The sequence below is a fragment of the Phascolarctos cinereus genome, unplaced genomic scaffold (genome assembly GCF_003287225.1).
Source record: "Phascolarctos cinereus isolate Bilbo 61053 unplaced genomic scaffold, phaCin_HiC Scaffold_5;HRSCAF=322, whole genome shotgun sequence".
Classification (NCBI taxonomy): Eukaryota; Metazoa; Chordata; class Mammalia; order Diprotodontia; family Phascolarctidae; genus Phascolarctos; species Phascolarctos cinereus.
Genome location: NW_027555958.1, coordinates 300,276,481 through 300,342,729, shown reverse-complemented (window position 1 = coordinate 300,342,729; position 66,249 = coordinate 300,276,481). Strand labels below are relative to the sequence as shown.

General features: G+C 47.1%; 3 protein-coding genes across 8 annotated transcripts; 2 read left to right on the top strand and 1 right to left on the bottom strand.

The window, feature by feature from the left end:
* Positions 1-1,561: 1,561 nt before the first annotated feature.
* On the top strand, positions 1,562-13,702 carry STAC2 (SH3 and cysteine rich domain 2). Of its 2 annotated transcripts, none has more exons than XM_020997780.2 (11): positions 1,562-2,102; positions 7,893-8,199; positions 8,608-8,705; positions 8,890-8,974; positions 9,234-9,346; positions 9,700-9,772; positions 9,860-9,924; positions 10,245-10,342; positions 10,587-10,638; positions 11,150-11,287; positions 11,864-13,702. In XM_020997780.2, exons 1-11 carry the CDS (start codon positions 2,013-2,015, stop codon positions 11,966-11,968), a joined length of 1,224 nt encoding a protein of 407 aa, XP_020853439.1. In that variant the 5' UTR covers positions 1,562-2,012; the 3' UTR covers positions 11,969-13,702. The 2 variants fall into 2 exon arrangements, with proteins under 2 accessions (XP_020853439.1, XP_078012144.1); XM_078156018.1 differs by lacking the exon at positions 1,562-2,102 and adding an exon at positions 2,497-2,709.
* Positions 13,703-26,955: 13,253 nt separating this feature from the next.
* RPL19 (ribosomal protein L19) lies at positions 26,956-31,743 on the bottom strand. The gene is made up of 6 exons (XM_020997702.2): positions 31,639-31,743; positions 30,244-30,350; positions 28,659-28,781; positions 28,126-28,246; positions 27,663-27,773; positions 26,956-27,155 (listed from the first exon to the last, which is right to left on the bottom strand). The coding sequence occupies exons 1-6, from the start codon at positions 31,641-31,643 to the stop codon at positions 27,032-27,034; spliced, it is 591 nt and encodes a 196-aa protein (XP_020853361.1). The 5' UTR covers positions 31,644-31,743; the 3' UTR covers positions 26,956-27,031.
* A 7,069-nt stretch (positions 31,744-38,812) lies between these two features.
* CACNB1 (calcium voltage-gated channel auxiliary subunit beta 1) lies at positions 38,813-61,922 on the top strand. Of its 5 annotated transcripts, none has more exons than XM_020997752.2 (15): positions 38,813-38,903; positions 39,029-39,064; positions 42,558-42,644; positions 46,618-46,737; positions 46,934-47,056; positions 47,550-47,686; positions 49,301-49,377; positions 50,980-50,999; positions 51,260-51,340; positions 52,747-52,805; positions 53,019-53,128; positions 53,909-54,060; positions 55,843-55,938; positions 56,887-57,072; positions 59,440-61,921. In XM_020997752.2, the coding sequence occupies exons 2-15, from the start codon at positions 39,038-39,040 to the stop codon at positions 59,911-59,913; spliced, it is 1,749 nt and encodes a 582-aa protein (XP_020853411.1). In that variant the 5' UTR covers positions 38,813-38,903; positions 39,029-39,037; the 3' UTR covers positions 59,914-61,921. The 5 variants fall into 5 exon arrangements, with proteins under 5 accessions (XP_020853411.1, XP_020853410.1, XP_020853412.1 ...); XM_020997751.2 differs by having other exon boundaries at positions 42,555-42,644; XM_020997753.2 differs by lacking the exons at positions 38,813-38,903; positions 50,980-50,999 and adding an exon at positions 49,955-50,109 and having other exon boundaries at positions 38,973-39,064; positions 59,440-61,922.
* Positions 61,923-66,249: the final 4,327 nt, after the last annotated feature.

The window sequence follows — 66,249 nt, the reverse complement described above, 5'->3', positions numbered from 1 at the left end:
CTCTGTTACCCACTGCCTCCCTAATGCTTCTTAGAGGAACAAATGAAGGGTACAGGCTTCTAGATGAAGGGGTGTGTGTGTGTGTGTGTGTGTGTGTGTGTGTGTGTGTGTGTGTGTGTGTGTATGTGTGTGTGGAGTAGGGTGGTCCAGAGCCTCCTAGAATTAATCCTCATGTCTGCCCTTGCTCTACTTTCATAGCTAGCAAATAAATCTCCTGCCCTGGGACTTGATAACCTGAGTGGGCTGGTCGGGGAAGGAAGCAATGAGATCATCATGGGTTGGACAGGAGGGGTAGGGGGATGGCAAAGAAATACTGGTAGTGGGAGGGGAGAATGAGCCTCCAGTAATCTCATTACTGTACTCCCCCTCCCCCCTTTAGCCTCCATGTAATTAAGTGCTCCCCAGCATCACATCACAGACAGTGGGGAAGCCATGGGCGAGAGCAACTGCAGTCCATCCTGACTGGGGTTCCCTGTTCACTCAAAAAAGGAGATCCTCCCCACACCCCACCCAGAGAAATGCCTGGACCAGGGCAAGGAGCTAAGCAATCAAGAAAGGTAGCCATAGAGATTCCCCTTGCTCAAGATGACAGTGAAAGGGAAAATTGTGAGGGGAGGATTTGGGGAAACTGGTCTCTAGATAAGTGTCGGTCTCAGGAATCTGAAGATGTCAGGCGACTCCATAGGAGGGAGACCAGGAGAGAGAGAGATGTTTTCACTGTTCCTGTCATCTTCCCCTCTTCCCTCTCTTCCCCCTCCCCTCCCCAATCCTTAATTCAATGCAACCTACAAAAAAGTCTTTGGTTGGGTGAGGTTCTTTAAATGGATTTGGGGACCCTGCGAACAGGGGTCTGACAAAATTTGACTACTGAGGCCCAAAGAGGCAATGAGAATTTCAAAATTACAAAATGATAATCTGGACAGAAATCCAGGTTTCTTCTCTCTGTTCACCAGACGTTAAACTGGCATGGCCTCTTGCGGGCCAGTTCTGCTTGTCTCTTGTCCTTTCTTAAGGAAAGGACTGGACTTCTATGTAGTACAGGAGTAGGTAGGGGTGGTATGGGGTCTCTCTTGATCTTGAGATGAGATAGCCCCATCCTCAGGCGCTATTCCTTACTTTCCACTAACTCTCTCCCTTCACTATCAGAAAGTCCTTCCTTCAGTCTAACTCTCGTCTCTCCTGCTGTATCTCTAATCCATTTTTGCCTCCTAACTATCTATCCACCCTGTCTCATACCCGAGAAGAGAGTGGAAGATTAGGTTAGAAGCCCCTACTCTCCCTCCCCAACCCCTCCTTTTCTTTCTTTGAGGGTCCGATCCAAATCCCCTCCCACTTTTTCTGATCCCTTCAAGCCCCGCCTACCCTACGCCCCCCCACCCCTGTCAGAACGGCAGCCAATGGCTATTTGCCTAATTTGCATAGTGGAGCGGGGGAGCAGGGAAAAGAAGGGGGTGGGGCCAAGCGACCTCTTAAATCAAAGTTGGGAGGCGAGGACTGGGCAGAGGGGATGCCAAGTGCCCAGGCAGGGGCTGGGGGGAGGGGGGTGGGGGGCGGGCTCAGAGGACAGTGGGGCCTGACCGGACACAACCCTGAGCTCCCTCCCTCCATCCCTCCATTCCTTCATTCCTCCTTCCCTCTTTCTTCTGCACAGCATCCTCTGCAAACCCTCAGTGCCTGGGGGGTCCTCTCTCCCCAATCTGCCTTTAATTACTCATTCATTTAATTGTCTTCCTCCTTGTGGGGAAGCCCCAGAACTTTCTCTACCTGCAGAGCAAATTAGGGTATTTGCTCGGCATTTTTAGGGGGGGAGGGGGAAGGAGGGTTCCTCTTGGATTGATTTGGGGGGGGGTCAGGCTCGACAGCTTGGGAAGAAGGGGCTATAGGACCCCAGTGAGAATCTTCTTTCTCTCTCCGCCTCGCCTCACTCGCATCTAAACCAGCCTCCTGCCCAGCCTTTGCCCCTCGCCCCCGCTACCCCTTTCACGCAGCACTCCAGCTGCGGGACCACGATCATGACCGAAATGAGCGAAAAGGAGAACGAGCCCGAGGACGCTGCCACTCACCCCTCCCCTGGGACTGTTTCCACCCTCCAGGAAACCAAGGTAACTTGGGGAGGGGTCGCGATTTCCTCCCCTCCCTTCCCATTCCTTCTTTCCCGCCCTGCAGCTCAACCCTCCTCGGCCCGCTGTCACCGTCTCTGTCCTACCCTCTCCTTGACCTGGGCTTGTTTTGTCCCCGCACTGCCGCGACATAGCCGATACAAACAGCGGCCCGGGTCAAAAACGAGTCGGGATAGCTCGCCCCTTCTCCCACCACCACCATAGGGCGGGCGCTGTCCAGCATAATCTTAGAACCTCTCAGCCTCTAGAGAGGACCAGGCTGGGAGCAAACTAGAAGGGGAGGGAGTAACTGACCACACGCTCACGCGCGCGCGCGCGTGTACACACACACACACACACACACACACACACACACACACACACACACATACACACACACACACACCCCACCCCACACCACACCACACCACACCACACCACACCACACCACACCACACCACACCATACCACACCACACACACACCACATGTGCGCGCGCTCATGCACAAAGACATGCTTCGGGTCAGCTGTCTCCGGACTCGCCTGGGGGAAGGTTGTAACTCCCCTTTGTTGGAGGGAATCGATGCAGAGCCTGGGGAGGAGCTGTGAGGTGTGTGTGTGTGTGTGTGTGTGTGTGTGTGTGTGTGTGTGTATTTACGCAGGCGTGTGTTTCCCGGGTATATAAGTCTCGGTGTGTAGCCTTGGCTGTCTTTGAATGTGTGGGGCCCTGAGGTCTCCCTGGTTATATCTTCCTTCTCTGCGTCTCTCTTGGTCTCTCTGAATCTCTATGTCTCTGTCCAGCTGCAGTCTCTGGGGAGCCGCGATCCTGGAGGGGAGGGATTCAGGGGGAGGAGGTCCTGGGTTCAGGTCCTTCTGGCTTTTAGGCTCTAGGGGCTGCGGCAGCACTTGAAGGCTTCTTTTCTCTTGGGGGGGTGGGGAGAGAGGTGGGGGGAGTGGAGCAGTGACACTAGCAGCCATTCCCTCGCATTTCCCCTTTCTCCCACCAGGTACAGGAGAGAATAGAGACAGAAAAGCCATCATAATTAATGTCATAATTAACCCTAATTATTCATGATTGTTACTCGTGGGAATAACAAGTCAATTGAACAATGAATGAATTCTCTCCCAGCTGAAGGAGGGCGGGGTCCTCAGGAGCATTAGACTTGGGTACTGGGAGACAGCTTCACGTCGATGAGCTCCAGCTCTGATCCCTCGGAAATTTAGCCGCAGGCATTCCCTGATAGCATTTGGATAGAAATCTCTGACTTGGTAAGCGAAAGTGGGTATGCACGGGTTAAGAGACCACTTCCCTCTGGCCAATAAGCCCCCATTCCTTTAGGCCTAGTGTAAACGTCTGATTTCCCATCTTTAGTTTCTCCAGATTTCTCTTCATGTCTATTAGGAATATTTAGGGAGAGAGAAAAAATAGGGTAAAGGGCCTGGGGTAAGGGTGGGGAGAGAGTGCCTGATTCCTCTGATTCCCACATCGGCCCTGAAGTTCACCCCTAGAGTCTGGGGGCCTAAATCCTTCCCTGGACATCTTATCTCCTACCTCTACCCCCCCCCCACATACACACTCCCCCCCCCCACAGAAGAGGTTAATTCAAGGTCAAAGTCAATCAGTGCTAAATTCACTTAGAGGAGGAAGGCAATGCCAGTTGGCTAAGAATGGAGAGACCATGCCCCAAGACCAGGGCCATCCTAGAAGACTGAGCCAGTGGGACCCAAGTGTCCAGACCTCCCAGCTCTTAGGGCCCCCATATACCTTTGACCCCACCCACCTCCAGGGGTGAGGATTGGTAACCCACCACTCCTAACAAAGGGTTAACTCAGCCTGGGGAGAAATAGGTGTCTGTTAGATCAGGAATGTTGGGGAGGGGGTCCAATTGTACTATTGGAATATCTGTGAGAGTATCTTAGAGCTAGAGAGAATAAAGCCGGGAAGTGGAGAAGGGTGATAGATAAATCCAGTCAGAGGTAGTACACCAGGGTACCAATCCTCTCCCCATTTCTTCCTCCTCCCTAATCACCTGGGGTGATACCTATTCATAGGTCCTCTGTCTCCCCAGATCTCAAAGTACTTATCAGTAGAGCCCACTCAATCCCAGTCATCTTTCTCTATCTAGAACCTGTCTCCTCACTCCCCTCCTTTCTCTCAACAACCCTGGGGCTGGGGTGGGCGGAATACTCCTGCGGTATCACTGCCACCTCAGCAAGTTGGTCAACCTGCAAGCTCAGCTTGGGGGGGGGAGAAGTCAGCCGATTTAGGCTGCTGTCCTTCCCTCACCCCACCCCACCCTATCCTGAGGACCCTTCTGAAAACAGTTCTACCTCCAGGATAGGGAGAAGAGCTGGAGGGTCTGGTCTGGGCAGTGTCCCCTTACCTCATCCTATCTGTGAGGCTACTTCATCCTCTGGGCCCCTACCTCATCTCATTACTCTTGTGAAAGACCCTATAGACCAGGCAACCATGCAATAGCAAAACAGCCACAGGAAGATCATGCTTAGCATCACCATCCTTCCCTTCACTGTGACTGCTCAAGATAAATGATCCTTCCCCCTTAGTGGAGCCCCAACCTAACTTTGACAGTGGGAGTTAACTTGAGAGACAGCCATAGAGGCTCATTTATGTACCTAGGGTGAGAGGGTGTGGTTGCTGCCCACGAAGCTCTTCTTTCATGTCTGGTACTTAGAACTGGGCAGGTACAACAGAGGGGGCTGAGTAATTGGCAGACACTGATGCCAGTATTTAAAATCCCATTTGTCATCAATTCATGACCCACATAGGTACAAAGTACCAACCTCAACATCTTCTCCCTGGGCACCCCCCACACATACAGATGATAGACCTAACCCATGGTGACTTCCCTACTGCCCAATTTGCAGTGCCAATCTGCCCACTTAGGGCCGGTAGTGAATTTCAGACATGTCTCCCTCTTCTTGTCCTCCCAGAGTCAAGCAGCTGAAAAAGGAGCTTGCCTCCAACATGGGACATCCCCACCCCCTCACCCCACCATCTTTTGGCTTCATCCTCCCCAGGGAAAGGGGACCCTTCTATGCCAGCACCGCCATCTGAGTCAGCTGGCACCGGTGCCCACTACCGCCTACCCCACAGCTGCTTCGTGCCCTTTCAGGAACTGGGGAAAAGGGAGGAGTGTCTTAGATGGAGAAAGAAAGAGATGGACAGGGAGATATGAAAAAGGAGAGAGGTTGAAAAGAGCCCTATACTGGGAGTCAGGAGGCCTAGGTTCTAGCTTGAGCCATGCTACCAACTAACTGGGTGATTTGGGGTGGTCATCATCATCATCATCATCATCATCATGTTAATGATAATGATTAGCATCTATATCACACTTGAAGGTTTGCAGAGGGCTTTGTAGTAATTATCTCATTGATCCACTTTCCCAGAATGAGTCTCAGTTTCCTCCTCTGGGAAACAAGAGGGTTGGACAAGATGATCTCTAAGGTCCATAAGAGGCAGTCTGGTATAATGGGAAGAGCCTCTGGCTTTGAAGTCAAGGGACCTGGGTTCAAATTCCACCTCTTACTACTTTGTGTGACATTGGCCAGTTGAATTAACCTCTCTAGGCCTCAGCGGCCTCATCTGTAAAAAAGAAGGAATTGGACTAAATGGCTTCTGAGAGCCCTTCAGTCTGAAGGTCTTCGCTCCTGCCAGCTCTTACATTTTACACTTCCCCATTCTAAGATCTCTTCCAGCCCTTGCAGTCTGTGTTCTACGGTCAGTTCCAACTCTGACATCTATGTTGTTCTTGTCTGGAAGGGTGGAGTGGGTGGGCAGAAGAAGCAGTCCTCTGGTCACTTGGCCAGAAGGAACCAGGGAGATGCCTGGAAGGTTCCAAGATGTCTGATAGGCAGATCTGCCAACTACTTCTAAGTGGCATCTTCCCCATGCCAGGGAGCAGGTCCAAGGGGTGATGAGGGGACACAAGACAGAAGCTTTGACCTTCTGCCTCTTGGCTACCCTTATCCAAAGCTTCCACTCTCCTGCCTCCATGGTAAAAGGAAAAGTGCTTCTATGGCAATAGGGATGAGTCACATCCAGGCATGTCATTCCCACCCAGGCTGGACTGAGAAGATGGGTCTTGATTTAGGACCCGGAAAAATGCCTGCTGTGGGTAGTGGGATCAGACATTTCTGGAGGAGGCAGGCACTAATCCAGCTGGCACGGAGGCTGCCTCCTACTCTCCAACAGCTCCACTCAGCACTGGGTTGCCACCAGCTCCTCTTTCCCTGAGGGTCATAAGGCACACATTGCCTCCCCATCTCAATAGCCCTCCTTCCTGCTCTCCTGGGGGCAGGTGCCAGTGGTCTGGAATTGGGACAGCCCCTTCCATACAAGCTCTGAGGGAACATTTCATTCAGGAAGCTTCCCTCCAGGGACCAGGAAGAAGCAGGTTCTAACAGGGTTGTCCTAGGGGCACAAGTGAGCTGGCATTGGCCATTCCAGGGTGGAGAGTGACAAGCCACTCTCTCCCTCTTTGCCCCAGGGCTTGACCTGACAAGCAAGATAAGTGGCAAAACTCCAGGATAGTTCAGAACAATTCTGGGCTTAAACATTGGGTACACCACTCCCTCCAAAAAATTCCAGGGCATGAGGAAGAGGGACTCTCAAGCATCCCTGGGCACCCCATCAGAGATGGTCCTAGGGCTTAAGATAATATTCTGGTCCCGAATGACATCATTTGAACTCTGCTGAGATGATTCTATGTACTGTCACTACCGTCTCCCAACTCCACAGGGATCTTGGGGCCCCAGACTCTATTATCTGCTCTGCCTGGAATCTGCAGAGGCAGAGAGCAGCAATGCTATCCAGGAAGCCAGGGTTTGGAAGACGTTTCAGTGATCCAGTGATGCCAACCACTGGGGAAGCCAGACATCCTGCAGAGCTCAGGCTTCATGATTGGCAGACCTGGGTCTATCATCTTTACTTTCTGTTGTCCTCCAGAGTCTGGGGTGGTGGGAGAGGCTGTGTCTGTGTTCTCTGAACCAGCAGCTGCATCCACTCCTCCCCTGGCAGGGCTGGGAGGTTGGCAGCTGTGGTACCTTATGCTGTCCAGCTCATCACCTGGTAGCCTTGGCTGAGGGTGACACAGACTCTGTGCCCATATCTTCATAGTCTATCTGGGCAGGTTGAGTCAGGCAGAACATTGCCAGGAATGGGACCATGAGATAGATGTAGGACAGTGAGGTTTCTGGGCTTCTCGCTAGGAGTGGGAGGGGAAATAAAGAATAACTTTCTGGGATTGATACTCGAAGCGAGGAATGTATGGATTTGTGAACACTGAAAATCAACTGGATATAGAACAACAGGTCCTGATCTAGAACCTGTCTGTCTCCTCTCCTTTAGGCTCTAGATTCCCAAGTCCAGTCCTGAACCCCAATACTGATTTGTTCAGTCATTTCAGTCATATCCAATTCTTCATGATCCCATTTGGGGTTTTCTTGGCAAAAAATACCGGAGTGGTTTGCCATTTCCTTCTCCAGCTCATTTTACAGATGAGGAAATTGAGGCAAACAAGGTGAAGTGATTTGTCCAGGGTCACACAGCTAGTAAGTGTCGGAGGCCAGATTTGAACTCACGTTTTCCTGACTCCAAGCCCAGAGTTGTATCCACTGTGCCATCTAGCTGCCCTCTGACATTAATTGGGGTTATCAATTTGGGCTTTGGTGCTTTTGGTTGTATACGTGTGTGGGAGGGTGCTGCTGGATATAATCAAAGCCTACCCTTCTATGAACTCTGGTCCCCTATGACCACGGCCTCCTCTCTTTCAGCTTCAGCGTTTCAAGCGCTCCTTGTCCCTCAAGACCATCCTTCGAAGCAAGAGTGTGGAGAATTTCTTCCTTCGCTCAGGCACTGAACTCAAGTGTCCAACGGAGGTGCTGCTGACCCCCCCAACCCCATTGCCACCCCCCTCACCTCCACCTCTGTCCACTGATCCAGGCCTGTCCACCTCTGCCCGATCCCCTTGTCCAGTCCAACGTCCCTTGGCACCTCTCAAGCCCCTGAGGACCCACAGCTTCCAAGAGCATGTCTTCAAACGTGCCAGCCCCTGTGAACTCTGTCACCAGGTTATTGTGGGTAGGTGCCTGGGCACTGAGATGGGCACAGGTGGGAGTGCCAAGGTGGAGCAATGGAAGGGTGCACAGCATGGATCTGCCTCTTTTGTAGCCCAATTCTCCCTGGCCCTCCAATGCCAACATTGCCTTTATGGGACACGAGGTGGGGAGTTCTCTCTCTACCTCACACAGCTATTCTCTATAATATTACCTTCTACCCTAAGTAACTCATGGATATGTCCTGTCTATCCAGGAGGACAGACATGAACAGAGGCTTCCTTGTGCCTATGCTTCCCATCTTTATTTCCATGTACCCTCTGCCAACTAACACACTTTCTATTCTCCCAACCAATGTGTATGTGTGCATGGAAGGGACAGGGAGGAGGAGAGACCTTCCTCCTTGTCCTCCATACTCCAAACTACCCTCTAGGCAACTCCAAGCAGGGCTTACGATGTAAGACATGCAAGGCCAGTGTCCACCTCTGGTGCTCTGAGGAAATCTCCCACCAGCAGTGCCCAGGCAAAATGGTGAGCAAGGCTCCATCTAGACTTTTTCCAGTTGACTACTATGTGCGCATTGGTACCTTGGAGGGTACTGCATCTTCCTATCCCATTGCTAACAGCTAATTCCTTGCAATGGAAGACACCAAGGAAGATCAAGCTCTCTGTCCCTTATGACGGCACCGATGCCTCTCTGCTTTTTCCTCCCTAGTCCACCTCTTTCCGACGCAACTTCAGCTCCCCTCTCCTGGTACATGAGTCACCCCCAGCCTCTACCCGGGAGTCTCCACCAGCTGGTAAGTACACATCTAATTCCCATTCCTTCCAGATAATAGTGAGCAAAGCTGCCCCAGGCTTCTAGACTAGGGAGTTAATGTCTTCTTGTGGTAAGGGATACTGTCTCAGGAAGAGTGGCCACTGGTACTAATCCCCCAGTGCATTGTACCAGCTTTTAAAATGTCCAGATGCTAGTGTCCATGGATCTAGATTTTAGGGAATAAGAAGAATCCTAAGAAAAAGTATGCTGATAGGTTCCTGAAGGTGCAAACTTTATAGGTGCCAGTGGGAAAGTGGATCCCATTTATGAGACCCTCCGCTATGGTACCTCCCTGGCATTAATGAACCGTTCAAGCTTCAGCAGCACTTCGGAGTCCCCCACCCGAAGCCTGGTACAGATTTTGGCCCAGGCATGGGGGAAAAGCATGTGGGGGAGGAGGGATTACGGCTGAGGTCCACTGGGGGGAGAGGCATTAGGAATGGCACATATTAGGATAGAGAGATGGGGCTGTGAGGTCCCTGAGGGAAAATGGATGGGGGCTAGAGGATATGAGGAAAAGAGGGGTGGAGCTGGGGGACACTGGAGGGAAGACATTGGGGAAGGGATTGGGGCTGGGAGACTAGGGAAAGAAGGATAAGGGCTGGCAAACAATGAGAGAAAGAACTGGGGCACACTGGGAGAGAGGGTTGAGGATTCCACCTCAGCCTTCCTTCCTTTCTTTCCCTTTCCTTGTCTGTTTCCCAGAGTGAGAGAGATGAGTTGGCAGAAGATGGGGAAGGTAGCATCCGGAGCTCAGAGGAAGGTGCCAGTGACAGTGGTGAGTGTGAAGGGGGCATGTCAGTGCCAGGCAATGGGGCCCTCTCCTCTCCCAAATCCTTACACCACCCCCTTCCCACTCTTCTAGTCTTCACATCACCAACTGAGAATGAGGTGACAGGCCCTGAGGAGAAAAGCACTGGACAGCAGCAGGTAAGGCCCTGTGCCATTTGGGTATAGATGGGAAGTAGGGGAGCAGTACCAGGGTAGGCTTATCTGAAAAATGAGGTGGTTGGACTAGGTGGTGTTTAAGATTCCTTTTTAGCTCTAAAATGTTAGACCTCTCGTCACCAACTCACTGTACAACCTTAAGCAAGCACTTTCATTTCTTGGGTCTCAGTTTCTTTTTAGAAAAGGTCGCTAGAGTTCCTTCCAGTTCTGACATTCTACAGTTCTCATTGAATGAGTGCCCCTGTAGGATGCCAGATTCTGGCTTCGAGTTAAGTGTTCATCTCTCTACCATGACACCCCAGGTTTCCAAGGGCACCATTCGGAAGGACGTGGGCCCCATGTATTCCTACGTTGCTCTCTACAAGTTTTTGCCCCAAGAGCATAACGACCTGGCACTACAGTAAGTGTCTCCCCAGAGCCCCAGAACCTTGATCCTTCCCTCTCCCCAGTGTGTCACTTTCCCTGATTGGGCATGGGCCTGCAGGTGTTGGCAGTGCCAGGAGACCGAACATTACCACAAAGATGCTGAACAAGCTCCTTCAGTTGGGGAAGGCAGTTGGGTGCCACAGCTCAAGTCAGGCTGGGGACAGGGAAGGGTCCTTCCCCTGTCCCCAGGGACTACCCCGGGTCTGCTCTTCCCCCAGGCCAGGAGACAGGATCATGCTTGTGGATGATTCCAACGAGGACTGGTGGAAGGTGATTAGGCTGGTTGGAATTGGGGAAGGGGAAGTTGGGGGGGATCATTGTGCCCCTGTCCATGCCCAGCCTGAGCGGGAAAGGACCAAAGCAGAGCATAGAACCCATATACTGGCAGAAGCTGCAGGACCCACGGCAGCAGATACTGCTGCCCACTAAGTCACCCTTTGAGCAGTGCCCCCACGGGAGCCACAGACAACTAGGTTCAAAACCGCAGCCCACCAGCACCACCACCAGCCAGCCTGGGCATCTCCCACCTTCCCAAGAGCCCAGCTTCCTCTTTCCCCTTCTTGGACGCTATCCCTGTGCACCCGTACCCTCAAGCATCAAGGCAGTAAAAGTTTGTTTAGAAAATAAAAGAAAAATTAAGGCTCAGCTGGAGCTGGTGACATGCTGCCTCAGGGCCTGAGGTCTGAGAAACAGAGTGAGAATTGGAGGTGAGCTCATCGGGTTGGAGCTGAGGTCGGGGTGAAGGCCTGCCCCCACCAGCTTCACCGAATTTGTCGGGCAGGGTAAGATCGGAGACCGCGTTGGCTTCTTCCCTGCCAATTTTGTGCAGCGGGTGAGACCAGGAGAAAGTGTGTGGAGGTGCTGCCAGCCCTTCTCTGGGAATAAGGAACAGGGCTACATGAGTCTTAAGGAGAGCCAGGTGAGTGTCCTGGGGTGCTCTGCCCCCCAAAGGGTGAAAGAGGCTGGGGAAAGGAGACAGAGTTAGGGCTGGAGGGCTGGAGCAAGCTCTCAGATGGTGCCAGGAAGAGAATCCCATCAGCCTTATAGTGGGAAGAAATGCAGGTGTGCAGAGAGGGTCTTCTCCCTCCCACCTATCCCTCTCCTCAGGCCTAGAACAGAGCTCTTGCCTCAAAGATTGGGGGAGAGGGGAGGAAGCAGAGGCAGGCAGTGAAAGAAATGACTTCAGGCCAACTTGGATCCTCAAGACAGTGAGAACCCAAAGGTAGATTGTCTAGGTCCCCCTGGCATGTTCTGTGCCCCTTTCAGACTGTTCCATTGCACACTCCCCCCAGCCGCCAATCTAATCTAAGGCTGCCAAACATCTTCCTCCTTCCCCACTCTCCCTGCCAGAATAGGGAGGGAAGTAACTAGAATGGGAAAGGGGGAGTCTATAATTATTTGGGCTCTGTACCCACCAGTATGTCATCAATGCACTGGGCAGCTCCACTCTGCCCGGCTGCTTCCTAGCACTCAGCCCTCCATCTTTCTTACTCAGATCTGTGTAGGCGTGGGCAGAAGCAAGGATGCTGATGGCTTCATCCGAGTTAGCAGTGGCAAGAAGAGAGGCTTGGTACCTGCTGATGCTCTGACTGAGATCTGAAATTGAAGATAGTACCCCACCCCAAGAGATGACCCAGACATCAACTCTGCCCCCTTGTTCCCTGCTTCTGGTTCCAGGGAATGCAGCAGGGTCTCCTTACCCGCCTCCCTGCTCACTTGCTGCCATGCTGCTGGGCACCACTCAAAATAGACAAAGAAACTCTCTAATCATGAAGGTTTTGTTTCTCCTCTAGAGGGCAGGTTGGAGAGCAAGTTAAGGGCAGGGATCAGCTACCACAGGCAGGTCAGCCCCCATGCCAAGGTGCCAATTCTTGTGCCCACCAGTGCCCTGCTGCCACAATGAGTCAAGCCCTGGGCAGATCTGTCCTCCAGGGCTTGCCGTGGCTTCTCCCCAGAATCCTCCCTTTCCAATTGCATGCCTTGTGCCACCTTCCCCCTCAGCCCAGCCTGTGTCTGTGTGTGTCTGTGTGTGTCTTTCTGTCTCTGTTCATTTGGGCATGGGGGAGGTGCTGGGGGAGGGGAAAATATCCCCTTCTCCTGGGCCCCTCTCAATGCCCGCTCCCCCCTCAGGGTTTGAAGGGGGTGGGAGATATGGGAGGGCCTTCTCTGCTTCTGTGGTCCTGACTGCTGCCTCCCCAATATCACCATCTCTCACTCGCTCAATTCTCAGGAAAGTTTCACTGGTCTCTCCCATAACTTGAAACCTGGGCTGGCAGAGGAGGGGAGGGATCAAGGAGAAAGAACCAAGATTGTTCTCTTGTTTTGGGGGAAGAGAAAATCATAGCTGGAACAACCAAGATGGGGCCTTTCTCCATTCCACCCCTAGGGACTCACCCTCACAGCTGGGGAAAGAATAGCCCAGCCATGACTCTATCTGGTCAGAAGATCCAGAAACTGGCCTACCCTATAGACACAGCCTCTCCAATGAAAAGCAATCCAGATGTAACAAGAGTAAACTGTAACATGCGTTTTGTTATTGGGAATGGCTCTGTTGGCTACAAAATACTTATAAATCTACCTGTTGTCTGTGGTCTGACAAGCCCATTTTAGGCAATGGGAGTCAAACCTTTGCCCAGATCAGAAAACTGATGACAGGCAGTTTTATTTTCCTGATCCCCTTTTCTCTCTGGTCTCTCCTCTCTTGTATGATCTGGGCAATCCTGTAAGAGCTGGAATGGGACAGTTGGAAAAATCTTCTCAATAGGGTGAGCCCAAGTCAAACCTGGGGTGGGCACAGGGAATAAGACGGCACTTTAAAAATAGTCCTGTCCAAGGGCTGAATGTCTCAGGAGTTCCACCCCCTACTCGAGATAAGGGGCTGTATTTCTGATTGTGCCCCCTGCACCCTTCGAAGACCCCTGGGGTAGGAATGGAGTGTTGGGAGGAAATTGAGACTCCCAAGGAAGGGAAGAAGTTTCAGCACCCCAGACTGAAGGAGATGTGCTGTGGGGCCTCACCTGTGAATACTGCTCCTCTTTGGCCCCAACTCCCCAGCCCCAAGCTCAGAACCTCCTTCACCATGCCAGCCAATGCCGCCCCCACTCTGGGCACAGATCCTTACCCTAAGACCCTTGCCTCCCCTCCCTTCTGCTGTTCCCAGATTTGGGGTGGGGAGAGGCTGAAGCCACACTGCCCTGTTTGCTGCCACGAGGCTGCCCCAGCAATACCTCCGGGGCAGGCACAATGCCCACTGTACATAGAGGCTGCATGACAGGTCTGACTTGGGTGCTGCCAGGCCCCCAGACCCACTGATTAAATGTACCTGTGATCCACATGTGCCTTCTCTGTTTCTGATTGGCTGGCTTAGGGGTGGAGGTGGGATGGGAGGAAGAAGGCAGGGTTTGAGGGGAGGGAGGCAGATTTGGAGGGGAAATGCAGAGACCAGACAAACATTAGAGGAGAAGGGTAGGAGATGGGGAACAGGCAGGGGCTAGAAATCGACACTGGGGAAAAAGGGTTAGGGAGATACTGGAAGAAGAGCTGGGCAGGAGCCAATATTGGGGGAGAAGGGTGGGGACTGATGAAACATTGAAGAGAAGGGGCGGGGTAACACAGACTAAGTGATGAGGGGTTGTGCCCAGACCTTCCCTTGACTGCCTCCCTAGGCCATGTCTAGAGGGACCCCAACCTCAAAGAGTGTCAATTTCTCCTGGAAAAAGAAGGGCGTGAGAGAGTGTGAGTGAAGGGGGTGATGACATCTGGACCTAGATTTGTTAAAACTTGCCCTGGCCGTAGGGTTGTGGGACCAAGGGGTGGAGAGTGGGGTGAGTTGGGGGATAAGGGTAAATGGGAATCCTCCCTCTTGTTGGCCAGTTTGACTGCTTCACTATTAATTAAACCCAATTATCGAGAGCAGCTGTGAGCTCATCAGGTAGGGCAAAGTACGAAGTGTCCCAGGCAATGTCCAAGCTCAGCTGTGTTAACAGAAGCCCCAAATCTGGCCCGTTGAGAAGGCAGACACATGCCTCCTAATGGCCAGTTTAGAGATGACTCTTGCTCTCTGGGTCTTTTTCATTCTCTCTCTCACCCCCTTACATTCTTTCCTCCCCACCATGACTCTGAGCCAGTACTGTCCCTCAAACTCTACCCCATTAATCGTGAGGAAGAAGAGCCTGGAGGAGCTGACAGTGACGTGGGGCAGCTGGGCCCCAAGAGATGACTCAATCATGCCCATCATCAGCCCATGGCACAGCAGGGGGAAAGGGTGCTCCCCTCCCCCTGCCCTAGCCCGCCCACTGGCTCTGCAAAGTTGATTCCCCTCCGCCTTCCCGAGCCACGTCATTACTAAGGCAAGTGCAGGGAGCTATTAATAGCTGGAGTTGTGAGGAGGGGGAAGGGCAAGCTGCCTGGCTTGGGGAGGGGGGAGGGACAATGCCAATGCCCAAGCTGCCAAGGTTAGAGTTGGCAAGGGGTCCTGCCAAAAAAACACAACTCTGATGCTCCCCCCACCTCAGATATACCTCTTTGCCCCTGGTGCCAGTCTGACCCTGGGTTCTGCAGACCAGGCAGGGCTCCCACCACGTGTTTGGGGACAGGACTGGGTTTATCCCAATCTGCGCACTAGGACTTAGTCCCCAAAGGGCTTTTCATTCCTGACAATAGTACTCTTGCTCCCCAGAGAGGCACGTCTGGCACCAGGGCCCCTCAGAATTCCTTCTCTCACCAATTCCTCCTTCCTTCCTTCTGCCATCTTCACGCCATCACAACAGAATTTTTACAACCAATTGCTCCCGTGTGTGTGTGTGTGTGTGTGTGTGTGTGTGTGTGTGTGTGTGTGTGTGTGTGCGCGCGCGCGCCCGCGCGAGCGCTTACATAGTGGGGTTTGCAGGGAAGGCTTTTGCAGGTGCCTAGAGGTGATAAGTAAGAAGGAAGCCGCCCTCTGGGGCTGCGGGCTTGACCTAAGCCCATACTTTCCTTTTATTATAGGGCTGTACCTGGAGAGTGGAGTCCTTTTACCCAGTCAATGGGGAAAGGACTTTAAACACTCAAGCTGCACAAAGATAGACAGATAGACAGGCAAACATACATGCCAAAATAGACAGATCAACTCATAGGCAAAGGACAGACCCATAGACAAGAAGACTGACAGGCCCACGAAGACAAAGACAGACAGATGGAGATTCAGAGAAACACAGACAGACTCAGATCCAGATCAGCACAAAGAGACACAGAGATAGAGCTGGACAGACAGACAGACTCAAAGACTGGCAAAGACAGGCACAGACATAGACAGACACAGAGAGCTGGACAGACAGTCAGACTCAGGGACAGATCGATGGCAGACAGACAGTCATCAGAGTGGTTTGGGGGCCTCCTGGGACTTCAGTTTCTCTGTTCCTTTCACTATATGGCATTGCTCCAGCTTAACTTTATGTGCACTCACCACCCTTCACCCCCACTGGAAGGCAGGGGAATGGGGAAGGACCAGCTGGACTAGGTACCTCTCTCTGTGTCCATTCTCCACCTCCCTCCCCCAGCTTCCACCCCACTAAACACAGCAGTTTTTCCAAGAGGCTGAGCTGCTGACTTTGCTTTCTCAGCTGGTGGGAGGTGGGGAGGGGAGGATGCCAACGGGGAAGGGGGAAGTCAGTTGCTGGGCCCATGTCTGCCCTCCCATCCTTGTACCCACTCTTGCGCAGGTCCCATTGGCATGGAGAAGGGGATAAGCACCATGCCCAGTGGCGTGGGAGCCAGAGAGGCCAGTCTAGCATGTCATCCCCACTCGGCTTCTCATGGTTCCTCTACCCTGTTTAATCCAACAGGGAAAGGGCTGCAAACAATAGGCACACAAGCAGATTGAAAGATACACAAAGAGGAACAGAAAAACACAATGACAGACACCCTCAAATCCAGGCTCTGATATGGGGCCCATGTGGCACAGACACCCTCTTCCATCCCCTGGAAAGGCCTGGGGTATTCTTACCATAAAACCTGCAGCTGGATAGAGGGAACACGGGTAGACACAGGGACAAGAGAAGAGATATGGGAGGAAAAAGGTGAGATCCCAAAAAGAAGAGAAAGGGGAGGAGGGAAAGAGAGGAGACACAGACACACTGAGAGAGACAAATATCGGGGGCAGGGAAGGGAGAAAGATAAAGCAACTGACTGTGAGAAACCTGGGCCAGGGAGGGGAGAGACAAAGAAGTGGGCTTGAGAAGGAGGAAAGACAGAATAGGATATGAAATCCTTGAAGGAGAGGCAGAGATGTGGGGGTAAGGAGGGGACAGGAGCAGAGAAGAATGGGGAGCATGGAAAAAAGAGACAGAGGCAGAGATATATGGGAGAGGCCAGAAGGGAAGAGAGACAAAGAGGAGGAGGGACTGGGAGAGACGTAGAAACGAAGACAGAATCAGAAGCAGAAAGCTAAGGATACAGAGAGACAGAGGGAGATGGGGGTAGGCAGGGTTCAGAGGAGACAAAATGAGGTGGACCCCTGAGACCTCAGGTTCTGTCAGGGCCATGCCATCCACCCACCCAATTGCCTTTTCTCTCCTCATTTTGCCCTTTCACCTCTCTTTTCCCATTTCTCTAACCAGCTGTCCTCCCACCTTGTCCCACGAGTGGGGTTGACTTTGGGGGGCGCAGCACAGAGATAAGATCCTATTACCTAATGCCCCATTTCTCAGAGCACGGATCACTCTGCTGCTCTGGAATTGAGGCATGGGGTGGGGTGGATTTGGAGGCATGAGAAGAAACAGTGTGACTTGCAGAATGATTCTCTCAGGCCTGGGAAGGAAATGAGCCTTTATTTATTTATTTTTTTAAGGCAATTGGGGTTAAGTGACTTGCCCAGGGTCACACAGCTAGTAAGTGTCAAGTGTTTGGTCTGCGGCCAGATTTGAACTCAGGTCCTCCTGACTTCAGGGCTGGTGCTCTATCCACTGTGCCACCTAGCTGCCCCTGAAATGAGCCTTTATTAAGTACCTACTATGTGCCAGGCATTATGCTAACTAAGCTGTTCTCAAATATGATCTTATTTGATCTTCACAATAATCCCAGAAGGTAAATGCTATTATTATTTCCATTTTACAGTTGAAGAAACTGAGGCAGATAGCAGTTAAATACTTGCCCAGGATCAAGTGACCTGCCCCAAAGGGGCAGAACTGGGAATAGACTCTTCAACTAAGCTGGGGAAGTTAGGTGTCAGCAGTGTGCTGGACTTGGAGTCAGGAAGACCTGAGTTCCAATTCAACCTCAGACTCTTACTAGTTGTGTTGCCCTGAGCAAGCCACTTAACCCTGTTTGCCTCAGTTTCCTCATCTGTAAAAAGAGCTGGAGAAGGAAATGGCAAACCACTGCAGTGTCTCTGCCAAGAAAACCCCAAATGGGGTCGCAAAAGGTCAGACGTGCTGAAAATGACTGAAGAATGACAAAAAGTGAAGCCTCAGTCTCTCCTGGTCCAAATGAGGAGTTCCCTGGCTGAGAAGGGGAGGAGACTTCTGGTTTAGACAGGGAACTGGAGGAAGGGAGATGTTAAGTCTGCACCCTGTCCCCATCTCCCCTGAGGTCACGCCCTGCAGATGTTGACAGCAGCTATCTAAGGTGAGCCTCTACAAACTAAACCTACCGATCATGGGCACTGAATACTCCTTAACTTAACACAACCCACTGCAAGGTGGGGCTAAGGCAGAGGTGAGTGGGCAAAGAAAGACACAGGAGGAAATTTAATGGCCAACCAGAAAGAGCACTGAATTTGGAGCCAGTGGACTTGGATTTTAGACTAAATTCTAGCTATGCTATTTATCACCTGAGTTACCTTAGAAAGTCATTTAATTTCTCGGCTGCTCAGTTTCCTCATCTGTAAAAGAATGCATTGTATTATCTGAATCCTCTGAATCCTCCGAATTCCCAGTGATAGCAGGGTTGGTAAAGAGCAGAAAATAGAGGGGCAGCTGGGTGGTACCATAGTGCACAGAGCACTGGCCCTGGAGTCAGGAGAACCTGAATTCAAATCTGGCCTCAGACACTTACTAGCTGTGTGACCCTGGGCAAGTCACTTAACCCCAATGCCCCCTCCACCACACACACACACACACACACACACACACACACACACACACACACACACAGAGGACCAGAAAATAGAACAGAAGTGAAGGGACCTTGAAATGGATTAGGAGGGCAGCTAGGTGGTATATTAAAGAATCCTAGACTTCAGAGTCAGGAAAACCTAAGTTTGAGTCCTGCCTCAGACCTTTACTAGCTGTGTGACCCTGAGTAAGGCAGTTAACCACTCAGCCTCAGTTTCCTCATCTGTAAAATAGGAAGAATAATAGCACCTATATCTCATGGAGCTGTTTTTGTGAGAACAGGATGAGAAAACATGTTTAGTGTTTTGCAAACCATAAACTGCCACATAAATGAGAGCTAGTTATTAGGATGAAGAGGAGAAAGGCAGAAGCGGTCACTAGCATGGGCCAGTGAGGGAGCGCTGCCATCTCCTGGCACCAGTGGGAACCCCATTTCTGCACGTCCTTGCCCAGAATGAGAGGAGCGGGGAATTGAGACAGTAAGCCCTGGTTTCCTTTGTGCATATGGTGGTGGTAGGTGTTTCTAGACTATCTCTGCATATTTCCCCTCTCTCCACGTGTTTGTAGAACCTGATTACCATTCAGCCTGAGCCACCACACAGCTTACTCCCTGCTTCTCTCAGACACCTCCTCTCTACCCTGTCCCCAGCTCAGGAAATTACTTCATTTTTCTAGAGGCTCAATACATAGCTTACGGGAAGAAAAAGAAATAAGCATTTAGTGAGCAGCTACCAGGGGAGCATACTGAGCATATGCTGGGCACTGCACTGTCCTTTTTACAAATATTGATCCTCACAACAACCCTCGAAGGTAGGTACCATTATTGTCCTCATTTTTATAGATGAAGAAACTGAGGCAAACAGAGATTAAGTGACTAGCCCAAGGTTGCACAGCTAGTGAGTATCTGAGGCCAGGTTTGAATTCAGTTCTTCCTAACTCCAGGTCCACTGTTCCACCAGCTGCCTCTAAGGGAAAGGGGTTGGGGGGGCCGGGGAAGAGAGGTCTGTCTGGTGGTGAGAGAAAAGAAAGAAATGACTGTAACGAGTTAATACAAAAGACAGAAAAAGACATTCCACTTATGGAATACATGAGTGAGCTTTGGTATCAAAATACAGATTTTTTTTTTAGGAAGTAGGAGAAAGGGAAAGAAATATAGTTGATGATGTCACTAATCCTCAACAACCCAGCCCTGCCCCTGCAAAGATAGGGACCCCAGGTATGGCAGAGACCAATCTTTTTCTATCCCCAGCCCCCCTTCCCACTTCTTCTTTTCTTAGCAAGAGGGCAGGGAAATTGATGTAAATAAAGAAGGAAAAGGCCAAAGTGAAATTCCTGCTCAGTCCAATGCCTAAGGATTGGCCCACCCAGTCCTGGGAGCTCAGACCACATACCTGTGTGCTGCTGCAAAGATTTCTCTGTCCTGCCAGGATTATGCCTTTTTTGAAGTAGTCTTTGATTGGCATTGCTGGCAAAGTGAACAGCCTGGGACCTGAGGCAGCAAGAAATGTCAAGACAACAGAGAGTAGAGATAAAAGGTTAAACCTCTCCCATGCTGAGTAATGAAGACAGAATTTCTCTTTCCCTTTCTCTTTCTCTCTCTCACACACAAGGTAGCAAGGAAGGGGAATAGGGAGATCATGGGAAGGCAGGACACTTACACCCCAACCCCAATGCTACACTCCTGCACACCTCCTTTAAGCACTCAGAAAGAGCCAAATGCCAGGACTATGCTGACTCTAATGTACTCAGACTTCTCTTCTTAAGGCTGATCTGTTCACAGCCTGGTTACTCACACTGGGGTGGAGAAAAGATGTTAGAATTCTTTTCATATTCTGATCCTTCCCAACTCCTGCACCCCTAGTCATAGCTGTAGGGAGAGGCAAGAAGACTGCTATATTTATTCTCTCCCAAGAAGAGGGAATGGACAGTATCTTATTTTTTCCTTCCCTCCAATCCCTTCCTACCCAGGCCCCAACCCCATTCCTTACCTCATACACTGCTCTGCTGGACCCCATAGTGTAGTGGGGTGAAACTCAAATAGAAATATACATAAGAATCCCTATAGGCATTTATGGACTTAGAAAACCACATATTAACATTATCTATGTTTTGTTGTATTTTTATTTATTTTGTTAAATATTTCCCAATTGTATTTTAATCGGGGTCAGCCACACTCTGCCACACTGTTGGTAGGCTCATGAGGGTGTTTGCTACCTATGGTATAGTGGATACAGCCCTAGATTTAAAAGTTAGGACAATGTGAATTTAAATCCTCCCTCAGACAATTACTAGCTTTATTATCCTGAGCAAGACGACCAATCTCCCAGAACTTCATTGGTAAAATGGGGATAATAATACCTACTGTATAAGGTTGTGAGGACCGACTGAGATAATGCATGTAAGTGCTACATAAAAGATAGCTATTATTACCATGAGGTTCTGGGAAGCCTTTCCCAGTGAGAATCCTGAGGGACTGAGCTTCCTAGAGTGCAAAGAATGAGAAAGTAGAGAAGGGAATAGGCTGATTTGGGGATATCTGAGGGAAAAGAATGGGCTGGGTACATACTGACTATTCTGGTTGTTTAGGGTAGGACTCAAGGCTCAAAGGTCTTTTTAACCACTCCCAAAGAGTTGGGTTTTTTGTGCTGTATCTCCTGACCCTAAACATTATGGGGATGCAGGCTTCTTTTTCCACCATTTTTGTTGCAATGCTCTCCTACACCTCCATTTTGCCCATGTTGTAGTTAACACACTTTCTTCCCACTGGTACCCTTGGCACATAACAACCTCTTCAGAGTGGGGTGGGGGAAAGAATGGGGAAGAAAAATTGGTTGAATACATGTCACTCTCCAAAGGGAGAAGGCACCACTAATGCCTGCCCTTACTTGGACCAAGGGCTCCATCTCCTCCAGGCAAGCTGAGGAACCCAGTGGCGACAAGGCCCTGACTGACTGCTGGCCTCCTTTCCCCATCCTTCTCAAAGCTGCTGTAACCCCATTACTTTTAATTTGTCCTGATCACCACTTTGCCCAGCAAACCAACCTTCCTCCTCCTTTAACGAAAGATGCAGAGGATGTCTAGCTTGGGAAATGTTTCATTAGTTATCCTAAGGACAGAGAGCACTAGGTCCCATAGGAAGGGGTTGGAAATAGAAGGGAATATGAGGTTTGGCCCTGAAGCTCTGTGATCTGGCACAAACCACTTCCCCAGGTGCGGGTCTACTTCCTCAGAGGATCACAGATTTATAGCTAGAAAGGACCTCAGAGGTCAAGTCTAACCCCGTCATTTTATAGATGAGGAATCATTGGTCAGTCGTTTTTAGTCCTGCCCAACTCTTTGAGACCCCATTTGGGTTTTTCTTGGCAGAGACACAGAAGAGGTTTTGCCATTTCCTTCTGCAGTTCATTTTATAGATGAGAAAACTCAGACAAACAGGGTTCAGTGACTTGCACAGGGTCACATAGCTAGTGTCTGAGGTCAGATTTGAACTCAGGAAGATGAATCTTCCTGACTCTAGGCCCACTACTCTGCACTATGGCGCCCCCTAGCTGCCCCATAGATGAGGAAACTGAGGCCAAATAAGCTATTTGATTTTCCTTAGGGTCACATAGCTAGTGTCATGGGTAAAATTCAAACTCAGGCCTTCCTAACAATACTCTACTGCTGCCCTGAGCTGCCTTCCAAAAATGAACTTCATTCTATCTTGTCTCTGATTAAAACACAGAGATATGGGTGGGAGGTGAGGGATGCTGTGCAAATAGAGATCATAACAGGAAGGGACCTGAAAAGCTATCTAGACTGATGTCCTCATTTTCCAGATGAGATTACACTGGGTAGTAAGCAATAGAGTTGGGATTTGAACTTTCTTTCCATTCACCTGTCACTCATTCGGATTTTTCACCCAATCTAAATCATAGTAGATACAGTACATTGACCCCCTCTACCCCAATCCTCTTGAGTCATCCTCCCTCCTTTCTCAAGGATTACACTTAAACACACACACTATCACAGACATGCCCTCAACCCCACTGACCTCCCAATTCCTCAGACTCCTTAAAAAACCCATGACTTAAGTCCTTCACTCCACCTTAGTCACAAGTCATTACTCACAAGCGTTCCATTTCCCCAATTAGAAATTCTTGACATTCCACTATCTGACCATAACTTCTATCATTCCACTTCTCCTATGTTTTGTTATTGAGTAGTTTCAGTTGTGTCTGACTCCAAGGATAAATTAGATCACATGAAAAGGCACAAAAACCTAATACAGGAGAAGGAAAGAAGGGAGGGAGATGAGCATTGTTTGAACTTGATCTCATCAGATTTGGCTCAAAGAGGGAATAACGTAACCAGTTAGGTATAGAAATCTAACTTACCCTATAGGAAGTAGGAGGGGGGAAAGGGAAAAGGGAAAGGGTGAATAGAAGGGAGGGAAGAAGTTGAAAGGGGCTCAGATTCTTAAAATTTGGCCCGCTTGCATTAGCGATACAAATGCTTAGATTCCTTAAATCTGGTCAATTTGGCAGATTTGTTAAATCTCACCCACCCTTGATTGATGTTCTAATAAACCTTGTCTTTGGCTGAAAAAAAAAAGTAGAAAAGGAAAAGGGGAAGAAAAGGGAGGAGGCTAATAGAAGGGAGTGCAGACTGAGGGAGGTGGTGGTCAAGAGCAAAACTCTACTGAGGGAAAGAAAGAAAGGAGAGACAAAAACATAAATGGGGGAAGGTAGGGGGAGAGGGAATAAGACAGAGAGGAAGACACAGACAGTAATCATAACTGTAAACATGAACTCTCCCATAAAACAGAAACAGATAGCAGAGTGGATTAAGAAGCATAATTTTACAATATGTTGTTTACAAGAAACACATTTGAAGGGGCAGCTAGATGGTGAAGTGGATAGAGCAGTGGCCCTGGATTCAGGAAGACCTGAGTGCAAATCTGGCCTCAGACACTTGACACACTAGCTGTGTGACCCTGGGCAAGTCACTTAACCCCACTGCCTAGCACCGCCCAAAAAAGAAACATTTGAAGCAGAGGGACACACAGAGTAAAGGTAAAAGGCTGGAGCAGAATATTTGTGCTTCAGCTGATGTAAGAAAAGGAGGGGTAGCAATCTTTACCTCAGACAAAGCAAAAGCAAAAATAGATCTATTTAAGAGGAAACTACATGCTGGTAAAAGGTACCACAGATAATGAAGTAATTATCATTACTAAACATATGCACCAAGTGGTATAGCATCCAGATTCTTCAAAGATAAGTTAGAGGAGATATGGGAAGAAGAAGACAGCAAAACTATACTAGTAGGGGACCTCAGTCTCCTCCTCTCATAACTAGATAAATCTAACCACAAAATAAACAAGAAGTTAAGATGAATAGAATTTTAGAAAAGTTAAGTATGGTTGACCACTGGAGAAAACTGAATGGGTAAAGAAAGGAATACCTTTTTTTCAGCAGTATATGGCACCTACATAAAAATTATTACTAGAGCATAAAAACTTCACAATCCAATGCAGACAAGGCAGAAATATTAAATGCATCCTCTTCAGATCATGATGCAATTAAAAATTACATATAATAAAGGGCCACAGATAGACTAAAATTTAATTGGAAACTAATCTAATCCTAAAGAATGAGTGGGTCAAACAACCAATCATAGAAACAATCAAAACGTCATACAGGAGAATGACAATAACTAGACAACATACCAAAACTTATGGGATACAGCGAAAGCAGTCCTTGGGGCAAGTTTTATATCTCTAAATGCTTACATGAATAGAGAAGAGATCAGTTGTGTCTTGGTGACCCCATTTGGGATTTTCTTGGCAAAGATACTAGAGTGATTTGCCATTTCCTTCTCCAGCTCATTTTACAGATGAGGAAACTGCTCAGGGTAACAAAGCAAATAAGCATCTGAGGCCAGATTTGAACTCATGAAGATGTCTCTTCAGGATTCTAACGCTACTATTCTATATCCACTGCCCATGCCTCATCCCTACTAAACCTCTTTTGTTCTCAAGTCCTCCATTCACTCCACCCCACTCTACTTTCTCAGTCCTTAACTTCATTTTTCCTCCCTCTCCAATCTCAACAGAACAGTTAACCATTCCAAATCTGCTGCATCCTCTGCTCAGAACCCTTGCCAAATCTTAGCCTTGGATTACTCCCACCATCTATCCCCTCTGCTCATATTTGTGAGCTGATGAACACTGCTGGAATAAGCTTTTTAATTATGATATATTAAATTCATGTTATCCAATCTGAAATAGGCCCTTAATGCAGCAAGGCAGTCCTTTCATTCCTTCCACCTTAGAACCTATTCCAAGCCTTCTTTCCTCAAGCCTCTCACAAATTTTCCCATCTCCCTTCTCTGTTTAGGACTTTACATTTTACTTTACTGAAAAAAAAAATTGAGGCCTTCTTCCATTCTCATCTCAAAACCTTTGAAATCTTCCAGTTTCTCATTCTTTTTCCTCAATCTCTGACGAAGAGGTTGTTAAGACCAACCTCTTTCCATGTGCACTTAATCCCTTTCCTTTCCATCATCTCCAGAAGTCTGCATCCTCAGTTACTCCTATCATCTCTACTGGCTCCTTCCCTAATAGGCCCGACTTCTTAATCCTTAAAAAACCTTTTAGACCCTGTCCCCTTTAAGCTAGCATCCAAAATCTATCCTCCCTTTCAGAGTCAAACTCCTTGAAAAAAACTGTCTACAATCACTGCCTTCTCTTCCTCTCCTTTTACCTGACCTGTACTCTGGCTCCTATCACAGAATTTAAACTCTCTCTCCAAAGTTACCTATCTCTCAATTGACAAATCTGATTGTCTTTTCTGTCCATTATCCTTCTTGCCTTTTCTACTACATTTGACACTTGACCCTGAGTGTACCTCTTGTACACTCTGGGTTTTCATGACATTACTCTTGGTTCTTTTTTTCTTACCTGTCCTCTCCTTGCCCCCTTTGCAGGTTCATCACCCCTATCATTCCCCTAATTGTGTGTGTTCCCCAAGTTTCTGTCCTAGGCCTACTTTTCTCCTCCCATTACACCTCTCTTGGCAACCTTTTTTTTAACATTTCTCATTGTTTTAACTATCATCTCCATAAAGATAACTCAGACATCTCAAATTCAACATGTCCAAAACTGAACCCATTCCCTTTTCCCCAAAACTCTTTCCTTCTGTTAAAGGTATCAATTCTAGTCATCCCAGATTTGAAACCTTAGTTGTCATCCTAGACTCCTCACCCTATATATCCAGTCAGTTGCCAGGTCTTGGGGTTAACCTATGTAACATCTCAAATCCAACTCTCTCCACTCAAAATACCACAGTTCAAACACTTACAGCTTCCTTTTCTTCCCTTCCACAATTCCTCCATCTTGAACATTGCTACCAGAATAATTTCCCTTTAGTGCAGAACCAGAGGGAGAAATGATTCCTCTCCACAGTCAACTCCAGTGGCTTTCAAACATAATTAAAATATTAAATAAATATAATTTAAAATATAAATTCCTCTTTAACTTTTAAAGCCTCTTACATGTTAACCCCAACCTCTTCCCAGCTTCACTATTATTCATCTTGCACTCTTTAATCACACCAAATCGGTCCTCACACAACACACTGCACTGGCCATCCCACACACCTGATATACACTCCAGTATTTCTTTTAAGATTCAAGGCCAGGAACCATCTTCTACATGCTTTTCCTAGTCTCCCCCACAGCTGTTCTCATTCCCAAACTATCTTGTATATATTGTACTCACTTTTATCTTACTCTTATCTCCACTACCATGCAAGTTCCTTTTAAGTACAAAAATTTTTTGTACTTGTAGCTCTAGCACTTCGACGAGCAGAATCTTAATGCTTGTTGGTTTACTTGAGGCCTAAGGCCCTTTCCAAAGTTCTATGCCCTGTTAAGTAAAATGGGAAGGAATGTACTTACTCAAATACATAGTTGTGGCACTGTTTTCCTGAGGTACCATAAGAGGACTAAGCTAGGTTCTATTAAGAGATCAGTATTATACAGCTTGGTCACTGTCTTTGAGAGGAAAATTTGCATTAACTTAAATGATCTCTTCTTTGCCTTATCACATTCTACCTTGCATTATCATGCATGTATGTACGTATCCTACTTAAATTATAAAGCCTACTAAGACAGGGATCAATTTCTTGTTTTGTAAGCCCAGCACTATGCCTTACACATAGCAAATACTTAATGAGTGGAAAAACATTTATTAAGTACTTGCTATATGCCAAGCAATGTTAATAAATGTTGAGTTGAATCTCAGAACTTCCAGAACTAAAGCCCCACAGATATGAAAAAAAAACTGGTTTTGTTGCCACACCTAAAGTGAGATTGGTCCTTCAACTCAGGACAGACTGCTGTGACAGGCTGTCAGAAGCAAATGTGAAAACATCCTGAAATAAAACCCGATCAGTCTGGTTTTGCCCAACACAAGAGCAAAGCAAAGTCTTGGCCAAGACTAAGAGACAGGACCATCCAGGGTTGACAATCTGTCAAGATTTATTGTATAAGCCAAATAGAAGGGTACTATGTACAGAGGAGACAGGGGAGGATCATTTCTTAGTCTCCTCCTCCTTGGACAAAGTCTTGATGATCTCCTCTTTCTTAGCCTGCAGACGCTCTTCCCGACGCTTTCGTGCTTCCTTAGTCTTGGACCGGCGAGCTTCAGCCTGGTCACTGAAGGGGTGGGACAAGAAAGATGTGGTCAGTGGAAGGCAGTTTGAGATACTTGGGGGTGCCCACTGATAGGGCCATGAGAGCTCCAAACCATAGGCTCCAGTTAGGCCAAAATACAGGAAAAGCTCCCTTCCTCTAAGCTCTACTTTGATCTTGATAGAACTAATCCTACCTTAGAATAGGGTAACTAAGTATAGGTGTTTCATAACTAACCCAACAGATGTTTCAAAAAAAGTGCTTAAGACAAAAAAATGTTATGCCTATTTTAAATGTCCTATGGGAGCTCATTAAGGGAAACCTGGAGTGAATATTTTTAAGATCCAAGGCTCACTTCCTATATTAACTGCTTAGATTTTGATAAAGATAGATTTATAAGTCAACTTATTTAAATATTAAAAAAACTCAAGAACCTATGGTGTTATACGCAAATGACCTTCAGCCCTTACAAAGTCTACTCCAAAGGGTTATCAAGCAGGGTTCAGGAAGCCCAATATGGAAGAAACTTACGCCAAGAGCTTCTTCCGGGCCTTGTCTGCCTTCAGCTTATGAATGTGCTCCATGAGGATCCGCTTATTCTTGAACACATTTCCCTTTACCTTCAAGTACAGGCTGTGGTACCTGAGAGAAAAAGCAAAAAAAAAAAAGTAAAAGATTCAGCAAGGCTGTCCACCTATTTATTGCTCTTCATATCCACAAGCATTTATGAGGAAAGATGCTACCCTGTGCCAGGTACTGTGTTGCAAAGAAAAAAATGAATTCAGTCCTGGCCTAACTTGCCAGAACAGGGCTTGGCTTCCTCCCTTTCCCTCCACATTCATCCTGTGATAACAAACAACAGAGCTTGTCCAAGCACGGCCTTTGCACTACCCAATAGCAACAGAAGATGCTGAGTCTTAATCCAAGGCAAACTCAATGAAGACCTGGTTTTATCTACTTAGAACAAAAGCCGCCGAGGGGTGGGTGTGCTTACATATGTCGGTCAATCTTTTTGGATTCACGATATCTTCGGAGCAGACGGCGAAGAATTCTCATTCGCCTCATCCAGGTCACTTTCTCAGGCATACGAGCATTGGCAGTACCCTTTCTCTTACCTAGGGGAAAATTTGTAGTGTTAGCCACATTTTTGGAGGGTGAAACAATTTCTTCTTGGATCCATAATGATACTCTCCCAAACCAAGAGAAAAAAAGTTGTGATTCAAGACACACAATTAAGACCAGTTGCCTATAAAAGACAAACCAGGGTATGAGTGAGAAGAATGCTTCTGTTCAATCACCCTCACTCTTCCAGGGATAGAGAAACAAGATTATTTTCCTTGTTCAGGAGATAGTATGGTGTCAGCTCACAATACTAATTAGCTGTGTGATCTTGAGCAAGTCACTCACCCGTGCTTCAGTTTCCTCATATCATAAAATAAAGACTGGGCTCTCAATAGCCTCCAAGTCTCCAGTTATAAATTTATGACCCCATGAGTAGCATGACCTTGGACACATCCTAGTACTTACCAATGCCCATGTGCCTGCCCTTCCGTCGAGCCAGGGTATTTTTCCGGCATCTGGCCCGAGAGTGCACAGTAACAGGTTTCCGGATGATCAGCCCATCTTTAATCAGCTTCCGGATCTGCTGACCTAAGGATAAAATTCGTAGAATTAGAATTAGGGAGAGGGGACTGAGATATGGGATACAGAAAATGTTTTTAATAAATCCACCCCTTCTCAAACACATACACATATAAAGTCCTGTCAAGGTAATCACTGGAACCACCATAACTGAGGGGTTTTCTGCATATACTGCCATCACAAACTCAATCAGAAAAAAGTTCTCAGTGAAAAAGCAAGTAGATCAAAGAAGACTATATGAGCATCAATTTTACATTGAAGCACTACTTTTCAATTCTGTATTATTCTTACTCTACCTGCCTTTCTGATTATCTTGACCCAAAGAATTTGTGTAAATAACACATTACGTCTATGTCTTATCAAATTATTAGATAAGTTTCAAGAAGGCAGGAATCTACTTGTAACTTTACTTCCCTAGCCTCAGGTGTTTCTGCAGTTTAATTCAATTATATCATTTCCCTGATATAGGACTTTATTCCAATAAGCACATACTGAAAGCCCAAATTGTCCTGACTCTTCCCTAAGGTTGGTACCTTTAATTGCTATCGTTACTTACTATTCTTCGGCTTTTTAACCGAACTCCTCAAAACTGGAACCAGAATACAGGTCTTTTTCATTATCCAGCTTAATGAATCAACAAGAATTTATTAAACACATGCTATGTGTCAAGTACTAAAGATTTAAAGGAAAAAAAAGTCCCTTCCCTTTACCTTCTCTAGGAAGAGATGAACACATAGTAAGTAAATACAAGCTAATATGGAGGAGGAAGACAAATCAGTAAAGGCCACAAAGTAGTGTTTGGGGTTTAAGTGTGTTCCAGGTGTGGAAAAATAATTTATGCAAAGAGAGATGGAATGTGTTGTGTTCTAACAGCAAAGTAAATTTGGCTATGAGGCTGAGTGAATGAAGGTGGAAAAAATTGTCTAACCCCAAAAGATAGGTTGGAATCAGGCTGCAAAAGGCTTTATATGTCAAACAGAGGCATCTGTATTTGATTCAAAGGAATATGGAGCCATTGAAATGTATTGGGCAGGAGAGTACTCATGCATTAGAAATATCACTGTGGCGGCTGAATGGAGAATGGATTGGAAAAGAACTATTTGAGGTACGAATACCAATTAAAAGACTATTTTGATAGAAGTGATGAAGTTAATGCCCTGAATTTAACTCTTTTTCAGCTTTTACTATAAAATCCAGATTCCTGTCTGAACCAAGACTATCAGATACTGGATATCAGGAAGCTCCATTTTACACACATATACTGGATGGAGTGGGAGGGGAGAGAGAGATCCTAAGGATTCTCAATTTTTTTGTTCAACCCTTCCCCAATTCCAAATTAAAATAAGCAACTCCAAGACAGCAGGTGAGTTCTAAAGAATGTCCAACTTTGAAGATACTTAGAGAATGTGGGTCTAACTCAATCACCCAGAAAAGAAACTCCATTAATGCTCACAGATCCAGGGTTACTTACGGGAATTGGCGTTGGCAATTTCATTAGTCTCATTGGGGTCAAGCCATACCTTCTTCTTTCCACATCTAAGGACACTAGAGGCAAGCCTCTTCTGAAGCCTGAGCATACTGAAAATTGGCAGGTGGAAATGAGAGTACAAAAAGTCAGAAAGGGTCAGATAATCCTATTTTTCATGTTAAATCCCCAACACTTAACAGTCTTTACCCAGCAAGTTTACTATTTATACTACACTATAGACCCACACGTAAAATTTTCCCAAACAGAGAAAAACGGTACAGGCACTACCTAGAAAGAATAGATCATGTTGTGGAAGCTAGCAAGCTGCCTCACTCCCTTTTCCTTTTGTCTTAACAAGTCCGGATAATGTGTTATGTTGTTACCTTTCTTTATTTCAAGGAAGCCCAGCTTGTTAAGAGGATTTGGGGGAGGGCTGACAGGCTCTTCAGAATAATTCAGGGGACACAAAGAAACAGAGCCTGTAGTCTCTTTTTTCTTTTACTTTATTTATTTAAGGCAATTGGGGTTAAGTGACTTGCCCAGGGTCACACAGCTAGTAAGTGTTAAGTGTTTGGTCTGAAGCTGGATTTGAACTCAGGTCCTCCAGACTTCAGGGCCGGTGCTCTATCCACTACGCCACCTAGCTGCCCCCTGTAGCCTCTTTTTTCAGAACAACCTAGTATTTATGCTGCTGCATTGCCAATCTATCATCTTGAGTTCTTCAGGACCTCCCATGAGGTGGTTTAATAAACAGTATGAGTCTCAGTATCCCCATTTTACAGAAAGAAACTGAAATCTACATTAAACAACTTACCCATGACCACAGAACCTAGAACTTTAGACTTTAGAATTAAAAAAAAATCTTGGTAAAACGAAAAGAACAATGGATTTGAAGTCAAAGGACCTGAATTTGAATGCTAGCTTTGTCATGAGCAAGAAAGTGAATTAAGAAGCTGAACCTCAGTTTTCAAATGTGTTATAATGAGATAAGTAGATGAGAAAGACCTAAAAACTACCTCATGGGGCAGAAAAAACACATGCCGTATTCCCCATATTAGAAAGACAGAACCCCAAACTCACAGATAAAAGAATAAAGACTGGTCCAGGGTCGGCCGGCACCACGCTGCCCTCCCCCGGCCCGCGTTCATCCCATTTCACCACTGGGGCTTCCCCTTTCCCCTTCAAGCGAGGCCGAGGCCTGGTTTGACGCCTAGGCCGAGGCCTGGTCTATCTCCTCTAACGGCGCCGCCCGACCCCGGCCCGGGACGCCCGGTGCCTCCTCCCGCGGCCACCCCCACTCGATGTTGATCCCCAAGCCGATGCCTCGAGCCTGGCCAGGGTGGGCCAGATGGGCAAAAGGGGTCCAAGACCAGAGACAGAGACGGCAGTAGAGCTCACCTCATGGCTGCAGCCGCAGCACGGAAAAGGAAAGGAGAGAGAACGACGCAGGCCCGGCCCCTCCCATTATCAGCGTAGGGGAGAGCCCATTCGACGCCCCTCCCAACCTGCTAGCCCCGCCCCTATCTTGCCGTTCTTCCAATCCAAATCCCATGTTCCTCTAGTATCCGGGAGGACAGTGGGACCAAGCTAGAAGCAGAGTCCCGTTCTGATCCAAGAACAACATAAAAATTACCCCTCCCCTCTTAGGAAAGTGGTACGGTCTGAAGGTGTGGCGTAGTGCGCTTGCGCAGAAAAAGGCCCAGGCCTGTGGGCGTTGGGTTGGTGGGTGGCACGGAAGTGGCGTAAGAAACCAATGTCGACAGAAATGAGATCCGGTGAACTGCGCAGGCGTGGCGGGGGCGGAAGTCTGCTTTGGGTATACTCCTTGAAGTTTTGTTGGATTTGGTGGAAGGAGCTGAAGGGCGTGCACAATTAAAACCACACTAAAAATTTTGGGAGACCCTGGATGATGTCTGAGGCCTTTTCCAGCACTAAAATCTGAGATTCTTTAATGAGACTCTTATCTTTTCCACCATCTATTCTTCTTACTCCTCTTAGTTGCCACCCTCCTCCCTTCTCACAGGGAGGCCTGGGGAGAAAACAAGCATTTATCAAGTGTCAACCTTGTATCAAGAACTGTGCTAAGCTCTTGAAACAGAAAAATGAAATAAACAGACCTTGCCCTCAAGCTAGTTACATTCTATTAGTAGGAAACAATGTATACATAAAAGTAAATTCAAAATTAATTTCAGGGAAGAGGGTACAGTCATAGGAAGGACATTTTTTTAAAAATAGAACTAGGGATGTTCAGGTGCAGTCAATACCAGTGTTACAAATGTACAGACTCCATAAGAATCTGGCCACTATGGTGGATCTTTAATAAACCTTGTCTTTGGCTGGAAAAAAAAAAGCCTAAGGTTCCAGAGGGCTCAAAGGAAGGGTAGGGAAGAGTCAAATTTAGAGGAAGGTTGGGACTAACAGGTTAAGCATGAGGGAGCTTGAGCCTGGAATTACATACAACTAGAAGCGCAGATGTTGAGGGGAACCATAGGGTAATATTTCACAGCAGAGGTGGTGTGGATTTTCATTCAATAAGAAAATGGTGGGTGGGGAGTAGAGCTGCAGAGATGTGCAGTCCCTGATTCTGCCTGTCAGTCAAAGCAAATGAATGGTTGATAGAGTTCTGGGGCCAGGTGGGTTACAGAAGGATGAGATGTGTTTGAGGATCAAATGATATATTTGTAAATTGGTTAGTGCAGTTCCCAGCAGGAGGAGGGTGCTTAATAGATGCTCCTTGTCTACTTCCCCTCCATATTCACCCTCAGGCAGTTAGGCTACCTGTAATAGATTCTCTTCCCAAGGAGAGATGGGGAGTACAGGAAAACAGTTAGTTTCTTGATTGATGGCCAGTATGAAAGGAGAGGAAAGTGATCCATGTCTGGGCACATCAACAAAGTTACAGATCCTTGAAATATCCCCCGGATAGAATTCCATATTCAGCAAGGGCAGGGAGACAATGAGGTTTAGTGGATACAGTTAGCTAGTTCTGCCTCTGACCCATACTAGGAAGGTGACTTGAACAAGTCACTTAGCTACAAGTGCTCTAAGGCTATAAACTGAAGGAAAGGTGATGATCTACATTAACAGAGGGAGGTTCCATACTGGGAATTCTCATTGAAATGACAGGTCTAGTCTGTATCTCACCTTGAGAGTGGGGACTTTATTGGGTCTTTTTAAATTGTTGTGTCCTCAGAGTATAGCAGTGGATCCAGAAGAAAGAAATATTTAAGAGATTTCATTCAATAAGCATGTATTATGTGCGAGGCACCCTTGGAAGGCTGGGGATACAAAAATGAAAAGTGATACAGTCCCTCTTGTAAGTCCATCAAGTTGGGGGAATTCCCAGTATGGAACCTCCCTCCATTGATATAGATTGGCAGCTCATCTATAAATGTAGTCCTAGAGAATTAGCTAGGCACTCAAGTTAAGTACCTAGCCCACAGGTGGGGAACCTTTGACCTCCAGGCCACTTGTGGCCTTTTAGGTCCTCGGGTGCAGCCTTTTGACTGAGTCCAGGTTTTACAGAACAAATCCTTTTATTCAGGGGATTTGGATTCAGTCAAAGGGCCACACTTGAGGACCTAGAGCTCGAGTCTTCTCTGACCTAGCCCAAGGTTGACACAAGGGACGTAGGCCTTGTTTCTCAACTCCAACACAGATTTCCTCTGCCTACTACTCCATACTATTCTCTTTATGAATTACATGTTACTTTAAATTAGGTAAAATGATATGTAACTTTAATGACCTTTTCCTTCAAACCTCATATGTTTCGTATCTCTCCAATGCACTTGTTGTTGTATCTGAGGGTTTTTATATTTATATCTTATCCTTCTAGCAGACATAGACTACATGCTCCTTGAGGGCTAAGACCCGATGTTTTATCCAAACTTTGTTTCCTCCCCATGTCCTCTACATGGTAAACACTTAATAAATGTTTGCTAAACTAAAGGGGGAAAAGAAGATAGTCCTTACCATGAAAGAGCAACAGAGCTCTGATTCTTGAAGTATGGAAGTTAAATGAGCAGAAATAAACCCTGCCTGACCTCACTTGGGGCTACAATGAAGATGACTCGAGAGAATCATTGTTAAAGTCCTTTGAGATGCAAGAGGGCTAAAAATAAGCAACATGCCAGCAATGTACTAGTGCAGTGGAAAACCCAGCAGAGTCAGAGCCTCAAAACCTGGGTTCCAATCCCAGATCTTCCCTATGAAACCTAGGGTAAGCTGCTTTCTTTCTCAATCAGCTTCCTCACAGGTTATATGACTTATATCCCTCTCTGCTCTAAATCATTGATCATATGATTCCTCACTAAGAATCCAAAGCCTTTATTTTTTTTATATTAAATTTTATTTTCAGGTCCACATTCTCTTCCCCCTACCTACCTCCTCCACCAATCAAGAAATAAAATAACACATACACACACACACACACAAAAAACCCCTTTTTATAAACAAGAATAATCAAGCAAACGAAATTTCCACATTGGCCATGTCCTATACCCCCTGCCCCCCCCCCTAAAAAGTCTCAATCTTTACTCTCTATCAAGAGGTGGGTAACGTGTTTCATCTGGGATCCTCTGGAATTGTGGTTGGTCATTGTATTGATGAGACTTTCTAAGTTTTTCAAAGTTATTTATCTTTATAACATTGCTGTAATTATAAAAATTGTTCTCCTGGTTCTGCTCACTTCACTCTGCATTAATTCATACGTCTTCCCAGGTTTCTTCAAAACTGCTCCCATTGTCATTTCTTATAGAACAACAGTGTTTCATCACCTACATACACCATGACTTCTTCAGTCATTCCCCAATTGATGAGCACCCCATTAGTTTCCAATTCTTGCTACCACAAAAAAAAAGCCACTAAGCTTCTATTTGTGACAGCAGCTTTCTCATTCCAAGCCATTCCTCCTTAAATGTTAACTTGGCAGATGGTCTCCAGTGGATTTATGCTGTTTCACTTTTTTTTTTTAATGACAGCTAAAAGCATAGGTGGCATATTCATCAGATTTGCATATGACATGAAGCTGGGAGAGAGAAATAACACCCTGAATGACAGAGTAAAGATCAAAGAGATCTTGACAGGCTCTAGCATTGGGCTAAGTCTGGTAAGATGAAATTCACTAGGGATAAATGTAAAGTCTCATACTTGGGTTCAAAGAATCAATTTCACAATAGAAGATAGAAGTTGGGGGAGGCATGGCTAGCCAGAACTTTGTTTGGAAAAGATCTGGGGGCTTTAATTGATAGCAAATTCAATATGAGTCAGCATCATGATGTGGAAGCCAAAAAAATCGGATGTGATGAGCTAGATGAAGAGGCAGGCTTCCAGAAGTAAGGAGGTACTTACTCTGCTCTGGCCTGATTATATTGTGTTCAGTTTTGGGTGCCACGGTTTTGGAAGAATATTAACAAACTGGAGATGGTACAAAAGAAGACAATTAAGATGGTAAAGGTCATTGAGTTCATATCATTTAGCTAGCATTTGAAGGAACTGGGGATATGCAGCCTAGAGAAGAGAAGACTCCAAGAAAAACTCCATGTTCAAGATCTTAAAAAGCTTTTGTGAAAGACCAACATTTACTATCTACCAAGCACTGTTCTAGAAGACAGATTAGACATGTTTTGTTGGACCCCAAAGGGTTGAACTGGGATCAATGGGTAGAATTTGCAATAAGGCAAATTTGGATTTGATTTCAGGAAAAACTTCCTAATAATGAGAACTATCCAAACATGGAGCCAGCTGCCTCAGGTGCTGGAGGATTCTCCCTTCATTGGAGGTGTTCAACGAGAGGCTGGATGGCCACTTGTTGGATTTGTTAGAGTGGGGATTGGCCCTTCCTCCCCACTCCCACTCCCCAAATTCTGTTACTCAGTTATCACATAATTGCTAATTAAATTAATCAACTTTTATTAAGACCCTTTCATTTACAGGAGATACTGTGTTAGGCTCTAGGGATTCAAAGAAAACAAATCTTTTATCTTTGAAAGATGACAAAGTTCCTGCCCTCCAAAAGGTTACAGTCCAATGGTGTATATACAGACTTCAACATCTCTATGAATTAATAGACAAAACTTGAATAGTTTCTTTGGCCAAAAAATACCAAAACCCATCACTGACACCAATCTGGTAATGAACCTCTACATGCTTAGCTAGGTTGGACATCTAGTTTGGACCTAGCTTGGTGATCTTTGGACACCAGATATATAATTCCTTACTGAAGCCAGGCTTGAAGACTTTCTAGCTTGACATGATTTCCCAGAGCCTGTCCTGTGGGGCAGAGTATTTGAGGCATCTGAATAGCATTTCTGTAGAGGAACAGAGGGAAGAAGAGGCAATTACAAATGGGAATTGGAAGCACTGTGATGTAGTAGATGGAGTGATGGATGGTTAGAAGTCAGGGAGCCCTGGATTTAAATTATGCCTCTGATTCTTACTGTTACTATAGATAATTTATATAACTTTTCTGAGCCCCAGTCTCTTCATCTGTAAAATGGAGATAATACCTGAAGCAATTATCATGAGATTGTTATGAAATTCAAAAGAGATCACCTATGTATACTGATTTATAAACTACAATTCTGTACAAATGGCAGTTATTATTTATTAAGATAGAACAATAGCTTATACTCTAATACATAAGGCTTTGAAAGCCCTCTGTCCATTAAACAACACTGCCAGGAAGATAGTCCAAATATCACCATCTCCATTTTACAAATAAGTAAACTGACACTCTGAGAAGTTACTTGTTCAAGGTTACAAAACAAGGCCAATGTCAAACCCAGGATTTGAGAACTCAGGCTCTGACTTCAAGTGGGGCTGAGGGGTGGGTTGCTTTCTAAGACACCAAACTACCTTTCTTGTACCAAAATGAGTCTGATGTCATGTAGGATGCAATTGTGGCTTAGGTTTTTATTATTCCACCAGCCGTACCTATCACTAGTAAGGGAAGGGCCACTGAGATCTGAAACAGTGGTGCCTGGATAATCCAATTACTGGCTAATCAGGACCTTAGAGAATGGAGAATTGATTGCTTAGCCAGCCAACTCGATTCAAGCCCAACAATGCTACAAGTGCCAACTCAGTACCAACTGCTAGGCTTTGGGGATGGATACAAAGTAGAAAAATAAAACAAACCCAAAAAAGAAAGAAAAAGCTTCTGCTGTCCTATTGAAATGGCAAGAAGTATATTTGATAAATTTTCTCCAACTCCCCCCCCAACCCAAATTAATTGAGCCCTGTTTAGGGTGAAAGGGCCTTTCCATCCACCACCTGTCTATCTTTCTCATCCCTTGACCTTCTGGCCCCATACTCTACAATAACAATCATCATTACAGATCTCACCTACATAGGACTTTACAATTTACAAAATTCTTTCCTGTGAGGCAGGCAGACTATTATTTCCCTTCCCACCAGTTTCTTCCTCAAGTGGAGTGGTGGTTTGGGGTTCTCAGCTACCGTGCCCCAAATCAAAGATCATCAGATAGTAAGATTCAGAGCTGGAAGGGACCTTAGAAAGTATGTAGTCTAACCCTCATTTTCAGAAGAGGAAACTGAGGCACAGAAAGGTTAAATGTTATCTTAAAATGAGTGAACCTTCCTCTCTCCTGCCACCCTCTCCAAACTTCTTTTACTCCTCTCTTGCCCTGTACTCAATCTTGAAGAGAACCTTGCTCTGCCCTCTCCCTAGTCTTTTCAGTTTTGTTCAATTTAGTCGCAATAGAATGGTAAACTGGCTGAGTAGGCAGGAAAGATGCCTGGATCTCAGGAATCTCTTGTTGTTCGCTCTTGAGACAATCACCCCTACACTACACCCCCCTGCTTCTTTTAACCCCACTTCCAGTCTTTTCCTTCTCAATTCCTTCCAAAAGGAACTCTCCCAACAAAACCTTTCATTTCTAGACTCAGCAGTCAGTTAGGGTAGACTCACTAACTCTATCATTTTATATTTGTGGAAATTGAGACCCAAAGAGGGGAAGTGACTCGTCAGGTAAGAGCAGAACCAAGATTAGAATTCAGATCTTTGGATTATAAATCTAGCACTCTTGAGAGATTTAAGATGGTGCCTTCCAACACTCAGGAAGGGTCTATAATATAAGGACTGAATGAGAAAGTTGGAGACTTAAAAAGAGAAACTGAGTCCAGGAGAAAGCACCAAGAAGTGAGGATAGCCAGGTAGAACTGCAGGTCATAAAGTGAATCTGAAATTTCCCCTTAATAATTCTCAGACACGAGCCTCTGCTTACCCTGACACCAAAGGAGAAGGAGGGACACACACACGAGCACACACATACAGAGAAGCTACCTCTAGATTCAGCCTTCAAGTCCTTTCCACCTGCCCCCTCCCCATCCTCCCCAGCCATGATGGGGGGGGGGAAGAAGATTGGCAAAAGGCCCTCATCTATAGCTCAGCCCCACTAGCGCCAAGAGGGGCGTGTCTGCCTCAGGCTGCCTGCTCATTGTCTAGGAGAGGAGCTGGGGGTGGGGGGAACGGAGGGGGAGTCAAGGGGAGGGGCCAGGAAGGAGGAGCAAGCTGGGTTGGGGCGGGGGAGATGCTGAGGCTCCCGGGGCGGAGGAGAAGTAGGAGGCTTTGGAAGGGAGGGAGGGAAAGGGGCATCTGGAGGCTGGGTGTCTCTTCTCTCCACTGGATTTTCTCATGAGCTGTGAGTGAGCCGGTTTGGGCTGGGCTGGGCTGGGCTAGGCTGAAGCTTGGGCTGGGGCGGGGTGGGGGGGCCTCTCCATGGTACAAAAGACCAGTATGTCTCGGGCCTCTTATCCACCCACCCAGGATATCCCGATGGAGGTGTTCGACCCCAGTTTACAGGTGAGATATGGGGTGGGGGATGGCCGACTGGAAGAGAGGGGGGAGACTGGTGGGGGAAGAAGGCAAACAGATCCAGGAAAGGTCCAGAGGGACCTCTTCTTTGAAAGACCTCAGGAGCTCTGGCCAACCCGAGAGAGGATGCCAGGGAAGAAGGAGTTGAGCCTTAAGGAGCTAAAGGGGGGGTGCTATTCGCTGCCTCCCCCATATCTGATGGGTTAATGATTGATGGGTGATTGGCACTGAGGCAGATAGCTGCAGAGGTGGGGAAATAGGGGGTTGGTATCAAGGGTCCCTGCTGTTCACCTTCTTTCCTCCTGGTGCTCTGACCATTCTCAGTACAGGCTGTGTGTCTGTGTGTCTGTGCATCTGTGTGTGTGGGGAGAGGGGTCCTTCCTAGAGGGGCCCCAAGGACTGGTTTATAAATCTAAGGGATTGTCTTGGGGTGGGGGCGGGGGAGGGAATAGGAAGGGAGGCTGGAGAGGCAGTTGGTGTGGAGGGAGGTAGCTTTCTGGGAGCATCTGGGGGAACCAGGCAGGGGGATGAATAGGATGCTCTGAAGACAGCAGAAGCAATGATTGAGGCACTGGTTTAAGGGCTGAGAATGGTGTCGACTGGACATCACAGCCCAGGGGCACCAATTCTCTAAGATGGTTTAAGGCAGGGTAGGGGCAGATTGATGAATAAGTTGCTGCCAAGTGACAGCCATTCAGGGTGATGGAGGCCCCAAACCTGGGCAGTGGGGCAGGAATTAGCAGCACTACCAGGCCATTTCAACTCCTGACTGGGGATTACTCTGGTCTTTCCATTACTAACCTTAGACCAGGGCTTCCCTCCCCTCTCCTCCCCCACAACTTTCAATCAACACTCTGCCCCTGGACACAGACTACCCCAATACAGACTTATGATTTCCCAGAGCCATAGAAGGCACCCCAAAGTTTGGTAAGTTGGGTGAATGCCAACCCATTATGGGGGATAGGAGGAACAAAACCACCTGAGAGGGGGTATTTCTGACACCCCCCCCACCATGTGCACATGCATATACATTTTCCTGAGTTTTGCTATGTATTACTAGCAAGTTGCCCCCCAAAAGTGAGGCATTCCCTGGTGTGATGGAGACCCATAATCTGGACAGTGGGGCACAAGGGGGCAGTACCAAGCTGAGCAGCTACCAGGACTAGGAATTTCCCTATTTCAACCCTGAACACAGTGATAATTGCCTCTTCCCATCCTTTCCCCCAGCTCCCCAGTCCTCTAAAACTGAAGGGGGGGGTAGGTAACATTAACCTCTCCTTTGCTGTTGGCCTCCAGGAAGTACTTTGTGGGAATGTGGCTCAATGGGTGTGAGACCTAAAAATATCCCCCACCTCCCACCCCAGGCCCCTTGGAGCCAGAAAGCAGCTGGCTTGGTCCTTCTCCTCAGCTGTCCCCTGTCTTTACTCCATGCCACTCCCTACTTCCTTTGCCTGTGGTGGGGGTGGGGGACAAGTCAGGGAGGAGGTGAGGGCTCCCTCTTATTAACTCACTGTGTGACCTTGGACAAGTCAGTTTTCCTCTCTGGGCCTCAGTTTCCTCATTTGTAACATCTGTAACATGAGAAGGGTGTATTAGATGCTCCTCAAGGTTCCTTTCAGCTCTGTGAGTAGATTCCTTCTACTTCCCTCCCTCTCTAGGCTTATCCCTTGAAAGTGGTCTCTTAGGAGTAGTGGCAGTTGTGGGGATAGGAAAGTACTTTGAGTCCTAGAACTTCTTTAGGGAGTTTCTAGATGCTCCCTTCCCCCAAAATATCCCCACCCCCTCCTTGGGACTTGCTATTTTGACACTTTAGTCCCCTCTTTCTCCAAAGGTTAAGGTTGTTATAGAATCCTAGATTTAAAACTCGAGGGACCTGAGAGATCAGTGAGCCCAGCTTCATTATTTTACATATGAAAAAACTTGAGGCCCAGAGAGGTTAAGTGACTTGCTCAGGGTCATACATCTAGTTAGTGTCTGAGATGGGATTCAAATCTAGGTCTTCCTGACTCCAGCTAAGTTTGTATGACCTTATGACCTGTTCCACTGTAGATGGAATAGGATTGTCTACTCTTTGGCGGGGCATAGGGCCAGAGCATTGCTACCTTACCCACTGCAAAACAGGGGAGGTATTTGTGTGGTTTTATGGAAGGTAGGTCAGGAGGAGGGTTTTAGATTAATCCCAGTTTGGGAAGGGGGAGAGAGAAACCCTCTTACTACACATGTCCCCCACACTAAGTTTGTAACTGTGGGAGAGTCTTAGCCCTAACCAAGCCATCTTGTGCCCCTCCACGGTAGTGTTGAAGGGAATATGTCGCAGGGGTTCTGTTTTCCAACTGGTCCAGATCTAGATAGAGGACCAAAGGGAGAGGGGGCATTTTGCATGACATGAGAAATGGTGACATGCTGAGCAACATGAAAGGTGGAATGAAAAATATTTTGGAAAGAAGGTATTAGAAGTAGCATGAGTTGTAGGATGAGGAATGTTTTCCACATGGAGTCCAGGATATGTGTTGGACATGCAGGGAGTTATACTGAGGACTTTTTATTGCCAGTGGATGGAGGGCCTGGTGAATTAGGATGGGAGGGAAAATATGCTACCAATGGAAGTGGAGTCCCAGTTGGCTTGTTTGCTTACTCAGTGGCCCCTTAGCTCCACTTCTTATGTGGGGTGTGGAAGGGATATTGTTTTTCAGTAGTGGTTGGAACTTCTCATATTCCCCCCATATTACCCACCTTCTTCTCAATTCAGATCCCTAGTCCTCCTACACCCCTTCCCCCTCAAGGCCCCAGTTGCATCTATAAGGATTACTTTAGGTCTGATTCCCTCTTTTCCAAAGTCTTCCTATCTGAGGCCAACCCCCAGCTCCCAGGAAGAATTGGGAGAAGGGAACACTGTTCTGATGAGGAGTTGGAGAGGTACGGGAAAATACAGAAAAGGATTTTCCCAAGAGCCTGGTGGTGAGTCTGCACACTGGGTTTTCAATTTCTCCTTTCTCTGGGGGACACTAACACAGAGCATTCCCACTGCAGGGGGAGTTGTGGGAAAGATCCCTCTCCTCTATCTCTCTCCACTCCCCCATAAGCACAGGCCAGAGTTCCCATCTTCCCAAAGGCTGCTGAAGTCTGCACAGCATCTTAATTAGCTTTTTTCAGCTAACTAGATGCTGGCTCCAGCTCTGGGGAGTTGGGGCGGCTCCTCTGCTCCTTCCTCCTGATCTCCCAAGCATGAATGTGTTATATTTCATTAGCATCCCCCAGCCCCACCTCCATATCCCAGCAAATGGCTGTGGCCTGGTCCATGCCTTCAGGAAGAAGGGGGACCCTCTCAAGCCATACCACCTGGGAAAGAGGATGTGGGGTGGGGAGTAGAGGAGAAGGCTAATAGGAAGAAAGGGAATTTCTAGTTACAAATCTTGGTCAGGTCTGGGGGACAGCGTGTAGACTGTCCTCTGATTTTGCCCTTATTGTCCCCCACTAGCAGGGCAAGTATAGCAAAAGGAAGGGACGGTTTAAACGCTCGGATGGCAGCACCTCCTCTGACACCACATCTAACAGCTTTGTCCGCCAGGTAAGTGGCAGAGGTCGGGGGATGGGAGTGGAGGGCAGTGGTCTGAGAGTCCTAGAGGAGAACTTTGGTTTGGAATCAGGAAGTGGGCCTGCCTACCCTAGTCCTCAGCTTCTAGAGATGCCATTTGGTACTAGTCTGGCGCAGCTTCTCTCTACCCCAACACTTTTTCTGTCTTTGCTCAAGGTAAACTATTGACAGCACCTAGACTCTTTGGGTCACATGTATGGCACTGATTTATAACCCCCATCCTGTAGTCAGTTCCACTGGCACCTACCCCTGAACATCTTGGTTACTTAGATTTAGGGACACCTTGCCTTCCTTCAGACAGAACAGGCTTTTAACTGTGCCTATTTTCCTTCTGCCTATTTTCTACCTCACTGGTAGTCTCTTTAGACTGAGGGAAAGAATAGGGGGAGAGGTCTCCCTGGGACCGAGGGTAGGTGGCTCTCTCCCCAGGACACCCTGGAAAACTCTGATCTGAAAATAGGAAATCTGTCTACACAGCTTCTTTGAGGAGAGATAGATTGGGGATGGGAGGAGGCAGTGCTGAGAGTGGAGAGACAGTGAAATTGGAGGCAGAGGGCTTTAAACCAGAAATCTCAGCTATGGTGTGATGAGCAACATTGGGAAAGCTAGTTCATGGGTCTCCTTTTCACTCTGCTCCCCTTTCTCACAGCCCACTTTGTTCCACCCCCAACCCCAACCAACCAAACCCAGGCCCCAGTGAGAAGCAGTAAGAAAGGCGATGCAGTTGTCATGGCAACCATGCATCTTGACAAGGACCTGGTACCCAGAATAGATGGTGCTCCAATGGCAGAGTTCCTGATGCTGGGGGGGAGGGGGGGTGGAGGGCGGAGGGCGGGGCGCTGCTGGTGAACGGAGAGGGGGTGAATGGCCGGAAGGAACAGATAAGAAGGGACAGGATATACTTCCAGAGGTCACTCCCTCCTGAGTCCAGGAGAGGATTGAGTCTAGTGATGTTCATTCCAGTTCAAGGCAGTCTTCTTGTCCATCTCCTGCCTGTCTCCTTTATAACAAGTTGTCCTATCATGGACACAGAACCAACCAGAGAGAATAGGTTGGGAGGTAAACCTTTATTTCAGGGTCTTAAGGAGGAAATTTTTGTTGGTCTGTTTTCCTACTGCAAAGCTAGGCCAGTGCTGGGATATAAGATGAAGCTGTGCCCAGCGTTGTACCTTTTGGCAGAAAAAGAACTCTCAGGTCTTACAGAGTTTGCTAAACCAGGGGACTCAGGATTGCCCCTACACACATACCCACATACCATATCCCCAGTTCTCCAGCTCCTCCCCATTCCCTGACTCCACTCATGGTAGGAGAGGGTGCCCAGTTCCTGCTGTGTCTCTGGGCTAAATATACCCCAGCAGTTTGCAAATGTAGCAACTCTGCCTGTAACCTGAGCCCCCTGGGGGGAGCGGGCAGCTTGGGCAGCCCCTGCCCACCCCTAGGGGATGGGCAGAGAGGGCACCAACATGGAGACACCCGGCCGGACCAGACAGGCCGTGGTGGTGAGCACTGGGGTATGGGTGCATGCAGCCCCTCAGAAGGGCTTAGAGGGAGATGAGGGGTTGGTGTGGGTGACCTGTCTCCTTTCACCCTGGCCTTCCCATTTCCTTTCCTCCCATCTGTCCATTTCTAAATCTATCTTCCTGTGTCTCTGGTCTCTCCTCCTCTCTGGTTCTCTTTTTGCGTCTTATTCTTCCATTCTGAGTAGGCCCAGTCTGGAGGGGAGATGTTTAGGAAGGGGGAGGGTGAAGGTGGATATCTGGAAATACCCCTCCCCCGTCATCCTGTCTAGCCTTTCCCCTCCTCACTTTTCTATGCTTAGTCTTCCCCCTTCACCCAGTTCCCTCCACTTTTGCTGTCTGTGAGGGAGGGATTGATTGATTAAGTAGTATGTTGACTGGATGTGAGGGGGGGGTCTTTTTCTTCCTTTCATTCCCTTCTCCTTTCATGCTTACCTCTTAAATCCCTTCACTATCTAGACCCATTCTACCCATCACTTAAGTTAATTCACTGCCTGGACCTCTTCTGCTCTAGGATCATCCCCTCACTCTCATTCTCTCTCTCCCTCCACCCCGACTTCCCAGACCTATTCCTCCCCAGAAAGAGCCAAAGGTCCATCCTGGGCAAGTCGGCTGAGAAAAGGTTTCTTCCAGCTCTGACCACCTTCACAGCAACATACCCCACCCTTGTTCAAACACCTCCTCACAGACAGGCACAAAACCAACCCTCACTGTTCCCCTCACTTACACACCCACCAGCAGTAACACAATCAGGCACACACTGTCAGAGGCACACACAGGCTGCAAGCATCCACAGAGTGCACTTTTCCTCTCTCTCATTCTCTCTCTCATTCTTTTTTTCTCATTCTCTCTCTCTCTCATTCTCTTTCTCTCATTCTCTCTCTTTCATTCTCTCTTACTGTGTCTGTCTCTCTTTCCCTCCTTCCTTCCTTCCTTCCCTCCTTCCTCCTCTCCCTCTTTCTCTGTCTTAATCTCTCATTTTCTTTCATAATACACAGTTGTGTTCATATGTGCACACATAGAAACATTCATTCAGTCACATATATGCAAAGTCAAATAATCATGGGTGCATGCAGAAAAATATGATGATTTGTACTGAGCATCCTAGTCATTACCACCACCCAGCTGGGCACAGCTTCTAAGACAGGTACACCTTAGTTTGAACATTCTTGTACCCTCATCCCTGCATCTGTAGAAGTGTTCAATGTCTTTTTTTTCCATCTTAGGCCCCAGAAAGCAAGGAATCCTTCCATAGGTGGGAGGCTGCCACTAACATCTGTTCCAGACTTGCTTCTTCAATGGGCATTGTCTTGGAAGCCCTTGTGTGTTTACAGTGCTGAATGAGGGGATGGGGGCTATGATGGAAGTGCCTTCAAAGAAGGCACTTGGGTCTCTGGGATGGTACCCAACAATGCCAATCAGAAAGATGACTTCAGTGGGCAGAAGGGCCTGGTCATGGTGGTGGTGGCAGATTGGAGGGGGTGGGGCAAGAAGGAGTTCTGATTCTGCCCCTCAAATAAACAGGAAATAGTACAACTTTGCTTTTTTGGCATCTGTTGCAACCAGGTTCCCCATGCTGGACTGGGGCACCCACTTCTAGCAGTGCAGTGAGCCCAATTCCAGGGCTGGGCAAGCTGTAGTTGGCTGGCAGGGATGCCATGGGTGATATGAATTAGTCAGACTCAACTGGAGGGAGGGGATACACAGAAGGAAGGGAGGGCTAAGAGGCTGCAGTGACACGCATGTTGGCATTGCTCCCCTGAGCTTGTGTCCCTATCAAGTTCCCTTCCCCTCCCTTGGTCCCCAGAACAGCTGTTCCTTACCTTAATCTTGTCCAGGCGAGTGCCACCCCTTTCCCTCAGTGACCCTGACCCCCCCCCACTCTTTCTCCCCATCCTCTATCCCAATCCTTGTTCCTTCTCCCCAGTGTTTCCACGGTTGCTACCCTAGTGACTCCCTCCTGCCCTAATGTTACCCCAGCCTCTGGCCTTCTGTTCTATAGTCAACTCTAACACTGACCACTCTTCCCCAGGATCTCCTTAACCCTGTCCGATGGCTCTTCTGCCTCTGTCCTTCTCCTATTGGGTATTCAACCCTAACCCTGACCACTTTTTCCCAGTATCTCCCTACTCCTGTCCAAGGTCTTTTGGCCTCCCTTACTCTGTCACTCCCATCCCAGTGTTCCAGTAGTCCTCAGAAGGCTGTCTCCCCAGCTCAACTCTCTCCCCATATGCGCCCAGCTCCCATTTGTCTCCTAGTGCCCTCCCAACCTATGCTGTGTTACATGGAACTGACTTATTCTTGAAAGTCTCCTGATTGGGTTCTCTATGGTCCCCTTACCCACTTTCAATGCAACTCTAACACTGGGAGGGGAGGTGGGCGGAGTTGAGGAAGGAGGAAAGACTACTGTCCTTCTCTTTCACTTCCAGGGCTCGGCAGAGTCCTATACCAGTCGGCCCTCAGACTCAGATGTATCCCTAGAGGAGGACAGGGAAGCCCTGAGGAAGGAGGCAGAGCGCCAGGCATTGGCACAACTTGAGAAAGCTAAGGTAGGCTCAGGGTTGAGAGATATGTTGGCTTGGTTGTTACGCTCCCATCCCACCAAAGTTTAACCTTCTCCTTAACCAACCCTCAATTTCCATCTAAAACCTTTCCTCCAAAGAGTGGTTGACGTAATGGTGCTCTCTGGACAGGGAAAGAGGAGGTTCAGTCTTTGCTTTATACACTTTCCTCACTCTTGCCCAGACCAAGCCAGTGGCATTTGCAGTGAGGACGAATGTGGGCTACAACCCATCACGAGGGGATGAGGCGCCTGTCCAGGGCATGGCCATCACCTTTGAACCTAAGGACTTCCTGCACATCAAGGAGGTAGGGGCTAGAGAAAGTGGGGCACACATACAGATGAGGTGGGGCAAAATGACCCCAGGGCTGGGTAGTCACGTGTGGAGGGTACAGCTCTCCAGAGTGACAAGCACTCAAGTGTAAGGTGGGGGTGTGAGAGAGCCAGGGGAGGGAGGAAGAAGGGAATTAGTGGAAAGAGAGAAACAGGAGCCCTGAGTAGCAAGTCCACAGATGCTCAGACTGACAATCAAGTAGAACTTAAGGAAGGGATTGGCTCTTGGTAGGTCTTCAAAATTGGAAGTAAACTAGAAGATGCATTTTAAGGGGCAGCTCCTCGGAGTTACTGAAGCTAGAAGTGTTCTGGGAGTTGAAGGGATTTCTTATGAGCTAGAGGAGAGGAGTGACAGGCAGGGGTTCTCCCTATCTTGGGGGAGGGCTGTTGTGTCATCCCACTGTGGGTCAATCTTTCCTCCCAATATCTGCCTCAGCCTCCCCCTCCTCTTTTCCCTTACATGTGCAGAAGTACAATAATGACTGGTGGATAGGACGACTGGTGAAGGAGGGCTGTGAGGTAGGCTTCATCCCCAGCCCTGTCAAACTGGACAGCCTACGGATGGTACAGGAGCAGAAACTTCGTCAGAATCGTCTCAGCTCCAGGTACCTTTCCTGGGGGGCAGAGTGGGTGTGTATGTCTGTGGTTGTGCATCCTTGTGTAAGTGTGATATCCCAATGATTGCTCATTCTAAGCTTTATCCCAGTACTCTGGGCATTAGGTTTAGGGGACTGCATGAAGAGTCTGAAACTAAACACTGGACAAATAGGTCCATCATATGGAGCAGGGTTTACATGGCACGCGATGGTTCTTGGGGTAGAGAGTAGCATGGTGTCGTGGGGCTAGAGTGCCAGACCTGGCTGGTCTAAGTCACCCTCTGATACTTGGTAGCTGGGTGTTCATGGACAAATCACCTGTTTCCCAAGTCTCATAAGGGTCAAATGAGATTATGTCTATGTATCAGTTTGTAACCTTTAAAGTGCCATACATCAGCTATTGAGGGGCAAAGTGACTTACTGGTTGGAGGACTAGCCCCAAAAGTCAGAAACTTCTGATACGTGCAAACCATGTGACTGCGCACAAATCACTTCACCTCTCAGTGCCCCAGGCAATCCTCCAAGTCTGTATAAGCTACACAAATTTCTGATCCATATTAGTGGAGGTAGTTTTCAAACTGAGTTTTCTACACCAGTGGCAATCAAATTTTTTGGTCTCAAGATCCCTTCACACTCTTAAAAATTATTGAGGACTCCAAAGAGCTTCTGTTTATGTGGGTTTTATTACCAATATATACCATGTTAGAAATTAAAAGTGACACATTAAAAATATGCATTTATTCATTCATTGAAAATAATAATATACACCTTAACATAAATAAACATTTTTATGAAAAATAACTATCTTTTCCAAAACAAAAAAATTTGGTGAGAAGAATTTAGTTTTACATATTTTTCAAGTCTCTTTAATGTCTAAATAGGAGACAGCTAGATTCTCTTATCTACTTCTGCTTTCAATCTGTTGAGATATATTGTTTTTATTGAAGTATAGGAAGAAAATCCAGGCTTACGTTAATATGTAGTTAGAAAAGGGAATACTATTTTAATAGGCACACAAGATCTAAGTATTATTATAGTTTTGACCAAAATAATTTTGACCTGTCAGACTTTGTGAAAGTGTCTCAGGGACCCCTAGGAGTTCATAGACCACACTGCATCAATGAAATTACAAGTCCAGACTACTGAAAAGTCAACTATTCTTCTCATTCTTGTCATAATAATAATAATTATTATTCCCATTCTTCTCATCCTAGAATCTTACCTATCATCATTATTATGCTGTCTAATCTTTTGGATGGGTTCAGATAGAAACAATCCTGGGACAAGCTGATAGCCTGCTATTGTTTCTTTCTATTCAATGTCCTATTATTGTCATTTAAAAGAAGAATCGTGGTGTAGAGAGCCAACCTTCGAGTCATGAAGACCTAGATTCAGATCCCTCCACTGCCACATACTGTTTGTGCGACCTTGGGCTCAAATTATTTAACCTCTCAGTGTTTGGGGCAGCTCTAAGACCATAGTTGTCAATGTGTCTCATTAGAGTTTTGTTATATGAGTGAAATCACAATTCCATTCCCTATCCCTGTATTATTTATTATTAACAGATGGTTCCCTGAATTCTTTGCTCATGAGCTCATTCCCTTCATCTTTCTTCTCTTGCAGCAAATCGGGAGACAACTCCAGCTCCAGTCTGGGAGATGTCGTGACTGGCACCCGGAGACCCACTCCGCCAGCCAGCGGTAAGAGCGCCTTCCCCTTCCTCAGGGGACCAGGGAGTGACAGGGAGGGAGCTTTCCTGGAGAGATGAATCTTAGTCTGGAGCTCCTTAACAATAGTTCCCTTTCTTCATACTGCTCCAACCTTTGGCACCTAGACAATGGAAAGGCCAACTGGTACCCTCTACTCCTTAGCCCCGCCCCTAACATTCACATCATCCCCTTGAGGTTCTCCCCTTTCCATTAAAGGGTAAGAGAGTCAGCAGGCTGGGATCATTAGCACTACCCCCATGCCTGCCACCCACTCCTACCCCTTCATGTCTCTCCTCTCATTTCTTTGGTGGCACCATTTCTCTCACCCTCACCCAACCCCATGTTCATTCTCTTTAGCACCTTTCATTCACCTCTTCTTTCTCTTTTTTTTTTCCCTTTCCCCTTCCCTGTTTTCTGTTCTGTTCTACCCATGACCTTCTGTGTGTGTGTGTGTGTGTGTGTGTGTGTGTGTGTGTGTGTGTGTGTGTATGGCGGTGTTTCTTTCTCCTGCATTCTCCTGTCTATCTGTCTCTGTCTCCCCTTCTCACTTTCTCCTTCTCTGACCCAGGTAATGATATGACTAACTTAGCTTTCGAGTTAGATCCCCTAGAATTAGAGGAGGAAGAAGTTGAGCTCTGCGACCATACTGGCTCCCCTAAGCCTAGTGTTAGCAGTATCACTACCCCATCTCCCCATGGCAAGCGAATCCCCTTCTTTAAGAAGGTAGTCATTCTATTCATTCTCTAAATTCATCCCTGTGTGCTTTAACGGAGAATAGCAGAGACTGGGAGGGAGTAGGAAATATAGGTCTGGGGTGGGGGTGGGGGAGGGAAGGAAGAGACATATTTGACTCCTATGGGCCCCTGCCCAGACACTATGCCAACCTGATCCTTTGAGAGTATGAGGTAAGGAGTAAGGGGTGCGTGAGAAGGGTGCCTCTAAAGGGGGGTGTAGCAAATTCAGATCCTCATCTACACCTGCCATGTCCAAGAAGGAGTTATTCCAATAATCACATGGTCCCCTATTTCTATGCATGGAATGCTTTGAAACACCTTTCAGCCTTTAAGAGGATGGGACCATGATGACAGGCCACAGTTCTCTCTCCTCCCCTCCCCAACCTTTGTGTGGCAATGGGACTTTCAATCCCATTCCTACCCTCCTACGTAGGAGAAGATAAACATTCCAGATTTTCCTAGGGACCCATTTCAGAGAACACTGGTTGACCTTTCTTGGTCACTAACCAGTAGAACCCCAAAAGAATAAGAACATTTCCTTCCTCCTCATCTTCATCTCAGAGCCCCAGGTTGGGGAAAAAGGTGTGGAGTTGGTGGTAGGGGACGTTGAATCCTTCCACCGTTTCCTCGGTCTCAGTTGGGGGCCAGTGGCAGGCAGGGCCTTGCCTTCATGTGGGGTCCCTGCCCCTCTCCCTCAGCTGCTTGTCACTAACACGCATGCCTTGTTATTTCTTCTCATCCACCCTGCTCTCTACAACCCTCCTGTTTCCCCTGGTTCTTGTCCTTTGCCCCCTGTGCCTGGGTACTCCCCCCTTCACCCTCCCTTTCCCCACCCCATGCTGGCAATCACTGGACCCAGCCAAACAGAAGCAGAAATCGGTAAGTAAGATGGCTTTCTGTGCCTCCTTCCACCCCCACTGGGACAAAGCAAGGAGGGTGGGGCTCCTGATACCCACCTGCTCCTAATACCATTCCAGAGGATGGGTACTCCTGCCTCCCTTCTCTTCCATTTGCCATGTATGGGTCCTGGGACCAAGGGATGGGAGTGGGAAAGGGAAGGATCACTAAGGGGGGCTCCAAGGATGGTGGAGAAGAGGCTAATGCTGCCCCCCACCATAGGGCCTTTTCCTTTTCCTTAGGCGGAACATGTCCCCCCTTATGATGTGGTACCTTCCATGAGGCCTATTATCCTGGTGGGACCATCACTCAAGGGTTATGAGGTGAGTGTTCCCTCTGTCCTGAACTTCAGACCAGGACACTGGAAGTTGGAGCCCTATAGAGAGACAGACTTCCCTGTAGGATCTCATAGATAGGACCTCAGGAAAGGCTGGACAGAAGAACTCCTTATCACCTGACACTAACTTTGATGCAGGAAGTTCCAGTCTTTTTTTTTTTAAGTCAATTAACAAGCATTTATTTTTCTCCTTTCTATCTCCCTAATTGAAAAAAAAAGAAAAGCCAAACCCTTTTAACAAATATGCATAGTTAAGCAAAACAAATTTCTGCATTGGTCGTGTCCAAAAATATATGTCTGGTTCTGTCCCTTGAGTCTATCATCTCTCTATCAGAGATGGGTAGGGGTAACATGTTTCATTTTCAGTCCTCTAGAATTGTGACTGATCTTTGCATTGATCAGAGCTCTTAAGTCTTTAAAGTTGTTTGTCTTAACAGTGTTATTGTACAAATTGTTCTTCTGGCCTGTTCACTTTAAATTAATTTGTATAAGTCTTCCCAGGCTTCTCTGAGGGCAGCTAGGTGGCACAGTGGATAGAGAGCCAGGCCTGAAGTCAGGAAGACTCATCTTTCTGAGTTCAAATCTGACCTCAGATACTTACTAGCTTTGTGACCCTGGGCAAGTCAACTTAACCCTGTTTGCCTCAGTTTCCTCATCTGCAAAATGAGCTGGAGAAAGATATGGCAAGCCATCCTAGTATCTTTGACAAGAAAACCCCAAATGGGTTCACGAGGAGTCTGAAACAACTGAACAACAAGAAAGCTTCTCAGAAACCATCCTTTTCATTATATATTATGAATACAATAGTATTCTGTACTTACTATGTATTATTACTATGTAGTAATAGAATAAAATAGTATTCTACTATGTCCCTATGCCATAATTTGTTGAACCACTCCCCAGTTGATGGATACTCCCTTAGTTTCTGGTTCTTTGCCCTTATAAAAATAGCTGCTGTAAATATTTGTGTATATGTGAACCCCCCCCCCCTTTTCTTTCCTTTGATCCCTTTAGGCTATATGCCTAGTTAATAGTATGGCTAGGTCAAAGTGTACGCACAGTGTAGTGAGTTTGAGGAAATTGTTCCATATTGCTTTCCAAAATAATTGGACCAATTCACAGCTCCACCAAGAGTATGTTTAATATGTCTATTTTCCCTGCAGCCCCTCCTCCCACCTTGTTATTTTACATTTCTATCATCTTTGTCAATCTGATGTGGAACCTGTGAGTTGGTTTGGTTTTAATTTTTCTAATTATTAGTGATTTGGAACATTTTTTCAAATGGGCATCAATCCTTTTTAAGAACTGTCAGGAGCCAGACGGGACAGAGAGCAGCTAAAAACCTCTCTCTCCCTTTAGTTGCCCGTGTTCCTATTTCCTCCCCTTCCCCAGGTCACAGATATGATGCAGAAGGCTTTATTTGATTTCTTGAAGCATCGATTTGATGGCAGGTGAGCCCCTGGGTGTTCTTTCCCTATCCTCAAAGACCACCTGGTCTTTGGCTGGCTCTGGGGAGGGTTAGGACTGCTGAGTAACCCAGTCCAGGAGTGGAAGGTTAACCAGGGGAAGAGAAGTTTGGTGGAAGGACGTAGAGTTTGGGAGAGGGGAGGAAGGAGCAGAAAGGAGGGCCAGCTACTGACCACTTCCTCCTTCCCTGCCTCCAGGATCTCCATCACTCGGGTAACAGCTGACATCTCTCTTGCCAAACGTTCTGTCCTCAACAACCCTAGCAAACACATCATCGTTGAGCGCTCCAACACTCGCTCCAGCCTGGGTAAGGAGAGGGGGATCATCTGCCTGACATAGAACAGCAGGGTCCAGAAGGATTTGGTGGGAACAGCAGTGGAACAGGGTTTGCAAGCAGGGTTGGGGGTGGATCCTGTTTCCCCTACTATCCCTCCAGTTACTGGCTTTATGTCTGCTCCTAAGACACTAGATGCCAGCTTTGCTACCCAACCCACCTTGTCTAAGGTGAGTCAGTAGCTCATCTCTACATCAGAGCTGCCTTTTCCATCCAGTGTCTGGATACTTCCATCTGATCTCAGTCTTTCTGCTCCTCCCCCTACCACACAGTCCCTGGTCTCCTTCCCCAAGTGCTTGCTCGCTCTCTCTCTCTCTCTCTCTCTCTCTCTCTCTCTCTCCCCCTCTCCCCCTCCCCCTCCCCTCATTCTCCACATCCACATCCTCACATTCTATGGCCTTCCTCATAGTCTGTGTGTCTTCTTTGATCTTTTGTGTACCTTTCTCCTATTGGGGCATACTGGAAAGAGCCCTGAGCCTGGAGTCAAAACTGAATTTAAGGATCATATACTATGGGCAAGTCACTTAGTTTCTTTGAGATTTAGTTTCCTCATCTATAACATGGGGATAATAATAATGGCATTATCAGTCACAAGGTTGTTTTGGGAAAAAAGTTTTGTAAACTTTAAACAGCTACAAAAGGTGGACTGTTCCCTGTCAAAGCCTGTGTCTCCTTCCCCAGTGTCCACATCTCCTCACTCGGTCCCTCTGCATCCCCTTTAACTTTCCTATTATGGTCTCCCTAATCTCTTAGCTGAGGTACAGAGTGAGATTGAACGGATCTTTGAGCTGGCCCGGACCCTACAACTGGTTGCCCTGGATGCTGATACCATCAACCACCCTGCCCAGCTGGCCAAGACATCGTTGGCCCCTATTATCGTTTACATCAAGATTACCTCCCCCAAGGTGTGTTGCCCCTCATCCCAGCTCTACTCTCCATAGGTCATCCTAGGAAATTCCTAGGCCTGCCCTACCAGGCAGGAAGTCCCTACCCATAGCTCAGGCAGATGAGAGATTCTAGGGACAGAGACATCTTGGCCTTCCCTCCCTTCTCCATCCCAGTGTCTCCCACTCAGCCAACACCAGGGAAGTCCTTGTTAGCTGCCTTCCATCCCACCCTCAGTGTATTTATCTCTTGTTTGGCTTTCAGTAAAAAGGGAGAGTAATGCTGGTTTAGTTCCCCCATCGACTCCTTGGCCTGTTCCTCATAGATGTTTGTCTTAGAGGGATTTTTTTTTTATATCTTTATTATATATTCTCAGAGCATAGACTCAGGGTTTCTAAAAATGGCCAATGAGAACAAAATAAAAATTTTCCCAAGGTTTATATAGTTTCTAGTTATATCAGAGAAAAAGGAAGATACAATCAGTCCAAAAAGGAAAGGCAAAGATTTACATTTCAAAGCTATGCTTGTAAGATTTACATTTCAAAGATAACAGAATTAGATCAAGTTGTAAATTATCAAGAAACACAGAAAAGTTTCTAGCAAATGGTTATCTTAAAACAAGATATCCTGCTATGTTTAATAGGAGGGAGATTGGGAGGGAGGAGGTGAAAAATTTAAAACTTAAAAGCTTATGAAAGTGATTGTTGATAAATCAAAATAAATTAATGAAAAAACAAAACAAAACAAGATATCCTGCAAAATAATAATACTCCTTTCTGTCCAAATGGAAGGTAGAGATCCTCTATCAATCTCCTTATAACCCTTACCCCTTTCTACTACCCATCCTGTTTCCTTTTGGGGTAAAATAGATTTCTATGCCAAATTGAGTGTGTATTATGTATTTTTCCTTTTTTGAATCAGTTCATATGAGAGTGAGCTTCAAACATTGCCCTTACCTCCTTATTTTCACCTCTACTTCTTAAAGGGGTTTTGATACAGTGGTAGATGTACGTGTCATAGTCACCCATTAAACTGTAAGCCCCATGAGGACAGGAATATTGGGGGGGGTTTCAGATAGTTGTATCTCCTCCAGAGTCTAGCATAGTGTTTTACATACAGTAGATGATTCATAATTATGGAATTGAGTTCAAAATGGCTGATCTAGGGAGAAGGTGGAGAGGTGGAAAGCAAAACCTGTAAATCAATGTTAGAGGTGGTGGGTGCATCAGCCTGCAAAAGATAAAGTGAGAAGGCAGCTTAATTACATCCTGAAAGTCCTTGAAGGTTTGTCACCACCACAGAAAGATGAGGACCTTGCTGTTTCTCATTGCCTTGGAGAATACCACAGGGAAGGGGGTTATGGCCACAGTAAGACAGATTTGTTCATCCCAAGCAAAAGCTTCCAGAGGAGGATTGGTGTGACACTCTAGGTCAGTTGGCCAAAAGATTGTGTGACTTCTTGAGTCTTATCTAACTGTGTCTAGAGGCTAAGAGTGGAAGTGGGTATTGGAAAAAAAAAATCTCTTTTGTTCCCTCTCAATCATAAGATTTAATGAGCATCATCTTTATATTTGATAAGAACGATTTGTAAGCACTTAGCATGGTTCCTGGCACATAGTAGGTGTGATATAAATGCTTATTCCCTTCTCCCATCCTTCTCCTCTTGTCCTAATTCTGGCCTCTCTCTCAAGTGCCTGACATTCCTTCCAATCAGGGTACCTAACCCCCAGGAACTTCCTCCCCTATGACCTGCCTCACCTCCTGTTTCTCTTTCCTTACTTTCCTCCCATCCCCAAATATAGGTACTCCAGCGCCTCATTAAGTCCCGAGGAAAGTCTCAGTCCAAACACCTCAATGTTCAGATAGCAGCATCAGAAAAATTGGCACAATGCCCACCTGTGAGTATTACTTCTCTCCTTTCCTCCTCCCCCTCCACCCAATGGAGGGAGCAGATAAGAAGCAGAGATTTGGAGGGAAGGATTAGTCTCTCTGGGAAGTCACAGTAGCCCAGATATGCAAAGTACTTTGATATCCTTTGGGGATGGGTACCAATTAGACTGACTATGGGTCTACCTTCTGCAAGAAGCCTTTCCTGGTTCTCTTTAAGACCTATGCCTTTCCTCTCAGGTTATCTCCAATTTATCTTGTGTCTAGTAGTTATTTGCATGTTTTGTGAGCTCCTCGAAGGCAGGGACTATTTTTGCCTTTCATTATATCCCCAGAGATTAACTCAGTCCTTGGCACATAGTAGGAGCTTAATAACTTGACTTGATAGGCACAGAATGCTTCTTCTAGTCAAAATAGTGCTCACTTAGGTTTCTCCCTCTGGGCTCAGCGTGGCCCTTCTTCTGTGTCTTTTTCTTTTTTTTTTTTAATTTCTTTTTTTTTGTATTCTTTTGTTTTTCTTTTGGCTAGGGAATGGGGTTAAGTGACTTGTCCAGGGTCACACAGCTAGTAAGTGTTATGTGTCTGAGGCTGGATTTGAACTCAGGTCCTCCTGAATCCAGGGCCGGTGCTCTATCCACTGTGCCATCTAGCTGCCCCTGTGTCTTTTTCCCTTACCCTGTCCCCACCCTACCCCCAACCTTTCCCCACCATGCCCGATCCTTTGGTCACACGAACATGGTGTGGTAAAAAGATCAGTAACTTTGGAGCAATGCTTAGGCTCCAATCCAAGCTATGTTATTTACTATCTGTGTGACCTTAAGAAAGTCATTTGATAATCTCTTGGAGCCTCAGTTTCCTTACCTGTAAAGTGATGGGTTTGGACTAGCCCTATTTCTAAGCTTTTTCCTCTTTGGCTCCACTCCCAGCTAACAGTAACCAGCTCCTTCTCTGATCTACAGGAAATGTTTGACATCATCCTGGATGAGAACCAATTGGAGGATGCCTGTGAGCATCTAGCAGAGTACCTGGAGGCCTATTGGAAAGCTACCCACCCACCTAGTAGCACACCACCCAACCCACTGCTCAACCGTACCATGGCCACTGCAGCCCTGGCTGCCAGCCCTGCCCCAGTTTCCAACCTCCAGGTACAGGTGCTCACCTCCCTCAAGCGCAATCTCAGCTTCTGGGGTGGGCAGGAGGCCTCCCAAACAAGCACTGGTGCATCCCCACTGCAAGAGCATGCTCTCTAGTGGGCATCTGCCAGCTACCCACTCATTCCAGCAGCAATGTGGGATCTGAGAGCAGTGGACATGGGGGCAGGGAGAATTTTATTTTGTAAAAAAGTGGTAAGCAGCTGCTGTTGTCATTGTGGTCTTTGTTTAGTTATGGCCCACCAACTAAGCTAATTCCTGGGCTATATTTCTGACTTTGGTATCTACCCCTAGGCCACTTTGGAACATGGAACCATCCAAAGTCAGAAAAGGACCATAGAGTTCATCGAATCATAGGGTTTAGAGTTGGAAAGGACTTCAGAGATCATTTAATTCAGCCGTCTCATTTTACCAATGAGGTCCAGTGATGTTGCATCTTACCCGAGGAAATGAGTCACAGAGCTGAGATTCAAATCCAGGCTCTCTCTGACTTCAAACCCACTGTTTTCCCACTATATCACTGGTCCTCACACATTGTGGAGAAGGGCATTGAGTCCCAGAGAGGGAATGTGACTTGATTTGAATGCCCAATTCTATCCTCTGGCACTATTACCAAGTAGAGGAAGTCTTCAGGCAGGAATCTTATTGGAAAAACACTTCTGACAGACATTAAATAGAAATTGAGTCTTCCACAGGGGATCCCTAGGACCCAGAAAGCCCATACAATAGGACCCTCAGAGATACAATGGAACAGGAATTCCTAACTTGGGGTCTATAAATCCCCAAGGGGTCCATGGATAGATTTCAAGATGTCTCTGGACTTGGAAGGGGAGGAGAAAATGTATTTTTATTTCCAGTAAGCTCTAAATGAAATTTAGTAATTCCATCAATTTTTTAAAAAATGCCAGGGATCCATAGACTTCAACAAATAGCCCAAGGGGGTCTATGACAGAAAAAAAATCAAGAACCTTTGCAAGAGAAGGACCTTAGGATCCCTGAATTGATGGATTCCATGAACAGACACTACGCCATCCCTTTCTCCCCTGGATTGTATCCCTTACCTCTAGCTTTCCTGAGAATTCACATTCAGTTCCTCAGAACATGAAAGCTATCCCTAGTTTATGGGATCCCCTTGTTAGGGCCATATCCCTTCTCAGACACAGCACATCACCTCTATGTCACCAGAATGCTGGGTGCCCAAGCACCTGATCTTCATTCCTTTCCAATTGGGAAAAAGCATCAGAACCTTCCCAACCTCATGCTTTGAGATCCTTGGCTTTCGTATTAACTTGTGACCGTTAATCCTAGCATGTGAATGGATATGAATTGCATGGGGGCTCTGTGATGGGGGATGTTGTTGGGGATGTGATGTGGGGCCTGGTAGAAGGGGACTTGTAGCCGTTAGGGGTGTGGAGTAAAAGAGCCCAGATCATTCTTTGGTCCTTTAAGGAGAAACAAGCATTCCTAACTAAGTAGCTCATTAGATTGTAGTTGTAAAGATGGAGCAATTAGTCACCCTAACTGGAGCAATTATTAACCCCAACTAAGTATTAATGAATGGTGATTCTAATGAGATCTTTTTTAATGATTATTAACATAAATGGGACATTAATGCTGGGTAGAGTTAAGAGAGCATTAATGATTTTTCATGGTAACCAAGCTTGATTTCACTAGCTCACTGGCTATTTATTCATATCCATGAATTCACATAGTTTATTCATGACATTGATGAATAATTATAAACACCTCAGCAGTGATAGAAATCCAGGTTGGGCATCCCCCCTTCCCATCTGGCAAAAGGCACAAATCCCTAGGAACAGCCCCTAGACACTCTTCCCAAGGTTTAGAATCTTGGGGTTTTGCCTGGCCAGTCTTCACTACGCCATGCTGTCCTTAAGGGGTATAGAATGTCCTCTTTAACTGAACCCACTGCTAGCCAACAACCCAGTGCCAAGCAGATGTGCCCAACCTTTCCTGGAGAGTCCCTTAAGGAAGACCTGCCTCCTTCAGCCCAGTCGCCACTCTAGCCCTGCTGGTGCGAGAGTGGCTGGGGTGCCCCTCTGCCAACCTAGGTGCTTTGGTGTGGCTGGGGTGCCCCTCTGCCAACCTGGGTGCTTTGGTGTGGCTGGGGTGCCCCTCTGCCAACCTAGGTGCTTTGGTGTGGCTGGGGTGCCCCTCTGCCAACCGAGGTGCTTTGGCGTGGCTGGGGTGCCCTTCTGCCAACCTAGGTGCTTTGGTATGGCTGGGGTGCCCCTCTGCCAGTCTGGGTGCTTTGGCGTGGCCACTGACTTTTCCTTGCTTTTGTGTTTTTCTCACCTCTTGCCTGTTCTGCATGGTGTGTGCCGCCTTACTGCTAACCAGGGAGCCTACCGTGTGCCTGGGGACCAACCACCTGAACGGGCAGTGGGAGAGCGAGCCAGCTTACATGAGTACCAGGGTGAGCTGGGCCAGTCCCAGGGCCTCCACACCGGCAGCCACCCTCCAGGCCGGGCAGGCACTCTTCGGGCACTGTCCCGCCAGGACACTTTTGATGCTGACGCCTCAGGCAACCGTAACTCTGCCTACATTGAGTTGGGGGACTCTTGTGTTGACATGGAGACTGATCCCTCTGAGGGCCCAGGGCCTGGAGACCCCGCCGGGGGCAGCTCTCCACCTGCCCAACATGGTTCGTGGGAGGAGGAAGATGAAGAAGAGGAGGAGCTGCCCGACAACCGAAATCGGGCCACACCGAGGGGCCCCACCAAACCCCAGTATTGTCCAGAAGGGGGTGGGGCGGTGCTGGGCCGGAACAAGAATGAGCTAGAGGGCTGGGGAAGGGGTGTCTATAACCGCTGAGGCTGAAGGGCAGGGGCCGGGAGGAGATAGGTTTCAGGGTAAGGAAAGAGGGCAAATACTGACCAACCTGGGGAGCTAGGAGAAGAGCGGGGTGTCTCATCTCCTGGGGGCATTATGTCACCCCACATAGGTAGTCACCTCACCTAAGGAGCAATAGCGTTCCCTCTAGGGGGAGGGTATCTCACCTGGAGGGGTGGGGTGGGATTATCCTCACCCCGGAGGAGGTTACCTCACCTCTGGGGGACATCTCACCCTTCTGGGATGCCTTTACTTCACTCTTTTTTAGAAGAGTATAGGTACAGAGTATCGTCCAACTACTCTGTGGAGTGTGATCTTACTTCCTAAGAGGGGAATGGCCCTTCTTGGGGTGGGTGTCTCACTTCTAGGGGGAGAGTGCTGCCCTTCTTCGATGCCTTTGCTCACTCTTGTGGGATATCATCTCATCTCCTGGGAAGTAGGGGGAGGGGGGAGGTGGTTCAGCACCCACCTGCAGAGTATTATCCTTCTTGGGAGGGGGGAGGAGGTAGGTCACCTAAGGGAATGAGGTAAGTGCCCTTCTCTAGGCTGTTTACCTTCTTCACTTTAGGGTGTTTTCTCCCCAAAGTTCATTAACCCTTTCAGCCCCAGGTCATAAGCGAAAGTCTTAATAGGGTTGGCATCTTCCCCCTCCCATGTACTCTTGAGGAGCTGGGAAGGGTGGAGAAGAAGGGTTCCTCCTGGAATGAGAAATGCACAGAACATCCTTTCCATGAGACCTATCTCCTCTCTTGAGCCCTAGAGCCAGCTCCCTCCTCATTCTCCAGTTTCTTGGCAGCTTTGTTAGGAGTTCCGAAGTAAAGGATGGAGCTTGTAGCCCTGTCCCATTCATATGGGTGGGGAAGGGTCCTGGGTGGGAGTGAGGAACCAGCATCAGGTTCATGATCACAGATCCCCAAGGGAGGGAGGGGCTGTCTGACCCTAATGCCTCAAACACTTGTGGAGGAGGAAGATGGGAACCTCTCCCTTTCTTGGGGCCCATCTGTCCACCCCCATGCTTCAGCCTCTGACCCCTCTCCCATGACCTTTGCTTCCAATCGCTAGTACACTTTACTCTTGCCAAGCCTAAACAAGAGGAGTCTCTTTCCTCTCCCCACACCCTTAATTCCATGCCTCTGTGGTATGGTACCCATGGTAGGCTGTTCCCTGTCTCTTCTGGAAACCAAAAAACTGTTTTCCCTGTTCTTGCCCTGGAGACCAGTCCTATTTCTCTGGCCCAGGCTTAGCAAGGAAAGAGGCCAGGGCCTTGGCTGGCATTGGGACTGTGCCCTCACCCTACGGGCATAGCCCCATACTGACCTCAGCTTCTCCCCTTGGAGTCCCTGCTCGCTGCTGCTCTGTGTCTGCCTCTTGTGTTATTAACTCCATCTCCAAGTCCCCATTGTTCTGAGGAGAGGCTCCAGGCCTCATTGAGACCACCATCCTCTCCCATCCCACTTAGGGTTGTCATCTTGACTTGGTGTTTGTAATACCCCCTAGCTCTCTCCGGGGAAGAGAACCATTTGTGCCAATGAGGTCTGGGCCCTGCCTGCCTCAGGGATGGGCGCCATCATGCCTGTCTCACCACCTCCTGTGCCAACTTTGCCCCCAACCCCTCACTCACTTTGGGGAGGGTAGGTGGGGACATAGCTTCAACTCACCCGTTGGAAGACACCACTGCCCGGCCTCTCCCCCTTCTCTCTGTCCCTCCTCCTGAGCGTCTGTCTCTCCTCCTGGATGTCTTCCCCTCCCATCTCTTGGTTGAGTATTTTGCCAGATATATATTAAAACAAAAAACAAACAAACAAAAAAATACCCCACCAACCCCTGTCCTTTCCCCAAGCCTGGTCCTTTTTCACCACCATGCATGTGGGAGCAGGTGCGTGCATGGACATACTCGTGAGCTGACATGCATGGGAGAGGGAGGGGGTGCGTGGGACCACAGTTGGCAAGGGGAGGGGTGGGAGCTATGAATAAAAAGTGCCAGAGCTGTTGACTCAAAGAGAAAGTCACCTCATTTGCATACTGTTGTGCAACTCATTTCCCCAAGGTTTATCTCATTCAAGAGGCACAGAAGCTGCTGAGGCCTGAGTGGGCTACCTTTGCCTCAGCTCCCTACTCTTCTCCAGAGAGAGGGAAAACAATGGTGCTGGGGCTGGGGGGAGGGACAGGAAGTGGGGCAGGGTGACTGCCACACCGAGAGGGAACCAGACACAGCTTTTACAGTCTCTGAAATGGCACTCTATTTTTCCTCCTGGAATCCCAGGTGGATGTTGGCTGCTCCCTCTGAGGAGCAGTCTGCCTTACATCGAGATTCTTGACCACTGCCATCCCTCACGGACCAATGAAACTGTACGATTTGCTTTCTTATGTGCCCCCCACTCCAGTAGTTGTAAAACATTGTTGGGAGGAAGAAAGCTCAGATCTGGCAGTGAGGGGTTCTAGGAAGCAAAACTGGGTGTTTGGTCAGATTTTATAATGTTTGGAAATGTCATGGGGACACCCCACCCCATGGGAGACCTAAAAGACCAGAGATAACAGGTGCCCAGTCAGTGCCTGCCTAACTGCCCACAGCTGACAGGATGGGCAGCAGTTGGAAGCTTTTGACACTTGTTAGCACAGGGACCCCCCCCTTGCCATTGCCCTCATTTCTCCCCTCCCCAAACACACACATGCTCTTTTCTACTCCCTAGTCCCTATTAGGATTGGGTATCTGGGAAACTCATTCTTGTGACATGGGCTTCTCTCTTTTGAACAGGGTGAGGGGGGATATAAAGAAAAATAAGCAGTCACTGTAACCAGGGAGTTTACATTCTAGTGGGGGGGGGCCAATATGTATACAAGATAAGTAAATCTAAGATAATTTCAGAAAGATGAGACCACTAATAGTTAACAACATGAAGGAAGGACTGCATGTAGGATCTGATGCCTGAGCTGAGCCTTGAAAGAAGCTAGGGCCTGATTTTTTTTTTTTGCATGTGTTCACAGTTTAATTTCAAGCTGCCTTAACCTGCATTGCATGGAAGTTCAGCCCAAAATTGGGCCCCCCTAAGGGAGTCGGTTCAGAACTGGCTCAAATTGGATTTTGGGGGTTACAGCCTTGTATGCCCTTTGAGGAGTAGGTGTTCCCAAAGGATGCCAAGCAGCTCTGGGAGGTGGCCCATATTAAAATGAGGTTCTTTCAGTATGTGACCGCTGTTACTGGATCCTGGTCAAAAAGACTTCAATTTCCCTGTCACCTATCTTGACGATAGGGAGGAATCAACATTCTCTCAGACCTATCTAGGCAACATAATGAGCAGGAATAGATAGGGCTTGATTTAAGAGATAAGGCAGGAGTCTATCCCCTACATATGGGAAAGCCTATAAAGAGGCACAGAATTAGGAGACAGAATGTTTGAGGAATAGTTAGTAGGCCATTTGGACTGGAAGAAGTATACAAAGGAGAGTAATATGAAATGTCTGGAAAAGTAGGTGGGAGCCAGACTTTGAAGGGCTTTAAATGCCAGGCTGACTAATTTGCATTTTAATCTTAGAGGTAATAGGGAGCCACTAACGATTTTTGAGCTGGAGAATAACAAAGAAAGACATATGTTTTAGTGATACTGGTTTGGCAGCTGTATGGAGGATGACAGCACAGAGTAGGGGCCTAATAAATATTTATTGACAATAAACAAAGGGGAGAGACTGGAAACAAGAAGGCCAGTTAAGACTATATTTCTTTTTTTTATTAATTTCATTTGAATTATTAATAATCACTTCCATAAGCTTTTGAGTTTTAAATTTTTCTTCCCCTTCCTCCCCACCTCCCTCCCCAAGACAGTGTGCAATCTGATATAAACTGTCTGATATATACATTCCTATTAAACGTTTTCACCTTAGTTATGTTGTAAGCAAGAATTAGAACTAATAGGAGGAACCACCAGAAAGAGGAAACAAAACACAACAGAAGGAAAAAAAAGCAAATAATATGCTTTGATCTGCATTCAAACTCCGTAGTTCTTTCTCTGGATGTGGATAGCATTTTCCATCATGAGGTTTTTGGAGATGTCTTAGATCCTTATATTGCTGAGAAGGGTTAAAAGACTATATTTCAATAGTCCAGGCCAGAGGTGATAAGGGTCTGGACTAGTATAGATTAGAAGAGAAGTTAAGGCTAGATAATCTAGATTTGGAAGTCACCTGTATAGAAAAAATAATTGAATCTATGAGAATGGATGAGACCACCAAAAGAGAAAGTGTAGAGGGAGAGAAGAAATGGAGTCTTGGAAGACACATGTTTAGTGAATGGGAAATGGATCATAATCCCACAAAGAAGACTGATGAGGCCTAGTCAGACAAGTAAGAGAAGAATGAAAGAGAACACATCATAGAAGCCAAGGAAGAAGAGTATCCTGCAGGAGCTGGTAAAGTCAAGGAGAAGAAGACTTGAGAAAAAGACATTTGATATAACAATTAAGAAAGCGCTGATAATGTTAGAGAGAGCAGTGTTGGTCAAGTGGTGAGGTAGGAAGCTAGACTGCAAGGGATTGAAAAGAGATGAGTGGTGAGTGAGGAAATGGAGTTCAGTGTAGACAGCCCACTCCAGAAGTTTAGCTGTGAGATGGAGAAGAGATGGAGGATGATAGCATGAGGGAATGATGGGGTCAAAAAGATTTTTTTAAGGCTAGAGGAGACCTAGGTGTATGTGTAGACAGCAGGAAAGGAGCCATTGGATTAGGAGAGTTGAAAAAGGCGAGGAAGATCTTTCTGATGGTTCCTCCTATTGGTTTTAATTTTTACTTACAACTTCACTAATGTGAAAATATGTTTAATAGGAATGTAAATGTACACCCTATATCAGATTGTGTGCCATCTTGGGGAGGGTGGTGGGGAGGAAGGCAGAGAAAAATTTTAAACTCAAAAGCATATGGAAGTGATTGTTGATAAACCAAAATAAATTAATAAAATAAAATTAAAAAAAGGAAAAGGAAAGGAAGAGGGAGGAGGATGCTCCTGGATGGGACAGGACAGTTTGGAATGAAGGGTACAAGTAGAAGAGTTCACTTTGGCAAGAAGGGTCTCCCCTTTCTCATAAACTGGAGCAAGGAAGGAGGGAAGAGGTACCAAGGCAGAGGGGGTTTGAAGCATGGAGTGGGAAGAAGGAGCTCACATCATTGGTCTCTATTTTCTCAGTAAGGAAGAAGATGAAGTACTCTTCTGAGGGGGAAGGGGATGAGGTGTAGGGACCTTGCAGAAAGAAGAGAAGGTTTAGAGTAGCCATTGGAGAAAGGATGACAGAAAGTCAATGAAGGAGAAATAAAAAGATAGTCAGACATCTTTTTAGCCATGAAGCTCTATTGAGAGCAGATAACATTATAATGGGCCTTGTCAGTGCTATTGTGCTCAGTGACACTCAAGCAGTTCTAGAGAAGGCAAATAATGGGGGCAACTGAGGTTTGGATTTGGACAAGGCATGACTAGAGATATGACAAGGAGGGCAGGGAACTCAAGGGTAGACAACAGTGTACGGTTGAACTGGTCAACCATTGGGATCAAAATGGAAAAGAGAAGAAAGTGAGACAAGAGCAGAAGTGATAAATGAGGAGCAGCAGAGGGATGGGGACTCATGGTGATGAAGAAAAGGCTGAGGACTAAGGAAGAGGATGAGATGGAAGGACTTTAGTAGTTCAAATTCTAGATTATAATGAAATGAGAAATTCACTAATAGGATAGTTAACAAAAAGTTTACTTAACCGTGTCATGGAAAGGGTATTCAACAAGGATATGGCATTGATTCAGTTGGGTTCTTCAGAAGCCTGAAGTAAGAGCAGCTGATTCCTCATACCCTAGGGTTTGTTTGTTTGTTTGTTTGTTTATTTGTTTGTACTTAGACCTCCAGGAAGCTATACAACATTCTGAGCTATAGTACATAAAAAACATGTAAGTCTTTGGGGGAAGGGAATGAGCATTTATATAACTCCAGGTACTGTGCTAAATGCTTTTACAAATGTTACCTCATTTGATCCTCACAACAACCTTGTGAGGTAGGAGCTATCATTATTCCCATTTTACAGTTGAGGAAACTGAGGCAGACAGAGGTTTACATAGCTAGTAACTCAGGACTTCCTGACTGCAGGCCCAGTACTCTATCCACTGCACCATCAGCTGCCTTAAAGGACAGTTTCAATATATTTGAAGGAAAAACTAGTCTAGCCTGTGTGGGAAGGGCCATAGAATATTACTTCTATCACAGAGGTTCTTAGGGAGTGGAATCTAGGACAGGTCAAGGAGAAGAAGACTGAGAAAAAGACATTTGATAGAACAATTAAGAGAGCACTG

Bases quoted from the DNA above. Each gene is read 5' to 3' on its own strand.
- STAC2 (XM_078156018.1), top strand. From the start codon at position 2,587: ATGTGCGCGCGCTCATGCACAAAGACATGCTTCGGGTCAGCTGTCTCC. The intron at 8,706-8,889 runs GTGAGCAAGGCT...TTTCCTCCCTAG, and splicing joins AGCAGTGCCCAGGCAAAATG to TCCACCTCTTTCCGACGCAA. The intron at 10,639-11,149 runs GTGATTAGGCTG...TTTGTCGGGCAG, and splicing joins CCAACGAGGACTGGTGGAAG to GGTAAGATCGGAGACCGCGT.
- RPL19 (XM_020997702.2), bottom strand. The intron at 28,247-28,658 runs GTAAGTACTAGG...ATTTTCCCCTAG, and splicing joins GGGCAGGCACATGGGCATTG to GTAAGAGAAAGGGTACTGCC. The intron at 27,774-28,125 runs GTAAGCACACCC...TTTTTCTCTCAG, and splicing joins AAAAAGATTGACCGACATAT to GTACCACAGCCTGTACTTGA.
- CACNB1 (XM_020997753.2), top strand. From the start codon at position 38,981: ATGGTACAAAAGACCAGTATGTCTCGGGCCTCTTATCCACCCACCCAG. The intron at 50,110-51,259 runs GTAGTCATTCTA...CCTTTTCCTTAG, and splicing joins GAATCCCCTTCTTTAAGAAG to GCGGAACATGTCCCCCCTTA. The intron at 55,939-56,886 runs GTGAGTATTACT...TCTGATCTACAG, and splicing joins AATTGGCACAATGCCCACCT to GAAATGTTTGACATCATCCT.